Below are 72,089 nucleotides of genomic sequence, written 5' to 3' on the forward strand. Positions count from 1 at the left end.
CAAGTTCAACATCGAGACCTATCCAGAAAAGCAAAATTCTGGAGATTAAGGAAACCTGAAATAGAAGTTAGTGGAGAAACACAATATATGAGGCAACATCTGGAGACAGATTTTGAGTTAACAGATCTGGTCTGTGATGAATCTGTTCTGAAAAAGTCATATTGCAGATGCTGCTAGACAGGATAATTTTTATTCCAGCATTTCTTTTTTTACTTTTCACTGTCACAATTTGTCTGATCTGAATCAGAACAGTGAAGCTGCCATTTGAGTTGACCTTCAAGTATTTGTGAATGGTCATTAAAGGAGACATTGCAAAGTTTCTTTAATAAAGATCCCAAGTATCGATGGCATGTTACATTGAGATTAATTGCCATGAAAAGTTTGAACTCAGTGGCACTGATATCGCACGATCAGTCCTCTTATTGAAAACAATGTGGATCCTTAACTCAATGTCATACCATGCTCCTGATTTCGCTGGGGTTACACTCATCCAGCAAAGTCTTACCTTTCTGAGTCTTTGGGCTCAACTTTGAAAACATAAAATATCTCGATATGTTTAATAGGACACACTCAACCATGGGTTTTAGCAGGCACTCGCAAAGGCTGAGTTTATTTGTCATCACCAATAGCTCTGGAGAAAGTAACAGCGAGCTACCTTCCTGAAACACTTCCAATCCAAATGCTGCAGACGTGCACACAGAGCTGTTTGTTCGGGATTCCAGGATTTTTTTTTCAATACATTATAGTCAAGGAACAGCAATTTAGTGCCTATCCAGGATGACAAGTGACTTGAATGACTACTTTCAGAGACTGATTTCCCCATTGTCGAGTCGAGGACATTACCAGTGCAGGATTGTCTCCAATTTGCATTGATCACATTTTTGTTCAGGGTCCATAATGCCACAATGAGTGAAGTAACATGGGTGGCATGGCAAGTTACTCTGATCTCACTTCAAATGATGTTGGAACATGAGCTAAAACACTAAAGAGTGAAAGTGCAGAACACTGTGCTCATTGTTCTCACAATATTCCAAAGCTTTTTTTCGGTATGGACTTCCGATTCTGTCAGCAGGTGTTTGTCCTATTTGTGATGAGGCTAGTTGGTGTCTGGATTGCACTGCTTCGGAGGGTGGTTGAGGCAGGTAACATCCCAAACAATAAAAGCATTTGGATCATCACCTGGTCGTGTAGTCTCAATGGGCCTTTTCTCAATTGTATGGTTCTGTGTGGGAGCAGCCATGAAAGGTCTGATGTATTCTGAAGTACTGGCCAATGGTACTTGTTTGTCGGTTCCATCAAGTGTGCTCAGAATGTGTTTCAAAACAGCATCACTCAGACAGTATCAGCACTTACTCAGCCGAGGACAGCCCAGCTATCTCTGAAGACATACAGGATTTTTCAAATGGTCAGTGCAAGTTTATTCCAGCTGTTTATCGCCATTATTTTAACGAAACCAATAAAATGGATACAGCTTTCCCTTCATTAGAATAAAATATTTTATCTGTTATGGTGTCATTCCTCAAAAGAAGAATAGACTCCTTCTTCCCATGCACACACTTTGAGAATGTATTTGTTTTCCTGCCGGTTCTGGATCCCCACTTCCCTCCAGAGCTGTTTCCATGATCTGGTTCCATGTTCGTGCCACACGAATATGCATTTTCAAAGAGAATGTTTCTGTTCAAGCCAAGATTGTGAATGCTCACAAACTAACAGATCATATTCCTCAGCACCGCTTCACAGTCCTCAGTTCCTGCAGTAGTCTATGTCGTTATTCCAAAATATGTGGCACTATTCAGGTTTAGCTGATGAATGGCTTACAAGAACAGTTCTTCAGTGTTGCCGGGCAGGAATTATCTCCAACAGGAGGCAATCCAAAAGGCCCACCTTGATATTCAATGAGATAATCAACTTCCAGTGACAAATATCCTGTGTCTAACTATTCATCAGAAATTCACCAAATCATAGAGTCAGAAAGTTGTGAAGAATGGAAACAGAGGCTTCAGTTCACTTCATCCATACCAATTACATATACCTAATAAATCTTGTCCCATCTGCTAGCTTTTGACACATATCCTTCTAAACCTTTCCTAATCACATACCCATCTTTTCAAATGTTGTAATTGTACCAAACTCCATTACTTCTCCTTGCAGCTCATTCCACACACTCACCTCCCTCTCTGTGAAAAAGTTACCCCTGAGGTTCCTTCTAAATCTTTTCCAGCTCACCTTAAACTGGCACCCTCTAATTTTGGACTCCCTGACCCCGCTGAAAACACCTTGTCTAGATACCCTATCTATTCTCCTCCTGACTTTATAAATCTCAGTAAGGTCACCCCTCAGCCTCCGAATCTCCAGGCAAAAGCCTATTCAGTTTCTCCCTGCAGCTCAAACTTTCCAACCATGGCAACATTCTTATAAATCTTTTCTGAACCTTTTCAAGTTTCACAAAATCCTTCCGATAGCAGGGAGGCGAGAATTGTATGCAATATTCCAAAAGTGGCCTAACCAGTGTACAGCCGCAACAGGACCTCCCATCATCTACATGCAATGCACTGGCCAATAAAGGCAAGTTGTACCAAATGCAACAGGAGTAGATTCCCAACTTTAAGGGTATTTAAATGGTCACTGGATAAACATATGGATGATAATGGAATACTGTAGTTTAGATGGACTTCAGATTGTTTCACATTTCAGCACAACATCGAGAGCCGAAGGGCCTGTACTGCACTGTAATATCCCATGCTCTATGTTAAATGCTTTCTTTACTATTCTATCTATCTCTGAATCCACTTTCAAGGGACCAAGCGCCTGCACACCAGGACTCATTGCTCAGCAATACTCCCCAGGGCCTTACCATTTAGAGTACAAGTTCTGCCCTAATTTGATTTCAAAAATGCAACACCTCAGATTTATTCAAATTAAATCTACCTACCATTCCTTGGTCCATTGTCCCATCTGATCAAGATCCCATTGTACTCTGAAGTAACCTTTTTCAGTGTCCACTACATTTCCAATTTGGTGAACTTCTAGCTGGAAGTTTTCAAGGTCAATTAATGCCGGTCTAGCTACACTAGAATCCCAAATGAATTTTTAAAAAAGTCTGATTTTCCAGAAAAATTATTGATCTATAGAGCTAATTGCTGTCTTTGATGTCATGGGATATATTTGCAAAATGCAGTTCATGCATAATGTGAAAGAAAAAGACAAATCACAGCTCAGGTCACAGATCATTAAAGATAACGCAGCATTTTTTGAAGCAGCTGGAGGAGCACTCAAAATGCCATGCCTAGTGGGTGTCGACTTCAAGATAAGTGTGATTAATGTAGTTCTGTTTTTTTGATTGGAATAGACATGGTGAGCTGAAGGTTCTGTTTTTCTGCTGAATGGCTCTCTGACCTTAATTTTTGAAAACAGAAAAAGCAGTCTCACAATTTCCATAATATGTCAGCTTTTGTGCTCCTGAGATGCTGTTTGACCTGCTGTGTTCATCAAGCTTCACACTTTGTTATCTTGGATTCACCAGCATCTGCAGTTCCCATTATCTCTGATCACAATTTCCATGTAACATATGTTAGTGTCCCTGGGTTTCACCATCATATTCTGAATGGAAATTAGACAGAGGCAAGAAATGCAGGTCTTGCCAACAAAAGTCATCTCAACAGTACAAATAAAAGTAATCTGTACTATTAAAGACATATATTCAGCCCAATCTGTTTACTAAAGCAGTTTTATTGAGATTTTAGCTTTGTTCTATGTCTCTGATCTTTCTGAAAAACCATGAAGCTTTCCTGAGCATTTTCATAGTGTCGTTTAAAAATCGTATTTGGAAGTTGTACCCATCATTCTGAAAGGGAGAGCCTTCATGGCCATGTGAAAACTTGGATCAGGAGTAAGTGATTAGAAAAATCAAACCAAGTTCGCCATGTGGTGAGCTCTTGAATGATGTGGCCTCAAATAAACGTTCCTCTCCACCCCTGCTAAAATTGGTGTGTTATTCTTAGTCATGAATCTGTCTGCCACTCCCTGACGAATATTCAATAACTTATCTTCCATCTCTCTCTGGAAAGACTTCCATAAACACACAATCCTTTGAAAGGGTAAAATAAACAAGTCACCATTGTCTAACTGAGATATTGTCCAGTTTTACAGTCCATCCACTGGTGGTAATCTCGTGCACAAATGGAAATATTGTTTCAGCATTCAACTTGAAAAGACTGCTCGGAATATTTTGCGTTCAAAACAAGATCATGTGTCATTCGCCTAAAGTGCAATAAATCCAGGGCCAGTCTGGTCATGATTTCCTCTGAAGACAAATACTTCTCAAAAGAATCACTTCAGTCAATCATCTCTGGATGGCTTCTGATTTCATCGTGCCCACAGCCTAATGCAGTCTCACCATTACCCTGGAAAAGTGGCCAAAAACTGCTCTATTCGGCCTTGAGACTGCTCGACCATATCCTGCAGCAAACCAGGTACTACAGCCACGTTACCTTTCTTAGTACCTGCCTAAGGAACCAGATCATCCCCATTGGAATACAGTCCACATTCAAGCCTTCCCAATTTGTCCCCAGATGTGACAATGTCTACATCCAGAACATTAAGACACTTCAGAAGCATCTTTCCCTGCAACTCCTGAAACACACACTCGCAGCAATGCGACGGCAACTCCAGGCAATACAATCCAGCCTACCCAAGCTCAGACCCTCCCTCTCTCAGACCTCTACACCCCTCGCACTCACTCCAACCTCTTCCCTGCAGAACGTACAGCCCTCTGCTCCAATCCCAAACTCACCATAAAACCCATGGACAAGGGAGGCACAGTTGTAGTATGGCACACTGACCTCTACATCGCTGAGGTTACACGCCAACTCTCCAACACCACCTCCTACTGCCCCCTTAATCATGACCCCACGCCCGACCACCAAACCATCATCGACCAAACAACCCACAACCTCATCACCTCAGGTGACCTCCCACCCACAGCCTCCAACCTCATCATTCCCCAACCCTGCAACGGCTGTTTCTATCTCCTTCCCAAAATCCACAAACCTGCCTGCCCTGGTTGACCCATTATCTCTGCCTGCTCCTGCCCCACCGAACGGATCTCCACCTCATTGGAATTCATCTTTTCACATTTCGCCCAGGAACTCCCTACCTACGTCTGTGACACCACCCATGCTCTCCATCTCCTACAAAACTTACAATTTCCCAGTCCCCAACACCCTCATCTTTACCATGGACATCCAGTCCCTATGAACCCGCATTCCCAATACAGATGGCCTAAAGGTCATCCGCTTCTTCCTCTCCCACAGGCCCAACCAGTCCCCCTCCGCTGACACCCTCATCCGCCTTGCCGAACTCTTCCTCACCCTCAACAACTTCTCTTTCAACTCCTCCCACTACCTACAGACAAAAGGGGGTGGCCATGGGTACCTGCATGGACCCAAGCTGTGCCTCCCTCTTTGTAAGTTATGTGGAACAATCCCTCTTCCATACTTTCACAGGCCCTCAACTCCACCTCTTCCTCCATTACAGTGATGGCTACATCAAAGCCGCCTCATGCATCCACGAGGAGCTCAAACAGTTCATTCACTTCACTGACACCTTCCACCCCCCCCCCCCCCCCTTCAGTTCACCTGGACCATCTCTAACGCCTCTCCCTCCTTCCTGGACCTCTCTGTCTCCATCTCCGGCAACAACCTAGAAGCCAATATCCATTTTAAGCCCACTGACTCCCAAAACTACCTGGAATACACCTCCTCCCACCCACCTTCCTGCAAAAATGCCATCCCCTCTTCCCAATTGCACCAGATCTGCTCCCAGGATGAGGAATTCCACACCCTGTACATCTCAGATGTCCTCATTTTTCAAGGACTGCAACCTCCCCCCACTCAGCGGTCGAGAACTCCCTCGACCGTGTCTCCCACATTTTGCGCAACTCATCCCTCACACCCCGTCCCCACCCTTATCTGCCTTCCGGATGGACTACTCTCTCCATGACTCTCTGGTCTGCTCCACACTCTCCTCCAGCCTCACCACACCTGGCACTTTTCCCTGCAACCGCAGAAAGTGCTCCATCTTCCCCTACCCCTCCCCCCTCATCTCAATCCCAGGCTGCACATCTGCTAATACGGTATACTGCATCCGCTGTTCCCATTGTGGCTCTGCTGCATCGGAGAAACCAAGCGGAGGCTTGGGGACAACTCTGCACATCACCCATGCTCGGTTCACACTAAACAACTCCCCCTCCCATTCTGCAAATGACATGTCCATCCTGGGCATCCTGCAGCGCCACAACAATGCCACCTGAAGGTTACAGGAATAGCAACTCATATTCTGCTTGGGAACCCTGTAGCCCAATGTTATCAATGTGGATTTCACAAGCTTCAAAATCTCCCCTTCCGCCACTGCATCCCCAAACCAGCCCAGCTTGTCCCCGCCTCCCTAACCTGTTCTTCCACTCACCCATCCCCTCCTCCCACCTCAAGCCGCACCCCCATCTCATACCTACAAACCTCATCCCGACTCCTTGACCAGTCCGTCCTTCCCGACTGACCTACCCCCTACCTACCTCCCCACCTACACTCACCTTTACTGGCTCCATCCCCATCTCTTTGACCTGACTGCCTCCTCTCCACCTATCTTCTCCTACACAGCAGCAGCTACGCACTGATGATGTCTTCTCGACTGGAGACGAAACGTTTGCAATTCATTTGCCAAACTCAGCGAACAAACCAACAGCCAACTATCTTCTCCTCTCTCCATCTTCAGTCCGCCTCCCCCTCTCTCCCTATTTATTCCAGAACCCTCTCCCCATCCCCCTTTTCTGATGAAGGGTCTCGGCCCGAAACACCAGCTTCTGTGCCCCTGAGATGCTGCTTGGCCTGCTGTGTTCATCCAGCTTCACACTTTGTTATCTTGGATTCTCCAGCATCTGCAGTTCACATTATCGCTGATGCAGACAGTGACAGGCTGAAGCACCTTCCCCTGTGCTGGGACATTCTCTGAGTGTGCGGTTCTGTACCAATTGTTGCTGCAATCTCACTGACCCGCTGCTTGTCGTGGAGCTGGTTCATGAGCCTTGTTGGTGACGTCAGCTCTGCCCTACCTCATTCGATTGGTACATTTCCGATGATCTACATTCACTGCGAAGAGAGATTTATAGAAAAGGTGCTGAAAAAGTGTTGGTGTAAACTGACTGTTTGGCCTGGTCAGGAAGCCCAGGAGTTTGGGAACAGTAAAAACTGACAGCAGTGATTTACAAGTCTTTGCACACAGTCAGGCTGATGGAAAATATGGAAGGTAACTGGGACTTAAGGTAGTCCAGCACTATAATGGCATTGCTTCTTGGCCTACTTGGTTGACATCAGTGTGTAATACTTATTCTCGTCAGTTTTAATATCTGGTATGTCCTTTATTTAAAGGCCCTATGTTAAACTGATTGTTGGAGTAAGGAGTAGGATCTTGCTCCATTTGCTGTGTTTCCAGGACTGGTTATAGTCTCTTTGACCCAATTCTAAAAACAGTCTCATCAAAACTTGAGGAAGTGTCTAGGCATGAGATGTCAGCCTTCCTGCCGTGTTCATCCAGCTCTACACCTTGTTATCTCGAATTCTCCAGCATCTGCTCAACAGGCCCTTCAGCCCCACAAGTCCACACTAAACCTCAGAGCATCCTAGCCAGACCTACAACCCACCTAATCTACCCCTCCCTAAACATTACAGGCAATTTAACATGGCCAATCAGCTAACCTGCACCTCTTTGGATTGTGGCAGCACCCTGACGAAACCCACACAGACACAGGGAGAATGTGCAAACTCCACACAGGCAGTCTGCGAGAATCGAACACAGGTCCTGGCGTTGTGAGGCAGCAGTGCTAACCACTGAGCCACCATGCCGCCAAAGTGCTTTCTCTCAGTACTCTCACCCAACTTTCTCCAAATATGCTTGTTCCAAGGTAACTGTTAATCTGTCCATTTTTGCATGTTCAACACTTGCTCTGATGTTAGTGCCTCATCCCTGGTAATGCCACACCTTCCCACCAACACCATCCCCAAATATCCACACATGGCATCAGAAGTAAAAGCAAATCGCCTGCCAACACTACCTCATTACAAATAGCATTTCAGAAAAAAAAGATGAAGCTATCGAAATATTCACTAGTGTTGACTTTGATGATGACTTGGGATGTATTGAACTAGAGATTTTGGAAACACTGTGAGCTAGGAAAGGATATGGCATATACAACACACGTTTTTCATTTGAGTGCAGAGCAACTAATCAAACAAGTGTGCATGTGTCTGCTTTATTTTTCTCATGCCAAGGCCTGAGCGCTTAATCAGATTACCAATTCACTGATGTGGGATACAACTGTGAATGACAGTCAGTGGCACATTATTCCGAAAGCCAATTCTCACACTAGCCAGACCGAGATATATTTGCAAATCTCGCAAAATGAGCCAGAGTTAAATAAAAATGCTAAATCAAGATGCAGAATTGCCTGTCCACAAAGTACATTCTTGCTCTAAGAACTCTACAAGCTTTTCAGCACCTGACACGAGTTATGCTGCAATATCTCTGCCCTTCCCTGACATTTTTGCACTTTGATGTTTCAACTAGAACTTAATGTCTCACAGTGCTCCTGTCTTGCCTGGTGTTTATCACAGGCATAAGACAGGCAGCTTAGCATTGTTATCACCAGCAGTCAGTCAAGGGCTGGTCAGCAGCTGTGGCAACAAACATGTGTTTCGACCAAATGGGCACGTCTCAAATTCTCAGGGAAACTGTTCTCAGTCAGGGCAAGGGAGATAGTATTCAGTCAGGATATCCTGACACAGCATGGCCAAGGAATCATTCGATATCAGCCCAGGGACTTCGACACTGTCAGTCAGCCATTTGGGACAATCGGGATCTGGGAATCTGTATCACTACAGTACAGAGAGGTGGCCACACTCACCACGAGTTACATTCCCAAAATGCTCCAGTAGATTTGTTGAGCCTGAATTATGAGCATCAATCCAAGCTGATGCTGTCCATTCCTGCCACTAGGGGTCAGTTTGATGCAATTCTCAAAGGTGTTCAGGAGATTGGGAGGTTCAAGTCCATCGCTCCCTGAAATAGCAACACAAGTAGATAAGATGGTGAAGAATTTCACTTTCATGGTACACTGCATCAGGATCTGGTCAGCTTTGATATCTGGCTCATAAGTGAGATGAGGTTTTTTTTTCAAACATGTCAGAGCATGTATTGTTCCTATGAGAACAACTGTGGTTCCATTCATGCATTTTTTTTTATTTCAACCATGAAACGGCCACAACTTGATTAGAAGTGAAAATGACCAAACAGTTTGAACTGTCGGTTGCTAAATAAATTAAGACAGAGGTAAATGTATTTGCAGGAGTTTTTTTTTGTTAAAAAAAAAAATCATTCATGGAATCTTGATATCACTGGATAAGAATGGAAGTTTTCTTCCCTAAAAGGACAGGTGAACAGATGGGTTTTTCTAACTGACAATAGATTCACAGTCATCATTAGATTCTTAATTCCAGATTTTAAAAAAACTCAAATTCCACCATCTGGAATGGTGTGATTCAAATCTCGGTCACCAGACCGTATCTCAGTCTCTGTGTGAGATGTTAATGTGATGACATCCCATTGATTTATCTACTTCTATAAATTAAAGTCTCTGTATAGGAATCAAATGCAGATAAAAGACTTCAATTTACAGAAGTAAGCTCTTATCTACCTACACATAGGTATGCAGACACTACCCTGAAGCTTCCTGCCCAGCCAGGAATTCAGTGTAAAGCTTTTGTAATTCCTTTTCTTCTCACACATTGGTATGCAGACACTGTCTTAAGCTTCCTGACTGAATTAAAATTAGAATCAAACTGTTGTTTCAAATAGGGTTAGGTGGGGAAAATTTGTAAGGGTGTGAAACCTCTAAAGCATGTAACTTCTGTCGCTGGCAAAGGGGCCAGGGCACTGACTTTGTTCTAGCCAGACACACTAGCAACTTGAAATCACAATCTGTCCTGGACAACAACTCAAAAATCGCCTCCTGCCATTCGCAGCTACTTCACTCGCAATCGATATATAAGCTGGTCTTTTATGTTCTTGATGTAATAATTGCTTGGTATCCTATTTTTGTCTGTTGTAGTAATTGTTTTATGCATCATGCCATTATAAATTGTGAAATCATTTTAAGTATCATGTCTTTTGTCAAGTATAATAAGCGGGCACTGTCTGCTGCTCGGGGAGAATTCCTTGCGAGACTCTGCACTCTGTGCCGGGTTGAGTACAGTAATTCTCCACAGCTTGTACTTGCTTGGTAATAAAAGGATGTGTGTTTTTCTAAACAGGTCAGTGTCTTGTGATTGCAGCAAGTCCGGAGGGTCTCCGAAAACAAACTTGACATGTGGAGTAATGGACAGCAGACTAAATAGAAAATATACACTAGATATCACACAATGTCTTGGTTTTTGTCTTCATCACGAGATCCGTCACTGCTATGGACACCTGGTAAAGATCTGAAGAGACTGCATTCCCCATGGATAGGTCACCAGGTCTCATTGCATTTTTGCAATCGGCTATCAGGGATATAGAATATGACTCATCCCAATCTTTTGTTTGGATTTAAAAACAAAACTTTCCTTTGATTGTTTCCAATAAAGGAATATCTATTAGTAGTTGAAACATGTCTGTGGAGAGCAATAGAATCCATAATTGTAGAAGGTGTGCAAACATATTGCCCAGGCACAACAAATAAAGGGCCATTAAGATCAACATAGAATCCCTACACTGTGGAAGATGGCCATTCAGTCCATTACCAACCCTCCAAACAGCATCTCACCCAAGTCTCACACCCTACCCTGCATTTGGCACACAAGACACTATGGGCAATTTAGCATTGCAAATTCGGTAGAATGACACATTTTTGGACTGTGGGAAGAAACTAGAGCACCTGGAGGAAACCCACGCAGGGAGGGTCTGGGTAGGACACTCTTTGTAAGTTCAGTGTGAACTCAATGGGCTAAATGGTCTGCCTCCAGACTGGAGGGATCCTATGATCTCCAGAAGCAAGCCCAAAAAGCATGGTTTGGATATAGCTAACAGCAGAATCAAAAACCAACTTCACAGTTACTCAGAAATTTGCTGCTCGTTAACCAGTCCCGATGAACCAGGAAATCCCTTTTCACATACTGTGCAGGCAGCTAGTCTTTAGTCAGTGAGAATGTGTCAATGTGTCGTGATAACGTGACTATTTCCAAACTCTACCTGACAGATACACAACTGATATTAACATTTTATCCACAATACCTGTACCTTTAATTGAGCAGGGATCAGTAACATCAGTACAAACAGCCCAAAACCATGGTTCACTTGATAGTGAGAGTGACAGCAAAATAATTCAACTGTGCTTCTTTGTGAACTCACTGGTGTGTTAACAGTTTGGATAACTGAGTGAATGCTTTCCCCAATCAGAGCTCATGAATGGGTTCTCCCCAGTGTGAACCTGCTGGAACACAAGCAGGTAGGATGACCAAGTGAATGCTTTCTCACATTTAGAGCAGGTGAATGGTTTCTCCCCAGTGTGAACGCTCTGTAGGTGAGGTGAGCAAGTGAATCCCTTCCCACACTGGGAGCAGATGAATGGTCACTCCCCAGAGTGAAGTCGCTGGTGGATCAGCAGGCAATTCGAGTCAGCAAAGCCTTTCCCTCACGCAGAACAGGCCAACGGTCTCTCTCCAGTGTGAATTTGCTCGTGCATCAGCGGTTGAGATGTCTGAGTGAATGCTTTCCCACATTTCAAGCATGTAAATGGTTTCTCTACAGTGCGAACTCACTGGTGTTTAAGCAGGCTGGAGGACTGAGTGAATCCCATTCCACAATCAGAGCAGGTGAATGGTTTCTCTCCAGTGTGACTCTGGTGGTCAGTTTCTAGCTGGGATGGATTAAAAAATTCGTTCCTGCAATCTGCACATTTCCAGTCTCTCCCCAGTGTCACTGCGCTGGTGTTCGGACATTTCAGATGAATCTTCACAGACTCTTTACAGATCATGTGCATTTCTCCCCAGTGTGAATGCTGCTTTTTCCTCCAATGTTCAAAATCCTGAGGTAACTGGTTTGTGATAAACAAAGTGACTGTCAGAGCTGGATGTGGACCTGTTTGAATTCTCCAATTGCAGACTAAGCTTTCAAACAGAAAGCAAGTGCAGCGAGTGAGGAACCAGAAGAACAACCACAGATTGTGAAATCGAGAAATCCTCTGGACATTTATGGAGCGACACTTGGGAAATATGCTGGATCATCATTAGAACAAATTCAAATAAATATCCTCCAGGTAAGGGATCCAGTCAGTATTTGCACAAAACTGCTGAAAGAGAGGTGGGAGAGCCAGGGAGGAAGGGCAGGCATTGTAACTCAGTCTTTCAGAGGGATCAAAAGGTTAAGAACAGTGCAGAAGTAAAATTGTGGAAATCTGAAATGAAAACAAAAAAAATGCTTAGTCAGAGTTGTACAGCATAAACCAATCCCTTTCATCCCAGTTTTCCATGCTGACCATATGTCCCAAATTAATCTAATCCCATTTGCAAGCAATTGACCCATATTCCTCTAAACCCTTCCTATTGACATACCCATCCAGATGCCTTTTAAATGTCATAATTGTACCAGCTTCCACCAGTTCCTCTGGCAGGTCATTCGACACAGGCACCACCCACTTTCCCTTAAAAAAGTTTCCCTCTCAGCTTAAACCAATGTGTTTAGTTCTAGTCTCCCCTACCCCAGGTAAACAACCTTGGCTACTCACTCCATGCCCACCATAATTTTATTAACCTCTAAGGTAACCTCTCAGCCTTCAATGCTCCAGGGAAAATAGCCCCAGCATATTCGGCCTCTCCCTGCAGCTCAAAACTTCCAACATCCTTGTAAATCTTTCCTGCACCCTGCTAAGTTTAACAGCAACATTCCTATAGCAGGGAGACCAGACCTGAACACAGTATTCCAAATGCAGCATAATCAATGTCTTGTTCAGCCTATAACATGACCTCCCAACTCCGACACTCAATGCACTGACCAATAAATGCAAGCATAGCAAATATCATCTTCACTACCTTCTGTACCTGCAATCCCCCTTCAGGGAACTGTGCACCTGCACCTCAAGGAGTCGCTGTTGCGTAACAGTCCCCAGGGCCTCATCAATAAGTGTTTAAGCCCTGCCCTGATTTTCATTAGCATCATGCAAAAGCACTCATTTATCCAAACTAAACTCATTTCTGTCACTCCTGGGCCCTTCGACCCATCTGATTCAGATCCGATTGTCCTTGGAGATAACCTTCTTTGCTGTTTACTACACCAACAATTTGTGTCATCTGCACATTTACTAACCATTCCTCCAATATGCATGCCACATGATTTGTATCAATGTTAAAAAGCAGTGAAACCAGCACAGATCCTTGCAGCACACTGCTGTTAATAGTCCTCCAGACTGAAAAAAAATACAACACACCCACCACGATCCTGTTTCCTACCTTCAAGCCAATTTTGTTTCAAATAGCTCACTCTCCCTGGATTCCACTTGATCTCATCTTGCTAACCTGTCCGTCATGTGGAGTTTTGGTGAATGCCTTGCTGAAGCCCATATAGACAATGTCCACTGCTTTGTCTTCTTCAATATTCTTTGTCACTTCCTCAAAAAACTCAATCAAGTTAGTTACTCAAGATTTCCCACTCACAAAGCCACGTTGACTATCCATAATCAGTCTTTGCTTCTCTAAACACGTGCAAACCCTGTCCCTCAGAATCCCCTCCAGCAATTTACCCACCACTGACATCAGGCTCAATGGTCGATGGTCCTCTGGCTTTTCCTTAAAGAATGGCACCAGATTAGCCACCCCACCTTCTGACACTTCACCAGTGTCTCAGTGATGCAGATATCTCAGCAACGGGCCGAGCAATTAGATTAGATTAGATTCCCTACAGTGTGGAAACAGGCCCTTCGGCCCAAGAAGTCACACTGTCCCTTGAAGCATCCCACCCAGGCCCATCCACCTATAACCCACACACCCCTAAACACTACAGGCAATTTAGCATGACCAATCCACTTAACCTGCACATCTTTGGACTGTGGGAGGAAACCGGAGAAAACCCACGCAGACACGGGGAGAATGTGCAAACTCCACACAGACAGTCGCCCGAGGCTGGAATCAAACCCGGGTCTCTCTTCCCCAGCTTCTCACAGTTTGTGGGTAACACCTGATCAGGTGCCAGGGACCTATTCACCTTTATGCATTTTAAGACGTCCAGCACCTAGACCTCTGTAATATGGACACTTCTCACAACTCATTATTTATGTCTCCAAGTTCTCTAGCTTCCATATCCTTCTCTGCAGTAAATACTAATGTGAAATACTCATTCACTATCTCAGCCTGCAGTTCCACACATAGACAGCCTTGTTGATCTTTAAAAGGGCCCTGTTTTCTCCCTCGTTGTTTTTTTGTCCCAAATGAAGTGTCAGAATCTCTTGGGATTACCCTTGACCCTATTTGCCAAAGATAGCTTGTCTCCTTGTTGCCATCCTCATTTCCCTCGAGTATACTCCAACTGCCCTTATACTTCGAGGGATTGACCCAGTTCCTGCTGTCAATACCTGACATGCGCTGCCTTCTTTTTCTTGACCACAGCCTCAATTTCTTCAGTCGTCCAGTAGCCCCTACATTTACCAGCCTTGCCCTTCACATGAGCAGGAACATACTATCTCTGGACTCTCCCTATTTTATTTTTGAAGGCCTTCCACTTTCCAAGCATTCCCTTACCTGCATTTTACCTCTCCCGATCATTGTTTGGAAGTTCTTGCCCAATAATGTCAAAGTTGGCCTTACTCCAATTTAGAAATGTATATTAAATATACAACTTTTATATTTAAACTGATCCCATCTCTCTGCATCTGGCACATATTCCTCTAAACCTTTCTTATATGTCCTAATTCAAATGCCTTTTAAACAATGCGACTGTACCCACATCCACCACCTCCTCTGAAAGTTCGTTTCACACATGAACCACACTGTAAAAGAAAAATTGTCCCTCATGTCGTTTTTAAATGTCTTTCTCCTCTCACCTTACATGTCCCCTTGTCTTAATCACCCAACCTAGGGGAAAAAAAACCCTTAATATTCACATAATCTGTGCCCCTCATGTTTTTTATGAACATCTGTAAGGTCACCCTGTAACCTCCTATGCTCCAGTGAGAAAAGTTCAAGCTTTGGCAGTCTATTTTGATAATCGAGCCCTCCATTCCTGGCAACATCCCAGCAAGTCTTTTCTGACCTGTCTCCAGTTTAATAATAATCATGTCCTTCCTGTAACAGGGCAACCAGAACTGCACACAATACCTCAAATGAAGCCTCACCAATGTCCTGTACAACCTCAACATAACATCCCAACTCCTACACTCAAAGGTCTGAGCAATGAAGGAAAGTATGCATAACAATTTACTAACAACCCTGTTGGCCTGTCTCCATAAACTTCGAAGAATTATGCAGTGAATCTCAGCATTTCTCTGTTCCATAACACGACCCTGGGTGCAACCATCAATTGTGTAATTCCTACCTTTGTTCATTTTACCCAAATACAATATTTCACATTTATTCAAATTGAGCTTCATCTTGTACTCCAAAACCCATTGACCAAACTGATTAACATGTCACCATCATCTGAGATAACCTTCACTAACCACTATACCAACAATTCTAGTATCATCTGCAAACTTACTCATCTTATCCCTTAAATTCTCATCCAAATTGTTCGTGTAAATGAGAAACAAAAGTGGGCCCGTACCGATTGCTGTGGAACACGCTGTTCACACAACTCCACTCTGACAAATCCTCCAGCACCACGTTCTCTCCTATAACTAAACCAATTTTGTTTCCAATTAGCAAGCTCTTCCTGAATCACATGTGATCTAACTTTACTGGAATTCTCGAACCCTGTCAAAGGCTTCACTCTCATTCCAGAGGTGCTGCAAATCTGACCCAATTCTCCCCCCATTTGTCCATGGCCCTCTTGATCAAGCCTTGAAAAGTTAAATCCCAAATCTTTGGGAATAACTACTGAATCTGCATCCAGCTGCCACACAGAATGTTCCAGATTCTGGGAACTTGCTGAGTCAAGTAACCTTCAAGTTTTCACCCTGCATTATTTGCCAATTATCTGAATGTTGTATTCTGCAGTTACCAAACATTGTCACAATGTTAATAATTTTTCTCTCTCTGCAAACTAATATCCTGGAAACAAACCTAGTACTAAACTAAATCATTGCTAATCAGCCCCAAGGAGAATCATCCGAGCTTCTGTTAGCTCTCTCCAAACCAGAAACCCATCATAATTATAGATAACGAAGTGTGGAGCTGAATGAACACAGCATTTGCTGCTTGGCCTGTGTTCATTCAGCTCCACACTTTGTTATCTCGGATCCTCCATCATCTGCCGTTCCCATTATCACCCATCAGAATTGTAATTTACTTATGGGATGTGGTCTTTGCTGCCCAGACTAATATTGATTGTCCATTTTTATTTGATTTGGAGAAAGTGGTAGTGAACCATTTTCTCTCACTACTGCACTCCATGTGCTCTAAGTGCACCACTGTGCCGCTTATTTGATAATCCACCCTGGAGCCTCACCACACTCCCTATCGCAGGAATCATATCTCAATCCTCACTACCCTCCCTATCATGAGAATGACCCTTGAGCCTGCACTATTGCAGGCTCCACCCTCGAGCCTTACCACCTTTCCTGTCACTGGGATCTCTCTCCAGCCTCACAACCTGCCTATTGTTGGAATCCCCCTCTAGCCTCAGATCTCTCACGGTCTCTGTAGATTCCTCTAGTCTCTCAAACCTCCTTATCTCTAATCTCCTCCAGCCTCAACACCCTCCTATCTATGTAAATTCCTTCAGCCCGTATAAACTTCCTTCGCTCTGTAATTGCCTTTACCCTCAAAACCTCCTTTTGTTTGAGGTCTCCTCCAGCCTCTTAATCCTCACCATTTCTGTAACCTCCTCCAACCTCACTTTTCCCGACATTTGTAATCTTCTCCAGTCTCAGAACCCTTCCTGTCTCTAATATTTTCCAGCCTCACAAATCTCAATATGTCCCTTCCTCTAATACAGTCCTAATGATGGTGCCCCATTTTTATTCCTCCACTTGATGGCAGCACTTGCAATTTCCTGGGCTTCAAGCTCCAGAATTTCTTGGTAAACCGCTTCATCTCTATACCTCACTCGTCTCCCAAAAACATTAACCAATTAGGAGTCATCTATTCTAACATCTCCTTTCCTGAGAGGGAAAAAAAATATTGCTTGAACTATTGTTTGGCATCTTCTCTGTGAAGTGTCTCTGAAGTCGACAGTAGAGAAAAGGGCTCTGTGGCCCATCCAGCCTGTGCCAGTTAAAAACCACCACGTAACTATTCTAATCTAATTTTCCAGCACTTGGCCCATAGACTTGTCTGCATTGGCATCACAAGTGTGTATCTAAATATGCCTTAAACGCTATGAGGATCTCTGTGCCTACCACCCTCAGAGACAGTGAGGTTCAGTGCCATTGTCATAGCATGATGACATCACAGACAGGAGCAGAGACGAGCTGAGTCTGTGCAAACCAAAGATCCCCCACACACTGTGAAGGACGGGAGGGTCCCTGATAGGGGGCGGAGGAGATTTAACAGAATGGTTTGTAGGAAGAGGGTTTTTAGTTGCACGGTTAGGGCCTTTTTTTTTACATTATTCTTTCATGTGACTTGGGAGTTGCTGGTACATATTGAGAATATCCATCTATTATAGATGGACTCTGCTTCTCAACCTCTCCCCTCGCCTGGGGTGTGGTAATCTTCAGGTTAAACCAGCCCTATGGTCAGGTAGGACAATGGTGACTTTACCTTTGGCACAGTGATGCCACTTTCCTTCGGTGGTGGAGAGGGGAATGTTGAATGTGGTAGGTGGGACACCACTCTGACAGAGCGCTTCATCTGGAGGATGTTCACTTTTTCTAATAGTGTTGCGGTTGTACTCATGCAGGGAAGTGGAAAATGCTCCAACACAATCCAGACGAGTGCCTTACAGACAGCAAACAGTCATTGAGGAATCAGGTGTTTGGGGAAACTGAGATTGCTCTCCTTGTAACAAAGTATTTTGAGGGGACCGTTGATAGAGGTGTTTACAAAAGAAACACTTTAGCATGATAAAAGGTACACTCATGACTGATCATAAAAATATTACAGGACAGGTATTGAAAATTTTAGGGACGATCTATTGAGAGAATGGGGTGATTTAAGAGAAAAAAAATTAGACGGCAAATGAGAAATGAGCAGAAACACAATACTCACACACAATGCAAATATCCAGATGTTGATGAATTGAGTAATTCTGTCAGAGATTTATGTTACAATAATTGAGTTTCCCATCTGAAAGTCCACTTGTAATATCCTGTAACACAAATTCATAAAATCCATCACTGTCAGTCCGGGTAGAAATTCACAACATCCCCAGATCGTGGCCGAAGATAACTGTGCATTGTCCCTATTACACATTATCCCTTGTGGGGGTCAGTCATCGTTTCAGAGGGAAATCTATTTGGGTTTCTAGGAATTTCCACCTTGGTACTTCATGTCACTGACCAGAACTGCAGGTCTTTGACACATGGCAAAGAATGGCCAAGATTTAGTGACAGGAAAGAGAGAATAGAGATGGAGTGGGATTTTCCAATGACAGTGAAGTCAAGTATTGGTTTTAAACAGAATGGATGAGATGGACATAACCAGAAAAGAGGAGCAGACAGAACAAGGACAATATCTGAACTGGCATGGGGGAAGAGGCAAGGAGGAGGAGAAATAAGAGGCACTTAGAATGTTTGTGGTTTAGCAGGAATAGGGCAAAGGATTAAGACGCGCTCTGATAAGGCTTCACACAAGACTGGAGAAAGATGCAAGTTTGGGACTAAAACAAGGAGCAACGTGCAAGGCAATTTGGTTTGGTGGGCTCGTGGAAGAGAGGGAAGCAGCAGAGGCATCCGATTTGGATTGTCTCAATCTGAGTGACATGGAGTTTCTATGTGTCTCCCTCACTTGTTGTTGGAGGGGAGGATGGAGGAGACAGGATGATGGACAATGGTTTGCAAAAAAAAACAATGCCTGTGTTAGAGATATTCAAAACTGAATGAACAAACTTGATGAATTAACTTTTATCCAGAATACTAAAATGTACAACAGAAGTCTGGGTTTGAATCCTATCTCAGCAGATGGTGGAATTTGAATTCAATAAAAAAAACTGGAATTAAGAATCAACTGGTTGCCATGGAACCATTGCTAATGGCAGAAAAAGAAAAAGAAAACCTGACGTCCTTCAGGGAAAGAAATTTGCTAAACTCAGCAAGCCACTCAGTTACAAATCACTGCAAAGTCTCAACAAAGGAATGAAGCTGGGTGGACCACTTGGCATCTGCCAAGGCACGAGGAAAGACAACTGCAGAATCAGCCCTATCGACTCCACAAACTCCTCCTTACTAATATCGGGGGCGAGTGGCAAAATTTGGAGAGATGGCTCAAAGACTAGGCAAGGAACAGTGTCATATGCTTAGAATCTACCTTATAGACAAGTGACACACACCACCATCACTGTCCTTAGTGAAGGCCTGTCCCAGGAGCAGGACAGACATGGCAGCACAGTGCTATTCTGATCGCAGTAATTGACCTGGGAGTACGACATTGACTCTGACGCCTGGAAGACTCATGGCTCCTGCTGAATGCCATGGACCATCCTCCCTCAGTTGATAAACTGGCAACAGTATTATCGCCAGATTATGAATCCAGAGACCCAGACACCATTGCGGGGACCTGGGTTCGAATCCTGCCATGGCAAATGGTGGAATTTGAATTAAATAATGGTCTGGAATTAATAGTCGAACGATGACCACAAAACCATTGCTGATTATTTGGGTTCGCTTATGTGCTTTCGGGAAGGAAATCTGCCATCCTTACCTGATCTGCATGACAGGTAACTGCAAACCCACAGCAATGTGGTTGACTCTTAACTGCCTTAAGGGAAATTCGGGATGGGCAATATATGCTGGTCAGCCAGCGACTTCCACATCCCAAGAGAGAATTTTAATAAAAAACTCCATGTTGAACAGCAATTGGTGTAAGCACAGAGTGCAAATGGCAATAAGTGTACTCAATGCCCACCATCAGGAGTAGTTCACAGCAGGATTACCAATCAGGCTGGTCGGGTCCTAAAGGGAAAAAAAAACACTACTTGGCTGGGACTGAAGCAGGTGCTGCCACAACCAACAGAAGGGAAAAATATAGCAGATCTCACTGTCACGAATTTCCCAGCTGCAGATGCATCTGTCCGTGACAGGATTGATAACAGCGACAACCGCACAGTCCTGTGGAGACAAAGAATCATCTTAAACTTGACAATACCCTCCACTGTGTTGAGTGGCACTAACATCGGCTAAATGGGGCAGACTTGGAACAGATATAGGAACTCAAAACCAAACATCTATGAAGCTTTGTGGGGCATCAACAGCAGCAGAACTTTCCAGCACAATCTGTAACCTCAGGGGCCAGCATATTTCGCACTCAACCATTACCATTGATCCAGGGGAACCACACTGATTGAACGGATAGTATAGGAGGGCATGCCAAGAGCAGCATCAGGCATACCTAAAAATAAGGTGCCAACCTGGTTAAACTTCCCAACAGGACTATCTGCATGCCAAATAGCATAAGCAGCAAGAGTGAGAGCTGAGCCATCCCATAGCCAGTAGATCAGATCTAAGCTCTGTAGTTCTGCCACACCCAGTCGCGAATGGTGATGGGCAATTAAACTGGAGGAAGCATGCCAAAAAAATCCCCATCCTTCCTGACAGAGGAGCCCAACCTATCCATGCACAAGACAAGACTGCTGCATTTGCAGGAATATTCAGCTAGAAGTGCCAATTGGATGATAAATCTCAGCCTTCTCCAGAGGTCCCCAAGATCACAGATGTGAGTTTTCATCCAATTTGATTCATTTCAAATGATATAAATAAACGGAGGAATAGTGCAGCAAAGATTATGGGCCCTGGCAACAGTACCGATGACTTGTGCTGTACAGCTTGCTACCTGCCAAGCCAAACTGTTTCAGTCCTGCTACAGCACTGGCATCTACTGACAATTTGGAAAACTGCCCAGGTCTATTCAGCACAAAAATACAGAGCAAATCCAACCCGACCAATTTTGCCTCAAGCAATCTACTCTCTATCATCGGAGAAGTGATAGAAGGTGTTGACAACAGCGGTATTAAGCAGCACTTACTCAGCAGTAACCTGCTCAGTGACAGCCAGTTTGGGTCACGCCAGGCACTCAGTTCCTGATCTTATTACAGACTTCATCCACAAATTCACAAACAGCTGAATTCCTGAAGTGAGGTGAAGGCAACAGCAGAGCCCTGCACAAAAACCATTTCGTTCCACTTCAGTGACAATGACACCTTAGTTTCAGCTCATCTGCTGAACCTCTCATCTATTTCTGCGTTACCTCCAGACTTACCTATGCAAACTCACTCCCAGTTGACCTCCTGCATTCAACACCCCTGAAATCTCAAGAATACCTAAAATTCTGCTGCACACATGTTCACTTGTACCAAGACCTGTTCACCATCACTGCTGTGCTCCCTGACCCACAAAGGCTCCTATTTATAAGCAACAATTTAAAATTCTCACCCGTGATTTAATTCCTGGCTGTGATTATCCCTGTCTTCCTGCACCACACAACCTTCGAGACTCTGTTGGAGTCTGAAAGTAAATGAATTGTCAATGTGTTTAATCATTGCTTCACTACTGGAGGCTGTTTCTACAGTTTCCAGGCAACTTGGTCTGGAATTCCTATGATAAACCACTCAGGTTTGTTCTCCTTCTTTAAGATAATCATGAAAACCTGTGAATTTGGTAATGTTTCTGGTCACCTAACCGAATAGGCCTTACACCAAAAGTTTCTTGATAATATTTTTGTGAAATTATAAACAAGATAAAAATACATATAGTTTGTTGATTTGGACATACTGAAGAGCTGATGGTGTATCGCCAGATGAATGATCTGTAACTTCTCAAATGACCACAATTGTGGGAGCACCTTCATCATACGAACTGCAGCAGCACAGGAAAGTTAAACATGACCTTCTCCACAGGTAACAGGGCTTTGGCAACGATCGCTGGTATCTGTGGAAGGAGAAACAGAGTAAATGTTGCGGAAGTGCAAAAATGAACGACAGAATTAAAAAGCTGTAGAATTTGGTGGTCTGAAATGGAAGAAAAATGCACTCTCTTTCTGGGAAAATATTGCGTGACTTTGAAAGATGCCATTCAAAAATTAATCTGGTAAGAGAGCAGCACACAGTTAGGGGGTGGACAGCAGTGGAATATTCAGTTACAATAGGTATAAGAAAATAACAATAAAATACGAAACAGATCAAATATATCCATCATTAGAGACTGAAGAGATTAGACACCGACAAAGATGTGACCAGGAAGCACAGAACTAAGTTAGCAGTGCGAGCTGCTATGATCCCACACTCTGGGAAAGAAATCCAGAAGAAACAATCATTTCTCTTGGTTTGAATTTGCTCTGCGTAATTTCATTTCATTTCATTTCTGAAGGGTCCAGACTTAAAACTCAGGCAGTGCCGATACAGTCATCCATGAACTGGAGGAAGAGGTGGGATTCGGGGCTAGAGTAGGTATGGAAGAGAAATTGTTCCACATAACCGACAGAGGCAGGCATAGCTTGGGCCCATGCAGGTACTCATGGCCACTCCCTTTGTCTGTAGGAGTTGGGAGGAGTTGAAAGAGAAGTTGATGAGGGTGAGGACGAGTTCAGTTAGTCACACAAGGGGGTCAGTGGAGGGGAACCGGTCAGACCTGCAGGACAAGAAAAAGCATCGGGCTTTTAGGCCGTGTGCATGGGGAATGCAGGTGCTAATGTGGTATACTGCCTCTGTTGTACCTGTTGTGGCCTCCTCTACATCAGCGAAACCAAGCGGAGGCTTGGGGACTGCTTTGCAGAATATCTACACTCAGTTTGCAATAAACAACTGCACCTTGCAGTACCATTCCACCGGCAACGTGTCCATCATGGGCCTCCTACAACACAATAACGATGCCACGCAACGGTTGCAGGATCAGCAACTCATATTCTGCTTTGGAACCTGGCGGCCCAATGCTATCAATGTGGATTTCACAAGCTTCAAAACCTCCCCTGGCCCAAGCGCAGTCCAACACCAGCCCAGCTCATTCCCCACCTCACCAACCCGTTCTTCCTCTCACCTATCCCCTCCTCTCATATCAAGCCACACCCCCATTTCCAACCTGCTAACCTCATCCCACTCCCTTGACTTGTTCAGCCTCCCTTGACTGACCTATCCGCTCCCTGCCTACACTCACCTTTACCTGCTCCATCCCCACCTCTTTAACTTGTCTGTCTCCTCTCCACCTGCTTCCCCGTCTCTCCCTATTTATTTCAGTATCCCCTTCCCCGCCCCCATTTCTGAAGGGTGTGGGCCCGAAAACGCCAGCTTTCCTGCTCCTCTGATGCTGCCTGTCCTGCTGTGTTCCTCCAGCCCCACACCTTGTTTTGTCACTTTCAGCCAGAGAGAAATGCGCATGCGCCCAACTTCACCTCCGCCCTCAAAGTTTCAACGCTGCCGCGCATGCGCCCCACGGATCATTGCCCCCAATAAAGATGGTGGCGGTCACACGGGCCTATCACTATCTGAGGCGTTGATTTATTTTCTGCAAATGTGAGCCTGGGAGTTTCAAATGTGGGTTTTCCGACGTGCACTCCCAAGCCCATAAGAATATCACGTCCCTCCCGCTTTCTGCTGTTTTGCCTTCTTCACCGGGTCCTGCTCTTACCTCAATTGCACAAACCTTAGTCTCAGCGAAGGGGCCAGTCACAAAATGTCAGCTTTCCTGCTCCTCTGATACTTCTTGGCCTGTTATATTCACCCAGCTCTACATCTCAGTATCTCGGAGTCTCCGGCATCTGCAGTTCCTACTTTTCTCAGCGAACCTGCACTGCTCTTGTGGATGATCACGTGGTTTGTACTGATCCAGCCCCCTCTTCATTCCGATTGGTTAGAAGGGCAGAGACGTCCGCCCGATCATGCACGCCAACCCTGTATTTCTATTGGTCCCACCCTAACATCAATCAACCAGACGCCATTGTGACCTGGAGCATGCGCAGTGCTTTCTGTTGTCATTGATAAATGAGCCTGAGAACTGGATGATAAAGATTGTTACATTAGCGATCCTGGGGCTTTAATAAGTCGCACTGAGGAAGGGGCACTGCACCCGAAACGTTAACTCTGTCTTTTTACCTTCACAGATGCTGCCAGACCTGCTGAGCTTTTCCAGCAACTTTGTTTTTGTTCCTGATTTACAACATCCCAGTTCCTTTTTTTTAATAAGTCGCGAGTGAAAAGGCTTCCTGCAGCTCAAAGCTAAAGATAGCTCTTGATACCGCTCTGGCAGCGAATAGGGAAATGGCGGTGAAATAAGGATAATAAATACAGGTATAACAGTCCTCAGGTAAGATGTAAAGAGAATAATTATGAATATGAAGAACATCACGTGGTGAAGTGAGGTGAGTGTTGTTCATATGAACTGTGATTGGGCAGAAAGGGAGGTTAATCAAAAAAGAACAAGCATAAAAGAGATTCTCAAGAAAGGTCTGTGCAATAGAAAGCAACGAGAATCAGAAGGTAAAAGCCCAAGACAGAAGGAAACAGTTTGAAGACCAAGGCTGCAAAAACTTCAATAAGTTGTTTCACTGCTAGTTATTGACACTAGCAGTATAACCCACATTCAACTGGAAATAGCTGTCTGAGTTGTCACTATAGTTTACTTCATAACAGATAAACTTCTCCACACTTCGTCTCAATAAGGCTGACAGTTGGTTCATAAATCAGTCCTTCTGCCAAGTCCATTCCTGTTTGAAAAGGGGTGTAGATCACATTTAAATCGACAATGCTAAATGTCAGTCCAGGCTGGCAGCCAAACTCCACTCCCTCACCACTGACTCCATCCCTGCCCCTGGTAACTGGCTGGTAACACACTGCTCACAGTCATGGTGCAATATTTCACCCCAAGATGAGCTTCCAACCACATTTCTCACCCCCACGCCCATTACCACAAAGACCACGTATAATTTCAACCTCAACAGCATCTCAGTTCATCTGTTGCTGAAACTCTCATGCATTCCTTTGTTACCTCTCGACTTAACTCCCCAAACACACTCCCGGCCGCCTTCTTAATTCTACTTCTTTGAAATCTTGAGATGATCCAAAAATCTGCTGCCCATGTGTTTACTCCCACCCATTTCAACACCTTCAAGTTTTGCCATCCTGTGTTCATTAACATACACATTTGCTGGGTGGCAAAGCACCAAGGTATTGAAATTCATATCCTTATTTTGAAATTTTGTCATCAAACCTCCTTCTTTTGATAGTGCCTCCAGCTGCAAAACCCTCTGAGATATATCTGAAGAAGGGTCACTGGACACAAAACAATAATGCTGCTCTCTCTCCACAGGCACTGCCAGATAAGCTGAGTTTTTCATGAATTTCTGTTTGTGTTACTACTTTCGAGCATCTACTGTTCTTTTGATTTTTCCGTCAAGATATTTGTTCTCCCTGACTTCCAACCTCCTGTGGATTTCTGGCTTTAACTTTCCCACCTTTTTCATGGCCTCAGTTTCCAAGGCCATAAACTCTTGAATTTACTCCCTAAACATCCCTGGTTTTCAAAGTCCCTTTGTTTGTTCAGGATATTCCTTGAAACCTACTTCATTGGCCAGTTTTGGGTCACTTGTCCTAATAAGTGCCTGGTATCAAATATTGTTTTGTGACAACCTTGTGTAATATGTCAGATCATTGGATTGAATCCAAAATGTGAAAACATTTAAATTTTTCTTTTGGAAAACATCACTAATCCTTCACGATCATTTGGTAACTCCTTACCTAATATTGTTGCAAGTGCGACTTCATTACATGGACTGCAATCGTCGAGAAAGGTCAAACATCAAATTCTCCAGAGGTAACTGAGGATTGGCAATAGTTACTGATACCTGTGGAGAGTGATCCAAAGTTCATGTATCAGGAAATGTTGAATGAATGACATGGTGCAGAACTTGTTGGTTAATATAAGCTCAGAACAGAAAAGAAAAGGACTGCATTAAGAATAATTCCTGACTACAAAACATACTGTGGGAAGACAAAGCTTCTGAAACCATAGGGTTCAATGAAAGAAATTTGGTGGAAAGCTCATCTGGACGTAATCTGATAGAGTAACAGAAGCATTAAACAGACAGGTACTCACACATTATTAGAGACAGAGGTAAGGCAGAAGTGAAACAGAGCAATATACTGAAATGGATTTAGATCCATACTAAAGGAGACACACCAGCCCTAAAGCTACAGAACATCTCACAGGTAACAGACACAGCACTAAAACTCAACATTGTTGACGAATGGTCAAATATACTCCACCACGTCACTGTTGACAAATTGAGATTCTCCTGTTGCACCTGCAGCTGGAAAGATATCAGAAATACTGGAGTTAGAGAAAATTCTGTCAGCTGAGGAAATCCCTAAGGAACAGGTGGTCTCACTGTGCTACTGTTGCTGCAGTAGGATCCTCAGAGGAGATAGATTCATTCTTAAACCAGAAAGTTTCAGGACTGAGGGAGTTGTGAAGCGATGAACCACCTGGAGTTGGAGGGAGATTTTATGAATGCATCTAGCTCCTCTGAGGATCCTCCCCTCCTTCACAATGTATGACAATGTCTGTTCTGAGTATACCTGGTCATCCTCGGCCAGGAGGAGGGACGTCGTGAATTCCTGAAATAAAAGAGAGGTGTTGGAGCACCCCATAAGCCTGGCAACGTCTAGGGAGAGAGAAATAGTGCTAATGTTTAGAACCAGTTATTATACTTTTATCTCTGCAGTGATAGTGATTGATTTTTGAAGCTTCTTTCACTGAGGCTCATTTGAGGACCTACATATAAAATATTAAATCAAACAAAAGGAATAATTTGTGTGTCTGATTTCCAACCGAGACTGACACTGTCCTTACTAAACTTCTTTTACAGAATATATTAAAACAAATCACAGACAGGAAACTTTAAACAATCATCAAATCAAAATTTGGCATGATCAATCGATTAATCAGAAACTGGACATATTGGCCTTTTGAGTGTAAGTATTCGGGTCCCTGTCATTACCATTCACTGCAGGTAATTTTACCGTTATAACCTTCATGTTGATCTAAATCTGACATTTGTATCCTATGATCCATTTCTTTTCAGTTAATGTGAACCCCTTGTTTTGTCTACGTTGCCTCAACCAACAGTAAACATTATAGTTCCGTCAAATCTCCCTTCAGCTTCAGTTAATCCCTGACATCATAAGCCTTTCCATTTTTAACCTTCCTGGCAAAGGAACAGGTCTGCTCCCTCTCAGCGACCCTAGGTCCTTCCCAATGTGTGGGTGATCTCTGGTTTGCACAAACCCAGATGCCCTGTATTCCCATGTGTGATGTCATCATGCAGCAACAGTAGCACAGTGACATCGCCTGTTCCTTAGGTATTCCCTCAACTGAGAGATTTTTCTCTAACTCCAGTATTTCTGATATCTTTCCAGCTGCAGGTGGAACAGGAGAATCTCAAATTGTCAACAGTGACGTGGCAGAGTATTTTTGACCATTCATCAACAAGATCTTGGACAAAATCGATAAGGAAGATCTGACGAAGAAGCTATGTGAAAGGGCTTCTATAGCCTGGCTGCAGTAATTGTTTGTAGATAGTTTGACTGAGTGGTCAAAGTCACTGCATTTAATCTCTAGTCTCTATCGAGTCATGGGTATGAATCTTACCGGTAACCAAAATCATGAGGGATCTACCTCAGGCAGTCACATCGAAGGAGCTGGGCAACTTCAAGTTTGCAATGTTTACATTTCTTCTGGGTAACTGTGGCTGCTTGGGCCTCTGATACTCTCGGTGCTGCAAGTGGGAAAATGGGCAACAGCCTCCAAAAACAACAAGAGCTCTGGCTTCACAACGGCCCTTCAGAACTCCGCTAACACCCTGCTTTAGCGGATTTTGCATAGCTTGTTGATGCCAGTTTTTATGGCTCAACCGGTCAGCATTAGGTGGTAAACTGAAAAGTCGGGTGTTTGAGACCATCCGGGCACACAACTTTAGTTATTTTGGATCAAGCAATTTGAGTGACCACCGACCTGCACTTAACCCATGAAAAAGCTACAACAAGATTGGATTCAAAACACATCCATCAATGATTCTCTCTTCCCCAGCTCCACACAGAGTGAGACTGGGGCAAACAGAGGGTTTGACTTCGCTCTCCAATCCCCATTGCCAGATTTTATGGGCAGAGAGATCAAAAGATCGTACAAATGGTTTGAGTGCAGTCTCCTATAAACAATCTCTGCAGGTGATCTAAAGTGTTAAACGGTGTGAGTAAAGTGTCAACAGCTGAATAACAGGTGAAGGGATGACCTGTGATCTGATTAAATGAGGCAGAGAGATAATTACAAAAACAAACTAAAAATAAGGTTGTGCTTGGCACAAACCAATTTCTGATGAAGGGTCTAGGCCCAAAACATCAGCTTTCCTGCTCCTAAGATGCTGCTTGGCCTGCTGTGTTCATCCAGCTCCACACCTTGTTATGGCTGGAATTATGTGATAGGTATAAGAATCACTTGCTGATAGTCTAACCAAAGTAATAAATAATCCAAAATTGTACTAACTAATCAAGAGAGAGATGTCATAACAATTTATCAAGGTGATGGTGTTGAAATAGGACAATAAGAAAGCTTTTATAGATGCAGAACAGTACAGGGGGATCACATGTAGACATGAACTTAAGATCATGATTGAGGCTGTCTTCATGGGCATGGAATTTGGCTATCAGTTTCTGCTCGGTGATTCTGCTTTGTCGTGTATCTCAAAGGTCACGTTGCATGTTTTCCCGAAGATTGGAAGCTTAATGTACTTTACTGCTGAAGTGTTCCCCAACTGGGAGGGAACATTCTTGTCTGGCAATTGTTGCACAGAGTCCATTCATCCGTTGTCATAGCGTCTGCATGTTCTCACTAATATACCATGCCTGGGGCATTCTTACCTGCACTGTGTGAGGTCGATAATGTTGGCCCAGTCACATAAGTACCTCCCTTTATGTGGTGGGTGGTGGCTGCATGTGTGATGCTAGTATCCATGTCAATGATCTGACATCTTTCAGAGGTGCCAGTGGCAGGGTTGTGTGGTGTTGTGGTCGACGTTGTCCTGAAGGTTGAGTAGCTGGCTGCGAACGACAGCCTGATTAAGGTTTGGAGGTTGTTTAACCAGAGAAGTGAAGGTGTATGGATGATCTTGGTGAGATGCTGGTCATCATCATTGACATGTTGAAGGCTGTGGAGAACATGGTGCAATGTCTCCGCTCTGGGGAATTCTTTATGATGAAGGGCGCTCTCTAGGTTGCATCCTGTGTCTGTCTTTTGAGGAGGCCATTGTGGGTTTTTGCTGTGGCACGTCGGAACTGATGAGCCTCTGTCCAAAAATAAGTCTCTGTCAGTGATCAAAAAGTGTTAGATGGTGTGAGTAAAATGTTAACAGCTGAATAGCAAGGGGAGGGATGACCTATGATCCAAGTAGAGGAGGAAGAGAGATAATTACAAGAAAATTTAAAAAAGACGGTGCTGGAGAGAAACAAAATGACTTTGTTTTTCCTGCAGAACATTAAAACCAATTTTGAGCACTTATTCCAGGATTTTAAATGAATATTTCAAAGCTATTGCCCTCATCTTTGAGCAGCCCACATGACTGCAAATTACACTGTCAGACGCTGGATAAATCTGGGAAATTGCTTCAATAAACCCATTCATTTCTGTTACAGATCGTAAGGAATTCTCATTCGGCTGAAGAGACACGATCAACACTTTGTTTGTTCTGTGTGCAGGGTCTCAGCGAAGATCTGAAGAGACTTTATACAACTGTTTAAGAAACTGTCGCCAATTTTACTTCTTACATCAGCTAGTGCATCGAAGGCCTGCAAAGCTGGCAACTGATCGAATTGCGGGGAGCTGGTTACATTGAAAATACATTTAAACTCTCTCCCAAATGAGAAAGGCCTCAAATATTTATCACAGTTTCAAGCAAACTACAAAACACATATAGAATCGTGAATTGAATTATTGATAATGTATAATCCATGTGTTAGGATTACAGAACGAAAGAACACTGCTGATGGTTCAAATCTGAAAGACTAAAAGTGAATGTGAGAGACACCCAGCAGGACAGAATCTAATCTATCAGCAGGGAATCTCTCCACCCCCAGAGACTGAGGTTAGATTCTTTCGAGCAGCATAGACTGAGGAAGGGTCACCAGACCCAAAAGGTGAACACTTTTTTTCTTCACAGATGCTGCCAGACCTGCTGAGCTTTTCTAGCAACTTCTGTTTTTGTTATACACTGAGAGATGGGGGAGAGGGGAGGGTGGCGAGGACGTGAGTGTGATGTGTACATTTATGAGGGAAACAGACAGAGTAAACAAGATGAATCTTTGTGCTTGGTGGTGGAATGAGTATCGGGGAGGGGGGGGGCAAAGGACAGACACATTAGATGAGATGTTAGGATTTTTTTCACTCAGATGGTGGGAATCTGAAACTCACAGCCTGGAAATGTGGGAGAGGTGAAAACCATCATCACATGGCACTGGTCTTTAGCTGTAAAAAATAAGCGCTGAAAGAACTGTGGATGTTGTATATCAGAAACAAAACAGATATTGTTGACAAAGTTCATAATAATAAAGTGTGAAGCTGGATGAACAGAGCAGGCCAAGCAGCATCTCAGGAGCACAAAAGCTGACGTTTCAGGCCTAGACCCTTCATCAGAGAGTGGAATGGGCTGAGGGTTCCGGAATAAACAGGGAGAGAGGGGGAGGCAGACCGAAGATGGAGAGAAAAGAAGATATGTGGAGAGGAGGGTATAGCTGGGGAGGTCAGGAGGGGATAGGTCAGTCCAGGGAAGACGGACAGATCAAGGAGGTGGGATGAGGTTAGTCGGTCGGAGGTGGAGGTGCGGCTTGGGGTCGGAGGAAGGGATGGGTGAGAGGAAGAACAGGTTAGGGAGGCAGAGACAGGCTGGGCTGGTTTTGGGATGCCGTGGGGGGAGGGGATGAGCTGAGCTGGTTGTGTGATGCAGTGGGGGGAGGGGACGAACTGGGCTGGTTTTGGGATGCGGTGGGGGAAGGGGAGATTTTGAAGCTGGTGAAGTCCACATTGATACCATTGGGCTGCAGGGTTCGCAAGCGGAATAGGAGTTGCTGTTCCTGCAACCTTCGGGTGGCATCATTGTGGCAGTGCAGGAGGCCCATGATGGACATGTCATCTAAAGAATGGGAGGGGCAGTTGAAATGGTTCGCGACTGGGAGGTGCAGTTGTTTATTGCGAACTGAGCGGAGGTGTTCTGCAAAGCGCTCCTCAAGCCTCCGCTTGGTTTCCCCAATGTAGAGGAGGCCACACCGGGTACAATGGATACAGTATATCACATTGGCAGATGTGCAGGTGAACCTCTGCTTAATATGGAAAGTCATCTTGAGGCCTGGGATAGGGGTGAGGGAGGAGGTGTGGGGGCAAGTGTAGCACTTCCTGCGGTTGCAGGGGAAGGTGCCGGGTGTGGTGGGATTGGAGGGCAGTGTGGAGCGAACAAGGGAGTCACGGAGAGAGTGGTTTCTCCGGAAAGCAGACAAGGGTGGGGACGGAAAAATGCCTTGGGTGGTGGCGTCAGATTGTAGATGGTGGAAGTGTCGGAGGATGATGCGTTGTATCTGGAGGATGGTGGGGTGATGTGTGAGAAGGAGGGGGATCGTCTTTGGGCGGTTTTGGCGGGGGCGGGGTGTGACGGATGTGTTGCGGGAAACGCGGGAGAAGCGGTCAAGGGCGTTCTTGACCACTTTGGGGGGAAAGTTGCAGTCCTTGAAGAACTTGGACATCTGGGATGTGCGGGAGTGGAATGCCTCATCCTGGGAGCAGATGCAGCGGAGGCGGAGGAATTGGGAATAGGGGATGGAATTTTTGCAGGAAGGTGGGTGGGAGGAGGTGTATTCGAGGTAGCTGTGGGAGTTGGTGGGCTTGAAATGGACATCAGTTACAAGGTGGTTGCCTGAGATGGATGCTGAGAGGTCCAGGAAGGTGAGGGATGTTTTGGAGATGGCCCAGGTGAACAGGAGGTTGGGGCGGAAGGTGTTAGTGAAGTGGATGAACTGTTCGAGCATCTCTGGGGAGCAAGAGGTGGCGCTGATACAGTCATCAATGTAACGGAGGAAGAGGTGGGGTTTGGGGCCGGTATAGGTGTGGAAGAGGGACTGTTCCACGGAACCTACAAAGAGGCAGGCATAGCTGGGGCCCATGCGGGTGCCCATGGCCACCCACGTTGTCTGGAGGATGTGGGAGGAATCAAAAGAGAAGTTGTTGAGGGTGAGGACGAGTTCGGCTAGGCGGACGATGGTGTCGGTGGAGGGGGACTGGTCGGGCCTGCGGGACTGGAAGAAGCGGAGGGCCATGAGGCCATCTGCATGTGGAATACAGGTGTATAGGGACTGGACGTCCATAGTGAAAATGAAGTGTTGGGGGCCAGGGAATTGGAAGTTCTGGAGGAGGTGGAGGGCGTGGGTGGTGTCACGAACGGAGATGGGGAGTTCCTGGACCAAAGGGGAGAAAATGGAGTCCGGATAGGTGGAGATGAGTTCGGTTGGGCAGGAACAGGCTGAGACAATGGGTCGACCAGGGCAGGCAGGTTTGTGGATTTTGGGAAGGAGATAGAAACGGGCCTTCCAAAAATCCACACCCCAACCCCGCACTGGCCCGTTTCTATCTCCTTCTCAAAATCCACAAACCTGCCTGCCCTGGTCGCCCCATTGTCTCAGCCTGTTCCTGCCCCACCAAACTCATCTCCACCTATCTGGACTCCATTTTCTCCCCTTTGGTCTAGGAACTCCCCACCTACGTCCGTGACACCACCCACGCCCTCCAACTCCTCCAGACCTTCCGATTCCCTGGCCCCCAACACCTCATTTTCACAATGGACATCCAGTCCCTATACACCTGAATTCCACATGCAGATGGCCTCAAGGCCCTCCGCTTCTTCCTGTCCCGGAGGCCCGACCTGTCCCCCTCCACCGACACCCTCATCCACCCAGCCGAACTCGTCCTCACCCTCAACAACTTCTCTTCTGATTCCTCCCACTTCCTACAGACAAAGGGGATGGCCATGGGCACCCGAATGGGCCCCAGCTATGCCTGCCTCTTTGTAGGTTACGTGGAACAGTCCCTCTTCCGCACCTACACAGGCCCCAAACCCCACCTCTTCCTCCGGTACATTGATGACTGTATTGGTGCCGCCTCTTGCTCCCCAGAGGAGCTTGAACAGTTCATCCACTTCACCAACACCTTCCGCCCCAACCTCCAGTTCACCTGGGCCATCTCCAGCACATCCCTCACCTTCCTGGATCTCTCAGTCTCCATCTCAGGCAACCAGCTTGTAACTGATGTCCATTTCAAGCCCACCGACTCCCATGGCTACCTGGAATACACCTCCTCCCACCCACCTCCCTGCAAAAATTCCATGCCCTATTCCCAATTCCTCCGCCTCCGGTGCATCTGCTCCCAGAATGAGGCATTCCACTCCCGAACACACCAGATATCCAAGTTCTTCAAGGACCGCAACTTTACCGCACAGTGGTCGAGAACGCCCTTGACCGCTTCTCCCGCATTTCCCGCAACACATCCCTCACACCCCGCACCCGCCACAACCACCCAAAGAGGATCCTCCTTGTTCTCACACACCACCCCACCAACCTCCGGATACAACGCATCATCCTCCGACACTTCCGCCATCTACAATCCGGCCCCACCACTCAAGACATTTTTCCATCCCCAACCTTGTCTGCTTTCCGGAGAGACCACTCTCTCCGTGACTCCCTTGTTCGCTCCACACTGTCCTCCAACCCCACCACACCCAGCACCTTCCCCTGCAACTGCAGGAAATGCTACACTTGCCCCCACACCTCCTCCCTCACCCCTATCCCTGGCCCCAAGATGACTTTCAATATTCAGCAGAGGTTCACCTGCACATCTGCCAATGTGGTATACTGTATCCATTGTACCCGGTGTGGCCTCCTCTACATTGGGGAAACCAAGCGGAGGCTTGAGGACCGCTTTGCAGAACACCTCCGCTCTGTTCGTAGTAAACAACTGCACCTCCCAATCGCGAACAATTTCTACTGCCCCTCCCATTCTTTAGATGACATCTCCATCATGGGCCTCCTGCAGTGCCACTATGATGCCACCCGAAGGATGCAGGAACAGCAACTCATATTCCGCTTGCGAACCCTGCAGCCCAATGGTATCAATGTGGACTTCACCAGATTCAAAATCTCCCCTTCCCCCACCGAATCCCAAAACCAGCCCAGTTCGTCCCCTCCCCCCACTGCATCACACAACCAGCCCCGCCTTTCTCTGCCTCCCTAACCTGTTCTTCCTCTCACCCATCCCTTCCTCCCACCTCAAGCCGCACCTCCATTTCCTACCTACTAACCTCATCCCACCTCCTTGTCCTCTCCATCTTCTCTGGACTGACCTCACCCCTCCCTACCTCCCCACCTATACTCTCCTCTCCAGCTATCTTCTTTTCTCTCCATCTTCGGTCCGCCTCCCCCTCTCTCCCTGTTTATTCCACACCCTCACCCCAACCCCTCTCTGATGAAGGGTCCAGGCTCGAAACGTCAGCTTTTGTGCTTCTAAGAAGCTGCTTGGCCTGCTGTGTTCATCCAGCTTCACACTTTATTATCTTGGATTCTCCAGCATCTGCAGTTCCCATTATCTCTGATACAATTGTTGACAAAGTTCTGCAGGTCTGGCAGTATCTGTGAACAGAAATCAGAGTTAACATTTTGTGTCAAGTTTCCCTTCCTTAGATCTATTCTCTCCGCAGATGGTGCCAGCCATACAGAGTTTTTTCAGCAATTTCTGTTGAATTGTGATGACATTTCGGACACATCTTTGGGAAAAGTGCTGGAAATGACACTTGAATAGTTATTTGACCAGCAATAATTCGATGGTCCAAAGGGCCTTTTTCTCTGCTGTGGACTCCGAAACTGGGAGATTGGTTCAGATCAGTGAGCAAGGGCACGGAAAGGGGGAGGGGGACGGGGAACAGAGGGAATGAGCGGGTGAAGGCTGGAAGAATTTCGCCGACAAAAGCTTTCAAGCGAAGGGGAGTGGTGATGGAGAAGGAGAGACAAAAGAAGTGTCTGATATAACAAGGTGTGGAGTTGGGTAAACACAGCAGGCCGGGCGGCATTGGAGTATCAGGAAACTTGACGTTTCAGGTCTGGGCCCTTCTTCAGAAATGGGGAGGGTGAGAGGTCTCTGAAATAAATGGGTGGACAGTGATAGCAGGTAGATAGTGGAGTGGATAGGGTGGGAAAGAAGATGGACAGGTCAATGAGGCGGGTATGAAGTTTGAAGAGGTGAGTGTTGGAAGGGAGTGGGGATGTGGGTTGTTCAGTGAGGGGGGAGAGGTGAATATGTTGGAGAGAAGATGGGCAAGTCAAGGAGCAGGGATGAGCGGGCGCTGATCTTGGGATGAGGTCAGGGTTGGGGAGATTTTGAAGCTTGTGAAGTCCACATTAATACCACAGGGCTGCAGGGTTCCCAGGCCGAATATGAGGTCCTGTTCCTCCAACCTTCGGGTGGCATCGTTTTGACACTGGAGGAGGCCCGGGATGGTCATGTCATCAAGGCAGCAGGAGGGGGAGTTGAAGTGGTTTACGACTGGGAGTTGTTGTTTGTCACAAGCTGAGTGTAGGTGCTCTCTGTGATCTCTGAGCCTGCGTTTGGTCTCCCTGATGTAGAGGAAGCCACATTGGGGACAGTGGGTGCAAAAGACCTCATCAGCAGATGTACAGGTGAACATCTGTTTAGTGTGGAAGGTTTTCTTGGGGCCTGGGATGGAAGTGAGGAGGGAGGTGTAGGGGCAGGTGTAGCACTTCCTGCGGTTGCAGGGAAAGGTGCCAGGGCTGGTGGGGATCGTGGGAAGTGTGGAGTGGAAGAGGGAGCCATGGAGAGCGCGGTCCCTCCAGAAAGCAGATCAGGGTGGGAAGGGAAAAATGTCTTTGGTGGTGGGGTCAGCTTGCGGGTAGTGAAAGTGGTGGAGAATGATCTGTTGGATCCGGAGATTGATGGGGTGATACGTGAGGACAAGGGGGATTCTCTATTTGTTTTTATTGTGGGGAGGGAGTGTAAGGGCTGAGGTGTGGGAAACGCAAGAGATGGGGTCAAGGGGATTTTCAACCACTGTTGCGGGGGGGTTGTGTGTGTGTGTGTGTGTGTGGCCATTGCCGTCCTTGAAAAACAAGGACACTTCAGATGTCCGGGAGTAGAACACCTCATTTTGGGAGCAGATAGGTCTAGGAAGGACAGACAGGTATCAGAAATGGCCCAGGTGAACGTCAGGTTGGGGTGGAAGGTGTTGGTAAGGTAGATGAAATGTTCAAGCTCCTCGTTGGAGAATGGAGCAGCATTGATACAGTCATTGATGTAACAGAGGAAGAGATAGGGGGATAGGGCCAGTGTAGCTGTGGGATAGGGACTGTTCCACTTTTCCCACAAAGAGGCAGGTACAGCATGTGCCACTGTGGCCACCCCTTTCATCTGTAGGAAGTGAGAGGAGTTGAAGGAGAAGTTGTTCAGATGAAGAACGAGTTCAGTTTGGTGGATATTGGTGAAGGGGGACTGGTCTGGCTTGTGGGACCGGAAGAAGCAGAGGGCTTTTTTTAGGAGAATGCAAGTATACAGGTATTGGACATTCATGATGAAGATGAGGTGTTGACGGCCAAGGATTCGAATGTTTTGGAGGAGGTGGAGGGATTGGATGGTGTCCCGGATGTAGGTGGGGAGCACCGGGACCAGGGGGGAGGAAAGAGAGTCGAGATAAGTGGGGATACATTCGGTGGGGCAGGAGCAGGGATCATGGGTCGACCAGGGCAGTCGGGTTTATGGATTTTGGAAAGGGGATAGAAGCGGGCGGTGTGGGGTTGAGCAGCGATGAGGAAGGAGGCTGCTGGTGATGAGGTTATGGGTGTTCTGGGAGATGCTGTTTTGGTGGTCGTCGGTGGGGTTATGATCATGGGGACAGTAGGAGGAGGTGTCAAAAGCTGACACATGGCTGATATATAAGTTATCCATGTAGGAGAAAAATACGTAGAATACTTGCACACACAGCAACAAATGTCCCCGAGAATATCAGAGTCAATGTGTGAGCCTCTTCAAGAAGGGCGAGGTGCCTGACTGTCTGCCACTGAGAAAGGGCGCGGGAGTGTCTACAAGTCAGGTCGCAAGGATTAGTGTCATGTAAGCTGGTTGTCTTTCAGGGTTTGCATCACTCAGGCGGGGGTACAATTCCCAGTCAGGAAATGATGATTTATATCTCTTCCTGTTAACTGTAGGAATGAAGTAAATTCCTGGTTATGCACAGAACACGCACTCTGAATCTACCAGAATCAGTCCAATGAGAACTTGCCTTCACATTGAAGGATAATGGCAGCAGTTTGATGGGAATTTGACCACAACAAACTCCCCTCCAATTTTCTCACCATTCTGAGTTTGAACTATGCCGCTGTTCCATCAGCGTCGTTGCTTCTAAATCCTGGAACTCCCTTCCTAATAACATCAAAGCTGTACCTACGTGCCAAGGAGTTTGAGTGTTCAATAAAGTAACTCATCACCTCCATCTGTGGGGGAATTAGGGATGGGCAATAAATCCAATCCCATTGAATGAAGTCCTATCCCAGGCTTCCGGGTTCAAGTTGCAGCTTCTAACTGAGCACCTACAAACGGTCAGGAACATGTTCAGAAGCAAAGTGTGGGAGTGAAGCAAAAGTGAAAAGCAACAATGGCTGTGACGGAGGCAGGGGCATGAGGCAGGAAATGAGTGTGGAACTGTTGGTGCAAGGATCAATGTTGGCTCCAATGGTCCAGGCTTTACATTTGCTCAGGAACCAAAATGAACCTGTTCGTCTTGTTAGGTTCCCTCAGTGTGTGTTAACGTTGTTCATGGGCCCCAGGAGGATGAGCCCATGCTCCTTATCCAGTTAGCTGAAACTGGTGAAATTTGTCAGTTTTAAACCAAAGGGTCCAGGCCCAAAACGTCAGCTTTTGTGCTCCTGAGATGCTCTTTGGCCTGCTGTGTTCATCCAGCTCCACACTTTGTTATCTCGGATTCTCCAGCATCTGCAGTTCCCATTAACTCAGGAGAAAATTATCTCTTTCCATGTATTTTCACAGGAGTGGTGTTAGATCAAAATTCTCACTGAGTAACACTGATACAGGAAAGTTCCCCAAGTTACTGTGATTGCGTGGTTACGGAAATGGCCCTACGGGTGGGTAAAAAATCAGTGTGTAGTAAACAGGCGATCTTGAGTTAAAATCCCAGCGGTGCCTGAGCTTTACATTGAAGATTCCTTGTTTCAACTTCTCTGAAATGCCATATTGTTGATCTGAACAGCAAAGTTACTTGCCCCCCTTTATTCATTCACAGACTGAGGGTGCGACTGGCTCGGCCAACATCTATTGCCCGTTGCTAATTACCCACCATGTTTGCTGTGGGCCTGGAGTCAGACGTAGGCGCGATCAGGTAAGGATCAAAGATGCCTGAACGACATGAAGGAACAACATGGGTTTTGGTCCCCTGATGATGGATTTATGGCCATCATTGCATTCTAAATTACAGATATTTATTGAATTGAAATCCCATGATCTTCTGGGGGTGATATTTGAACATTGGTCTCCAGAATGTTACCTTGCTTTCTAAATAAACAGACCAGCAACAATACCACTCGACCATTACTTGTCCTGTCGGTGCAGAGAACTGAGCATGGTTCCTATGTTTGAATGCAGACAGTTATCATTTGGTGCTGGCACTCCTGTCGCCTATTTTCTCCCTATCAGGGAATGGTTTCCTGCTGACAATTAATTCATCCTGATGTTTGGTAGGAATAACAAGGTGAGACAGAATAAACTGCAGCCTTACTGCGGAATATTGTGATAATGAGGCAGACACCAGGAACTGATCACCCTCATTCTCTGCGGTCACCATTCATTCATTTTACACCAACAGTAAAAACATCACAGTCATCATATAACTGTGGCATTTTGTTTCTTTTCTGGTGGATTAGGAATTCTATTTAGAAGGCTAAACACTCATCATCTTTTGAGGAAATAAATGTCTCCTTGGCTCAGTCCTTAGTAACAGAAACACTATTTGGAGAATGTGAGCCCAGTTCCAGGCTTTACAATCGGGGTGGGAAAGCCTCCCAGCAGCTCCAGTCTCAAACACTGTCCAGTCATCAGACTTTTCAAAGGGCAGCAACGGGAAATGAGGGATATCGATAGAGAATCCCTACAGTGTAGAAACAGGCTCTTTGGCCCAACAAGTCCACACTGAACCTCAAAGCATCCCACCTCCCCATAACCCACCTAATCTACACCTTCCTAAACACTCTGGGCAATTTAGCACGGCCAATCCACCTACCCTGCACATCTGTGACTGGGAGGAAACCCATGCAGACACGGGGAGATGACACAAATTCCACACAGACAGTCGCCCAAGGCTGGAATTGAACCCTGGTCCGTGGTTCTGTGCGGTAGTAGTACTCACCACTGTGCCACTGTGCTGCCCCCAATATGGATAATTAGCAGCAGTGTCAAATGGAGAAATGGTCCTTTTCGTGTCTACCTCAATATGCAACTCTATTTGCCTCTGGGTATTCACCTCCATCCAAGGTAGGGACACTATCACTGCCTGAGTGGCCCAAGTGACTGAGAGGGAGGGGAAGATCAAACGGGCACTGCCCTCCCCAGCACTGTTTGCAGGCAAAAAAAAATGGTTTAATGAGAGAGACAATGGGAACTGCAGATGCTGGAGAATCCAAGATCATAAAGTGTGGAGCTGGATGAACACAGCAGGCCAAGCAGCATCTCAGGAGCACAAAAGCTGACGTTTCGGGCCTAGACCCTTCATCAGAAGGGTCTTGGCTCGAAGTTTCACTTCACGCTCAAGGTACGGATTGAGAAGCGAGGGGTTTGCAGATGGCTGGGTGAAAAGACACCAGGATTGCATCTTCCTGTCTCCCAGATACAGATTCGGGGAACATGCACAGTGCCACAACTGATCAGAGAGGGCTACACCACTGAAAAAGACCCTTCGACCCATCGGGTCTGACCGGTTGAACTCGAGACCTTGACTGTTCTTGGAACAAAACCAAAATTGCTGGAAAAGTTCAGTAGGTCTGGCAGGATTTGTGAAGAAAAATCAGGGTTAACACAGTGGGTCGGGGGACCCTTTCTCAGAACTGACTGTTCTAGTCTTATTTCCAGGCACATGGCTCGCAACCTCACCATAGTTAGCCCTGCAAGTGAATATCTTAAAGCTCTTTAACTTTTATGAAGGTTTGTGCTTGTGCTGCAATGACAGGCAGTGAGTTGCCTTCTCCCACCTTTGGCAGTCTGATTGAAAAGCCTTGTTCCTTGTCTCAAGCAAACTGAAGGAAGTTAACAGCCCTTGCATTCAATACCAGACTTCTCCCATAGTCAGCAGGATCAGAAGCAACATAGGGATGCCCCACTAGACATTGGCCCACGACCTTAACCAATCAGCCATGACTGCTAGGAGAGATATGATGCCGTTTATCTTTTCAGGTCACTTTCCATGGCCAGTTGAGCTGTGGCAGAATGAATTATTGCTGGGTTTGTTTGAATCCAATCACTTCGCAGATTTTTAAAGTGTTATACTTGGTATATGGTGATTCTGGTTGTTTCATCCCAATAGATAAAATAAACTTTCATTCGCAAGCAAAATATCAATTGCAGGAAAAAGGCTCAGCAGATCTGGGAGCATCTGTGGGCAGATAATTTGAGTCAATGTTTTAGAGCTTCTTCAGAACTCTGTTTTCTCCTTTCTGTGGTGCAGTTTCTGCTTTTGTTTCAGATTCCAAGCATTCCCAGCTCTTTATGGCAGCGAGAAAAGCAACAGTGAAATACCTTTGAAGTCACTCACCAGACAAGATTTCCATTTGGGCAACATTTTCCTGACTACCTTAAGACCCGTAACTGTACAGTCTAAAGGGAACTGGTAGAGTGAGAATACCACTTGTTCCTTCCTCGGTGGCCTCAAACCGACAGCTTCACATTTCACAGTTGAAAGTGACAGCCAGTTGATTAGATTAGATTCCCGACAGTGTGGAAACAGGCCCTTGGGCCCAACAAGTCCACACTGCCCCTTGAAGCATACCAACCAGACCCATCCCCCTGTAACCCACACACCCATGAACACTATGGGCAATTTAACATGGCCAATCCGCCCAGCCTGCACATCTTTGGAGTGTGGGATGAAACTAGAATGGCTGGAGGAAACCCACACAGACAGTCGTCAGAGGCTGGAATCGAACCTGGTTCCCTGGTGCAGTGAGGCTGCAGTGCTAACCACTGAGCCACCGTGCCGGATGGCAGCACAGAAAATTGCGAGCTCTTAAAGCAGGTTTGGAGTGAATTCAAACTCCCAACTGCCCTCAGTTGGAATGATAATTGTCTGTATCAGCTGTACTTTTCCAAAACTGAAGGCATTTCATGAAAAACAGCAGTTATGCAGAATAAACAGACGGAACACTGCAGAAACTCAACATGCCTAGCTGTACTGGTTGGAAGTGAAACAGAGCTGACGCTTTCGGGAAAACGGGATTCTTGTTCAGAACATGTCTTTCCTGAATGGCAACACGTTGCCTGACCCGAGAAAATGTGAGCTTGTTGTGAGAGGAACGTAGTTGGCAGGATTTGAACCTGCGCGGGGATACCCCAATGGATTTCTAATCCATCGCCTTAACCACTCGGCCACAACTACAGGCCACTGACTGACTTTTAGTATTTCTTTTGACATGTATCTAACAGGAAAGGCAAGGATTCAATTCGTGATGTCTGTGCCACGACCCTAATATTTACTGTCACCCTGTACTTGATCAGAACAGAGTCGGCTGTTGTGGGATTGAATTGAACTAAACACGTTGATGAACGATAGAGTGGATGGAAAGGATCCATTTCCATGAGCGGAGAGATTAATTATCAGGGCAATGGATCGAGGAAGAATTATGTCCTTGCATTTTAATCGCGCCTTTCACCACCACCCAAATCACAGCCAATGAAGTACATTTGGAACAGGATCATCTTTGGCAAATCTAACGTGCAAATCAGGGCAGTTGGTTTAATGAGAGGTCTAAAAACAAAATGCTGGCACTGGAGACACCGGTGAGTTCACACAGAACTTTGGAGGCTGGTCATGCTCGGATTTATACCTGGGTGTGTTATCTCAGGGAAATGAGTTGCCCATATATGCAATATATGCAAATCTCTGGCTTCTATTTTACAGCAAATTCTGTATCCAGACAGCCAAATTTCCATGAATCCCATGTCTCCTAACTTTCTAAATGAGCCTACCTTGGGGAACCTAATCAAATGCTTATCTAAAATCCATATGCACCACATCCATTGCTCGAACTTCATCAATGTCAGTTGCCACCTCCTCAAAGAATTCAGTAAGGCTTGTGAGGCATGCCCTGCCCCTCACAAACCTACACCAACTATTTCTAATCAAATTGTGCTTGTCCAAATAATCATAACTACTTTCTCTCAGAATCCTCTCCAATAACTAGCCCACCACAGAATGACTGACTGTTCAGCAATTCCCAGCAGCAACCTTGTGCATATCCCATCTGGCCCGGGGGCTTATCTATCCTCATGTTTTTCAAAATTTGTAGCACATCCACCTTCCTAACATCAACCTGCTCGAGCATATCTGCCTTTTTCATGCTATCCTCACAATCGTTAAGGTCCCACTCACTGGTGAATACTGAAGCAAATTATTTATTAAGGCCTCCCCTACCTTATCTGACTCTGCGCACAAGTTTCTTCCACTATCCCTGATATGTACTGCCATTATTCTGACCATCCTCTTGTCCCTCACGTAAATATACAATGCCTTGGGATTTTCCTAAATCCTACCTGCCATAGCCCACTTCTTGCTCTCCTAAATCCATTCTTCAGTTCCTTCCTGGCTATGTTGTCGTCCTCCCGAGCTCTGTCTGACCCTTGTTTCCTTAACCTTAAGTAAGCTTCCTTCATCCTCTTGACTAGATGTTCCACGTGTCTCGTCATCCAAGGTTCCTGCTTCAAAGATCAGAAATGGGAAATGGGGAATGCGGACAATGGATTGTCAGAGAATGTGAAAAGAGGGTGAGGTGGATACACAGAGTCAGAAAGACACAAATAGAGACACATATTGTGACAGACACAGAAACGAACAATTCTCCATTCAACATGGCCGCTAACTGACAAAAGGAAAAGAAAAAGGCAACCATCTAAACAGACCCTTTCAGCACCTCATGGTAACTGAAGCAGCATTACAGCTGATAACGTCCCTTTAAAGTTGTAAAGTTAGCATGAGTAAGCAAGTGAGAGAGCGATTTTGATAAATACATTGATTCAACAGATAAAGTGACAAATTTCTCCCAACAATATAATACAGAAATGCAATATTAAACTAGTAGGGGTGAACAGTCAGTGGGTCTGAAACAACAGCTCTGTTTCTCTCCACAGATGCTGCCAGGCCTGCTGAGTTTCTCTACCAATTTGGGTTTTGTGTCGTTCCAGGCACCCACCACCCTCCGTGTAAAGAACTTTCCACACATATCTCCCTTAAACTTTCCTCCTCTCACTTTGAACTCATGACCCCTAGTAATTGAGTCCCCCACTCTGGGAAAAAGCTTTTTGCTACCCACCCTGTCGATACTCCTCATGTTTTTGTAGACCTCAATCGGGTCCCCCGTCAATCTCTGTCTTTCTAATGAAAATAACCCTAATCTACTCAACCTCTCTTCATAGCTAGCACCCTCCATACCAGGCAACATCCTGGTGAACCTCCTCTGCACCCTCTCCAAAACATCCACATCCTTTTGGTAATGCGGCGACCAGAACTGCACACAGTACTCCAAATGTGGCTGAACCAAAGTCCTATACAACTGCAACATGACCTGCCAACTCTTGTACTCAATATCCCGCCCAATGAAGGAAAGCATGCCATATGCCTTTTTGACCACCGTATTGACCTGTGTTGTCACCTTCAGGGAACAATGGACCTAAACACCCAGATCTCTCTGTTCGTCAATTTTCCCTCGGACTTTTCCATTTACTGTATCGTTCGCCCTTGAATTTGATCTTCCAAAATGCATCACCTCGCATTTGCCCGGATTGAACTCCATCTGCCATATATCTGCCCAACTCTCCAGTCTATCTATATTATGCAGTCATCTCTGACAGTCCCCTTCACTCTCAGCTACTCAACCAATCTTAGTGTCATCAGCAAACATGCTGATCAGACCACCTACACCTTCCTCCAAATCATTTACATATATCACAAACAACAGTAGTCCCAGCACAGATCCCTGTGGAACACCACTGGTCACAGGTCTCCAATTTGAGAAACTCGCTTCCACTACAACTCTCTGTCTCCTGTTGCCTAGTCAGTTTTTTATCCATCTAGCTAGCACACCCTGGACCCCATGTGACTTCACGTTCTCCATCAGCCTGCCACGGGGAACCTTTACAAACTTCTTACTGAAGTCCATGTAGATGACTTCTACAGCCTTTCCCTCATCAATCAACTTTGTCACGTCCTCAAATAATTCTATTCAGCTGGTAAGACATGACCTTCCCTGCATAAAACCATGTTGCCTATCACTGATATGCCCATTTTCTTCCAAATGGGAATAGATCCTATCCCTCAGTATCTTGTCCAGTAGCTTCCCTACCACTGACGTCAGGCTCACCAGTCTATAATTACCTGGATTATCCTTGCTGCCCTTCTTAAACAAGGGGACAACATCAGCAAGTCTCCAGTCCTCCAGGACCTCACCCGTGCCTAAGGACGCTGCAAAGATATCTGTTAAGGCCCTGGCTGTGCCCTCTCTTGCTTCCCTCAGTAACCTGGAATAGATCCCATCTGGACCTGGGGACTTCCTGCTTTCCACCACAATTTCTCTGCCAAAATCCCTAACATAGGGAAAACTCTAAACACTTACGTGTTGCATCTCTTTGTGCTTCTGTCCCTGTCTCACCTCCGGCTCCCATCTCATGAGCTGCTTGGTATGAACGTAGGCACATTATGAAGTCAATCTTTACCTGGAAGGTAAGGCAAGGGATTGTAAGATGGGGCAATGAGAAGCAAGAGTTTGTGCATGGCTGGGTAAAGAAGTACCAGTGTCTTATTTTCCTGGTTCTCCCAGATACAGATTCCAGGAATATGCACAGTGCATAATGGATAATTTGCCTGACAGGCAGAACTGTATTTTGCAAACTCTGTCCCGTCGCTTCACAAACTGAGATCTCCAGCACTGAAGAAAACCCCTTCAGGTCTGCAGCAACTTAACTCAAGACACTGTGTAACTTAGTCTGATTTCTAGCACTTCACTCACTGCGTCAAGTGTACGTCTGAACATGTCTGAACTCCAATCTTGTTCTACTCCGACAGGCAGTGAGTTGCATATTTTCATTGTTGGTGAAATGCTTCTCCTCCACCCTTCCTGTGATTCCTGTTGCAAACAAGGAGGCGGGAAGAAAACTCCTTTCCAATTTCCCTCAGCACTCAACCACAGTTGGCAGGATTTGAAACTGCCCAGGGACACCCCAATGGGCTTCAAACTCCATCTCCTTAGCTACTCGATGATGACTGCAGCAACACACTACCTACTCACCTTTCCAGGTCTCTCTCCCTGTGTGGCTGAGGAAGTGTGATTCATTACTTTTTTTAAAATCCAATCACATCACAGATTTCGAAAGGGTTATATTCAGTACATGGTGGGTCTAGTAGTTTCATCCTAATGGTGGAATATACATTCATTCAAAAATAAAGACATAAATTGCTAGATAAAGCTCAGCAGATCTGGAAGCATCTGTGTACAGAAAATCAGGGTTAACATTTTCAAAGATAATGAGAACTGCAGATGCTGGAGAATCCAAGATAACAAAGTGTGCAGCTGGATGAACACAGCAGGCCAAGCAGCATCTCAGGAGCACAACAGCTGATGTTTCGGGCCGAGAGCCTTGATCAGAGAGGAATGATGAAGGGTCTAGGCTTGAAACGTCAGCTTTGGTGCTCCTGAGATGCTCTTTGGCCTGCTGTGTTCATCCAGCTGCACACGTTGACATTTTCAAACCTTGTTTTATCTCACAGGTACTGCCGAGCCTGTTGATTTTCTCCAGCAGTTTCTGTTTTTGTTTCAGATTCCCAATATCGATTGCTCTTTACATTAGACATTTTTAAAAAAATCGAACCGCCTTTGTGGTTACTCATTGGTTGAGATTTCCATTTGGGGAACATTTTCCTGACTGCATTAAAAACTGGAACTGTGGAGCAAAGAGAACTGGTAGAGCGCAAAAATAAATCACTCCTTCCTGGGTGGCCGCAAAACACCAAATTTCAGCTTAACAGCCAAAAGCTCTGACCAATGGCGCCACAGAGACTGGTGAGCCATTTCCTGCATAAAGCCTTAAAGCAGACTCTTAGTGAATTCAACCTTTAAACCACTTTTCTTAGAATGACAATTTTCCTCAATCAGTTTTATTTTACCAAAATAAAGCCTTTGGCATTCATTGTGGAGACAAGGCAACAGTCTGATCCCACCCTCTGCAGACACATTTATGTCACTGGGAACCCTCTCTCCTACTAATGGGGCTGTCTGCCTTCAAGACTTTCAGTGTCTTGCCTGTTCCCGAGTTTTCTCATTGCCCCGGAGCCAAGATGAGTTTTAAATTCCTGATGTGCAGGAACGAGAATCCTTTCAATGTCCCAGATCAGATCATGTCCGGACAACATCAGAGTCAATGTATTGGCCTCTTAAAGAAGGGTTAGGTGACATGACTGCTTGATGTCACTTGGAAAGTTCACCCTTCTATAATCAAAATGATGCCAGAGAACGGCGACTGTGTGCCCGTTTCACTGTGCCCAACTATTCCAATACTTAGTCCATGTAACAATAAAATCTATATCTAAATCTAAATTTATTCTCCTGTGATTCCACTGCCCAGAGAGTTTCAAAAGATTCACAAAGTTGGGGGCAAGCTTTTCCATTTTGCTTGCTTAACATTTTCCAAAATGCCAACTGACAATATTTTCCCAAAATTTCTTCACAATCCTCCACCTCGCACCACATGCATGGATGAGAAATCCTGTTTTGTGGACTGAATCCCACGGCCAGGAATGTTCTCTTTGGAGCAAAGATGGTTAACCAAGGATTTCCTGGGGCTGTGTTTAATGACAGGGGAGGGAGTGGAGGGATGGATGGGTGGGTAGTTGGAGAAATTGTTGCCATTGCCTGGTGTCAGTTACCAAAGTGTTAGGTTCAACGATATTTATTGAAAAACAGAATTTGTTTAGATTAAATATAGAGAATGCTGCAGAAATTCAACAAGTCCAGCAGTATCTATGGAAAGAGAAACAGAGCTAAGAGTTAGAGCATGGTAAAATTCTCGTTCAGATCTCATGTTTCCTGAATGTCAACCAATGGGCAGACCTGAGAAAATGTGATTTTGAGGTAGTGGCATTTGAGCGAGAACTCATTGAGCATGAATTTCTTTAGAATAAGCAAGTTGAAGCAACATCGCTGGCAGGACTCAAACCTGTGGAGGGAAACCCCAATGGATTTTTAATTCATCGCCTTAACCACTCGACCACAACAATAGGTGCTGACCTGGTGTTTAATATTTTTTCATGAAAAGGTTTCAACAGGAAAGGCGATTATTCAGCTGTCCTGTCTGCCCCACAACCTGATGTTTCCTGTTACCTGATAATTGATCAGAAAGGAGGAAGTTGTTGGGAGATTAAATTGAAATACATACATTGATGAAAAATAGAGTGGATGGGAGGGATCCATTTCCATAAGTGGAGAGATTTCCATTAAAGACTAGGCCCGAATCCACACTGCACATTGGCTTATCAGTTACTGGTCTCTCCCCTCCTCCTGGCTGCTCCTTCTGGTCCCAGGAAATACGTTGTAAAGTACAGGCCCGAATCTGCATGGAGCTTCATTTATAGACTTACTGAATCCTGTGTCCTACCCCACCTCCCAGCTGCTGCTCCAAGAAAGTGGCTTGTAAACACTTGGCCTGATTCCGCACAGCACAATGTTGACTGGATCACCAGCTGCTGTGTGCCTCCCTGGCCACTGCTCCAGGCTAAGTGCTCCAAGATGCTTGATTTACAGGCTTACCATTTTTTTGTGTCCCTCCCCGCCATCCAGCCACTACTCCAAGCTAAATGCCCTGTAAAGGCTAGGCCTGAATCAGCATGCATTAGATTTACCAGCCTCTGGATACTGTGGCCCACCTCACTTGCTGGCCACCTCTCCAAAAACGTAGCCTGTAGGACTAGGCCCAAATCTGCACAACACTAGATTTATAGGCTGACTGGGTGATGGTGTTCCTCTACGCCTCCTGGTTGCTGGAGCTGCTTCAAGGAAATTCCTGGTAAAGACTAAGCCCAAATCTGCACAGTGTTAGTTTTACTGGCTACTGGTTACTGTGTCTCTCCCTGCCTCCCAGCCACTGCTCCAAGAATATACCCTGTATAGTACAGGCCTGACTGGGCATGAAGCCAGATTTACAGGCTTACCAATTACTGTGTCCCACCCCACCTCCCCGCTGCTGCTGTGTTTCAGGGAAGTGCCCAGTAAAGACTAGGCCTGAATCTCCATGGCACTAGATTTACAGGTTTACCGGTTACAGTGTATTTCCCACTTACCCGCCTCTGCTCCAAGACAGTGCCCTGTAAAGACTCGGCCTGTCGGTAGACCAAGTGCCCGGGAGAGACTAGGTGCTAGATTTACATGGTGACTGGGTTACTGTGTCGCTGCCCACCTTGCGGCAGCTGCTGCTGCTTCATGGAAATGCCCAGTAAAGATAAGGCCCAAATCTGCATGATGCCAGGGTTATTGGCTTGCTGGTTACTGTGTCCCTCCTGCTCACCGACCACTGCTGCAAGAGTGTGTTCTGTCAAGATTTGGCCTGAATCTGCATGACATAACATTCATAGGCTCACTGGTAACTGAGCCCCACTTCCTGGCTGCTGCTCCAAACTAAATCCAGGCCCAAATCTGCACGGAGTTAGATTTACAGCTTTGCTAATTACTGTGTCCCACCCTGCCTTCCTGAGGCTGCTGCTGCATCAAGGAAGTGCCTGGTAAAGGCTAGGCCTGAAATTGCACGGTGCTATATTTACCAGCGAGGCTTCCCGATTACAGTTTCCATTCCGCTTACCAGCCACTGCTCCAAGAAAGCGTTTGGTAAAAATTAGGCCTGAATCCACAAGTGGTAGATTGAAGCCTTACAGGTTGCCATGTCCCACTCTGTCTCCCAGCCCTCTCTCTAAGAAAGCATCCTGTAAAGTCTAGGCCCAATTTGCACGACACTGGTTTCATAGGCTGACTGGATTATCGTGTCTCTCCCGCCTTCCGGGTGCTGCAGCTACTTCAAACAAATGCCTGGGAAAGACTGGGTCCAATCCGCACAGAGCTAGATTTACAAGCTTACTCGTTACTATGTCCATCCCTGCCTCACAGCCGAGTTTCCAAGAATGTGCCTTGTAAAGAATGGGCCTGAACCTGCACGGAGCTATATTTATAGGAGCCTCGGCTACAATGTTCCTCCCTGCCTCTAAGCTGCTGCTGCAGGCTAAGTGCCCTGTAAAGACTAGGCCTGAATACACATGGTATTGCATTCATAGGCTCATTGGTAACTGTCCCTGCTTACTTGCAGCTGCGCCAAGCTGAGTGCATTGTAAAGAGTACGCCCAGTTCCACACAGCACCAGATTAATAGTCTCACTGATTACTGTGTCCATCTGTGCCTCGCAGCTGCTACTATAGGAAAATGCCGTGCAAAGTTCAGGCCTGAATCTGCACGGAGCTGAATTCATCAGCTTACAGATTATCGGTCCTGCCCTGCCTCCTGGCTGTTGCTACTACATCAATGAAATGTCTTGTAAACACGAGGCTTGAATCTGCGTGGCACTAGATTTATAGGTTTACTGGTTAATCTGTCCCTCCCTGACTCCTGCGAAAGGTACAACTCAGTGTTCAATACCTCAGAATCAAATTGATGACAAGTACAGACGTGATGGGCTGAAGGGCCTCTCTCAGTGTTGTAAAACTCAAGAACTGACTCTATCTGTCCTTCACTGTCTCCATTTATCTCTCATATATATATATATATAAAATATATATATAAAATTCGCTAATAAACAGTCATAATAGTTATTCCAATGACTGTCAACACACAGTGAAAAAATCTGTCTGCGCACCAACAGATGGAAGATTCTGTTTTCCTTAATACAAGCGAAGTGATTCCCTCTTCACTACATTATATACCATCATCACTCCTTGCCTACTCAGTTAACCTGCCCATATCTGTTTGCAACCTGTTTGTATCCTCTCAGTTTCCTTCCCACATAACCATATATTTTAGCTCAATCTGGATTAATGGTTTGAATTTTCTGAGGATGTGAGCAGGTGCAGGTGTATACCGGCAGTCTGGAGAAATAAACAAACACGTGAAAGCTAACAGATGCGGAGTTAGAGTTCCTCAAAATAATCCACACCAAACACAGGCTTCCAGGACTGGTACAGCATAGGGTTTGATGCCACCGAATCAAAATATCACTGGCTGTACATTATAAACGGGTGCTAAGCTTTTCAGTAAATTTCACCACACATTTCCTTTTTTTGAGAGTTTCTGTTCTGCTCTGATTCACTATTAGACTCCTGTTCTTAACATTCACAGGAACAGTTACCTGAATCCCACATGCCATGCCCTGCTCCCAAACACAACACCTGATTGGAATATGAGATAGCAAGAACTTCAGATGCTGGAATCAGAGATAATAAAGTGTGGATCTGGAGGAACTCAGCAGGTCAGGCAGCATTAGAGGAACAGAAAAGCTGATGTTTTGGGTCGGGGCCCTTCTTCAGAAATGAGGAGGAGGATGGGAGCTCAGAAATAAATAGAGATTTTAGGGTTGGTTGGAGGGTGATAGATGAGTGCAGGTAGGCAATGGTAGGGATTGGTCAGTGAGGTGGGAGAAGTGGATAGTTGGTAGAGAAGATGGGCAGATTTGTGCATCAAGAAGGCAGGGATGAGAGGAAGGGTTGATCTTGGGATGAGGCTGATATTTGTGTGGAGGGAAATATACCACTGGCATTACGCCTCACCTCTTCTTCCATTACATTGATGACTGTATTGGTGCTGCCTCGTGTTCCCACGAGAAGTTGCCTTTCACCCCAACTTTAAATTCACCTGGGCCATCTCAGATACCTCTCTCTCCTCCCTCAACTTCTCTATTTCCATCTCTGATGACCTCCTTTAACCGACACCTATTTCATGCACACTAACTCCCACAGCTACCTAGACTATACATCCTCTCACTCACCTTCCTGCAAGAATGTAACCACCTACTCCCAATTCTTCTGCCGCCACAACATCCGCTCCCAAGATAGGGTGTTCCACTCCTGCACATCCCAGATATCCACATATTAAAAGGATCATAATATCCCCCCTCCAGCAATTGAAAAAGCCCTCAAACACATCTTTTGCATTTTCATTACCTTTGCCCTCACAACGTCTCCACCCAACAAAAACAAAAAAAGGCAGAACCCCCCTTTTCCTCACATATCACCCCACCAACCTTCACATCCAAAGTATCATTCTCCACCACATCTGCCACCTACTGTCTGAGCTCTCAACCAAAGATATATTTCCTGCCACAACCTTATCTACCTTTTGAAGGCTCACTCTGTCTGCAGCTGCCTCATCAGCTTCACATTCCCCACTGCCCACTAACCCCACCATCCTCGGCACCTTTCCCGGCAACTGCAGGGGGTGCTACATGTGCCCCTACACCTTCCTCCTCACCTCAATTCAAGGCAAAAATCAAACCTTCGACATCAGACACAGGGGTTCACCTTCACATCCATCTGCATCATCTGCTGTTCCCAATTTAGCCTCCTCCACATCGGTGAGACTAAAAGGAGACTTGGATACCATTTTGCACAGCATCTGCACCCTGTACACAACAAACAACAACTTCCAGTCGCGAAACATTTTAACTTACCCTCTCACTCTCGAGGTGACATGTCCGTCCCAGGCCCCCTCCAGTGTCACAATGACGCCACCATCAAACTAGAGGAGCAGCACCTCGTGTTCCACCTTGGGAGTCTGTAGTCTGATATCCTAAATGTGGATTTTACTAATTTCAAAATCTCCCCAGCCCCAGCCTCATCCCATGACCAGCACTCCCTCTCACCCCCAACTCCTTGCCCTGACACAACGTGTCTATCTTCTCTCCCAACTATCTACTCCTCACACCTCAATGACCAATCCCCATTACTTCCCACCTGCACTCACCTATCACCATCCCATCTACCTTCTCCAGCCCCTTCTTTATTTATTTCAGCTCCCTTTCCCCTCCCCCATTTCTGAAGTAGGTGCCCAGCCCGTAACGTCAGCTTTCCTGTTCCTCTGCCTGTCCTGCTGTGTTCCTCCAGCTTCACACTGCTATGTCTGATTGGATTGTGGAGTGTTTTTATTTCAATTGTCCTTTGTGGGCTGTGGGCGCCACTGGCTGGGCCAGCATTTCTCGCTCATCACTAGTTGCGCTTGAGAAGATAGTGGTGAGCTGCCTTCTTGAACTGTTGCAGCCCTCCTGCTGCGAGTTGACCAACAATGCCAATAGGGAGGGAATTCCAGGATTTTGACCCAGCGACAGTGAAAGCAGGGCGATAAATCTCCAGCATCTGCAGTTCCCATTATCTCCGATATATTTCCAAGTTAGGTTGGTGACTGACTTGGGAGGGAACTTGGAAATGGTAGTGTACCCATATATCTACTGCCCTTATTGTTCTCGCTGGAAGTGGTCATGGGTTTGGGAGATGCTGTCTGAGGATCTTCCATGATTTTCTGCAGTGAATCTTGTAGATCGTACACAATCCTGCTGCTGAGAGACATGAAATTTTCAGTGTTGGGGGCACGTCTGTCTTGAGCATAAACCAGTTGTGTGCTTGTCTTAGATTAATTATATTTATGCGTAATTGAGCTTTACTGTTGGGAAAACCCAATTTTTTTTGTCATTCAGTGAGTGTGCGTGCGTGTGTGCATGCCCTATAACAATGGGAGGCAAATGCTCCTTTACGCTCATACTTATGATGAACCATTCCGTCTGGGTCCTTGTACATAAATCACAGAAAGCACATGTGGTGCCACCAAATTTGGAAGGGTATCTGATGGTTTGCCAGTTATTACCAGCTGATGGCACTAAGAATGTGAGGATGTCTTGCTGTGATCGTACATGGATTTAGGGTAGAAAATGGACACAATGAAATCAACTCAAAACAAGGAGCAGATGTATGTCACAATTTATAGATATTCCAGGAGAGACAGACAGAGAGCAGAAGGTAGGCACACATATATACGCTGACTAAGGGACATGGAGCCACAGAAGGTTATTTGGCATCTAATCCAGTCAATCTGTGATTAAAAAAAAAAAATTCACTGGTAAAGACTTGTGACAAAACACATTGCAAAGTGGACAGAGGAATCTGCAAATTATACGCTAAATAGTCACAACATAGCATGAATTTGTGAGGGTAGATCATGCCTGAAAAACCTTATAGCATTCTGTGAAGAGGTGACAGAACACCTGGATGAATGTAGAGCAGTGGATGTGGAATTCGCGGATTTAACTAAGGCGTTTGCTAAGGTTCCAATGATAGGCTTATGCAGAAAGTTAGGAGGCATGGGATGAGGAAAATGTGGCAGATTGGATTCAGAATTGGCTGACCATTAGAAGACAAAGGGTAGTAGTGGATGGAAAATATTCAACATGGTGCTCAGTTATGTGTGGTGTACCACAAGGATCTGGCCTGGGTCCACTTCTATTTGTGATTGTTGTAAATGATTTGGATGTAGGAGTAGAAAGGTGTGTTAGTAAGTTCACAGACAATATGAGGGTAGATTAAGTTGTGGCCAGTGCGGAGGGCTGTCCTAGGTTAAAAAGGGACATTGATATGATGCAGAGCTGGGCTGAGATGGAGTTTAACCCTGAAAAGTGTGAGGTGAATAATTTTGGAAGGACAAACTTAAAAGCAGAATTTGGGTTTATGGAAAGATTCTTGGCAGTGTCGAGGAGCAGAGGGATCTTGGGGTTCATGTCCACGTTCCCTGAAAGCTGTCCCCACGTGGATAGAGTTGTTAAGGAGGCACATGGTGTGTTTGCTTTCATTAACAGAGAAATTGAGTTCGAGAGCCATGAAGTTATGCCCCAGCTATGCAAAACCCTGGTTCGACCTCACCTGGAGTATTATGTCTGGCTCTGGGTGCCTCATTGCAGGAAAGATGTGGAAGCATTGGAAAAGGTGCAGAGGAGATTTACCAGGATGTTGCCTCGAATGGAGGGAAGGTCTTATGAGGAAAGGTCGAGAGAACTAGAGCTTTTCTCTTTAGAACGACGAAGGATGAGGGGTGACTTGATAGAGGTGTACAAAATTATCAGAGTTACAGATAGAGAGGACATCCAGAGACTTTTTCCCTTGGGTGGAGGTAGCTATAATGAGGGGGCATAATTTTAAAGCGAGTTGAGATAGCTATCGGGGAGATATCAGAGATAGTTTCTTTACCTGGAGAGTGTTCGTGATGTGGAAGGCATTGCCAGAGAGGGTAGTAGAGTCAGCCTCGTTCGGGGCATTTAAGCAGCTATTAGATAGGCATAAGAATGATAGCATAAGGTAGGGGTGGAGGTTAGATAGACCTTAAGTTTAGGGTAAAAGTTCAACACAACATCGGGGTGAAGGGCCTGTACTGTGCTGTACTGTTCCATGTTCTATGTTCCAACATATTCTGGTTTGGGTCTGGAAGCTGTTCCCAATCTCTTCACCAACAACTCCTTATTACCCCATTCCCATTGTGTTCCCATTACAACAGTGCCTGTCCATTTCTCATACTGTTCCCCTAGCAACAGTTTCCAAGACTGCTCACATTGGATTTATCTGAAAACTGACTTTTGCTCTCTACTTCCTCTATTCCTCAAGAAACAATCTCCTGTTTCACTCCCATGCTGTATGCAAACAAACGTCTCACTTTCCATACCCATTCTGTTCTTGGAGAAAGTGCCTCTGGCCACAATACCATCATACCCCATTACCCTACAACGGTCCATTGTTCTGCTCATGCTCTCTGCTCCTGGCAACGTCCTCTTGTTATCCGTCACTGTTGTGCAAATAATGGCCAGTGGACTAACACACGCTCTTCCAGTAGTAATGGCCAAGGAACTTACCCCACTCCATTTGATAGGAATGGGGTTTGCAGCCCTACTAGTATACTTGTCCTTTATCAATGGTCTCAGGCCTCACCCCACACTGTCACCCTCGCAATAACCTGTAATCGCACTCTGACTGTTTCCGTAATACTGACATTCAACCACACTTAACAATGGGCACGAGACCAACCCACACTCTGATCCTCCAGTAATGATTAACTGTTATACCTCCAGCCTACTTACTTAACAACAGGCTGTGTCCCAGTCGCCACTTTGCTCCCTAACAATTACTGCATCTTCAACCCCAGCCTGCCTTCCCAACGCAGCCACAGCATGTGGACCCAAGCTCAATATGTTTCTCAAGCCCTCAATCCCACACTTTTCCCGTAATGAGTGCCTGTGGTCACACCTTCACTCTGTTCCCAGAGCAATGTCCTGTTGTTCCACTCACACTCTGTTTCCTTAGTAGTGGGCAGTGGTCCCATACCCAGTCTGCTCCCCAGCAACAGCCTGCAGCACCACTCCAAAATCTGTTCCCTGAGCAAAACAGCATGCTGTTGCAATCCCTACTTTTCCCCTGGAAACGTCCTGTGGTCCAACTCTGACTCTGTTACCCTAGCAAACGTATGTGGCCTCACCCCCATGCTTTTCCCCTGCCAATGGTCTGCAGCATCACACCTCAGTATGTTACCCTAGCAATGGCCAGTTGTACCACCTCCACACTGTTCCATGGCAATACCCTATGGAGCCTTGGCAGCTGTGTTCTCCAAATAGGGTTATCTGGCCCAACTTCCACACTTGTTTCCCAGCAACAGCCTGTGATCCCACTCTCTCACTGATCACCTAGCAATGGCCTACGGACTTACCCCACGTCTGTTCGACTCGCAAAGGCCTTGTATCCCATAACCATGCTGTTCCCCTAGGATCGGCCTATATATACAGAGACCCACTCTGCTCCCGAACAAAGACTCCAACATTGTTTCCACGGCAATGGTCTGTGGTCCATCCCCATTCTGTAGCCTCAGTAATGGTCATTTATCATTCCCTCCACTGTTCACCGAGCAATGGCCAGAGATTGTACCCCACTCAATTTGCTATCAATGAGCATCCTGGCCCCCAGTCCAAGCAATTGCCAGTGGCCCCACATTCACGATATTTCCCAGGAAAAGGCCTGTTGACCCACAATCAATCTTTTCCCTAGCTATGCCCTGCATCCTGATTCACACTCTTTTCACCCAACAACAGCTTGTGGCTCCAGGGCTACTCTCTTTCCATAGCAACGGCCATGGGCGCAACCCCACTCAGTGGCCCTAGAAGTGGTCTGTTTATGACTCCTCTGATCCCTTGGCAACAGCTTATGATCCCACTCCGACACAGCTCTCCTAGCAATGGCCAGTGGTTGTACATTCAATCTGTTTCATAGCAAAATCCCATGGACACACACTCACTCTTTTCCCCAAGCAACACACTCTGGGCGCCCCCCCCCCCCCCAGCAATGATACCGTGGCAACAACCTACAAAAACACACCCATCTGTTTCCTCACAGCACACTGGTCCGACTCCCTCTCTGTTCCCCTCATTCTGGGAGGTGCTTCCACCACCACTCTGTCGTCCAGTTATCATCCCCCATTTTGTTACCTAGCAATGTCCCATGGACAGACCACCACTCTGTACAACTAGCAAGGGCCGGTGGTCCCCACAACCACATTGGTCTCTGAGCAATGCCCTGTTGTCTTACTCTTGCACTGTGCCCCTGGTAATGGCCTGTGATCACATACCCACTCTGTTCCGTAGCGATGCACTGTGCTCCCAGCACCACTTGGTACCTCAAGCACCAGTCAGTGGTCCCACTCCCACACTTCCCTCCAGCAATAGCCAGTGCCCGAAATACACACTTTTGCCCAGAAACAGCCCGTGGACATCTTCCACACTGTTCCTGATCAACGGCCTGCTGCAACAGCTCCACTCTGTTTCTGAGCCAATGGCCTGCTGCCCAATCCCAAATCTCTTTCTTTAGCAATGCCCAGTGGCTTACCATCTACACTTTTCAACAAGGAACAGCCTGTCGACCTAATGGCAGAGTATTCCTTGAGCAATGGCTAATTAGCGTCTGCATTGTCTTGAGTGGTTCAAGTAAACCTCTCAACACCTCCTTCTCAAAAGATCCTCAAGATGGGCAATGAAACTGGCTCACATTGCATCTCTATAGGCCTCTTTTCAGCTGTCTGAGGTCACTCCCTGATCCATCAAAGCATCCTATTTAGCCCACAAAGTTTACCTTCTCTGTCACTAAATGGACCTCTCCACGTCACTACATCCAGCTGGCCAGTGTCTCCTATCTGCACAGACAAAGGTTCCTCTCATGTCTGCCTAAGTGCAACACCATTCTGGCTGGGCTGGGAAATGGGACACCCCATTGCCCATGATGTCTAAACAGGCTCTGATTTACCAGAGATTGTGGAGTACAAGGCTCAGAGCCAGTGAGTAAGTCTTGTGGGATGCAAGACTCTGTCCTTTCCACAAAGAGACCTGCTCCCTGACGAAACCCCACCACAGGACTGTGAGGAGTGTGTCAGTGTGACTGAAGGGCAGAGAGGGAGAGGGAGGGAGAGGAAAATGAAATCGAGAGGAAGTGAGAGTAGATCAAGTGAAGTAGGAGGAACGAGAGATGCAAAAAGCCAAAAAGAGGGAAGGAGGAAGAGGGATGGAGAGAGATCGAGGCATGGAGAATGACAGAAAAGTAATGGAGAGGAAGGATATTCAGGAATTTCAGTGGAAGAGAGGTTTAGAGAGAGTGAGGAATTTCTAAGAAAGGGAGGCTGCAAGGTAAAGAGAGATCGCGGGATGGAGGCAGTCTGAATGAGAATGAGAATGAAAAGCTCACTGAAAGAGAGTGAGAAAATCAGAGGGAGATTGCTGGAGGAGAGAGAGGGAAAGAGGTAAGTTTGAGTGTGAGGGGAGAACGGGTGGGAGGCAGGTATGAAGTGAGAGATTCATCAGAAGTGAAAACAAGGATAGAGTGACTAAAATTCAACACCTGAGCTCAGTGCCGGTCTCCTTCACATCCCTGATGAACCAAAGTTAGGGCAAAGACTATCTCTCTCCAGATTAGCTTCTTCAACAAATTAACAAACAAAATACAGTTAGCTCAGTGACTTGACATTTCTTTTTCAATTGATCATTTTATTCTTTACTAATTATAGGTTTTAAGTCCAGTGAGTGGAATGGTGCCTTTTTTTCACATTCACCTGAATTGGGAGAAACTTTGAAATGTGTCCCGAAATGTGTCCCCGTAACTCTCTGTGGGATAAGCTTGGGCAAACCAGGATGACCCTCAGTCTGTTACAATATCGAAAGGCTGCTTTATTGCTAAACATTGAACTGAAATGAGAAAATCCTGGATGGATTTATTAATGAGTGAATTTGATTGCTTGATGAATTTGGGTAAAGGGATATTTCAGCACATTCTAGAGCTGCTGCCTGAACTTAGACTGGGTCACGGCATAAATCGCGGTGTTTGTGCAGCAACTGAGGAGCTGCAGCATGAAGCCTGATTCCAGCACGGAGTAATCTAGGTACACAGAAATATAACCAATATTATTCATCCGGTGCGATATAGAAAACAGCATTAACATTGACCATAACAGGATGAAATTGGCTGAGATCACAAACAGTAAAATGATGGATTTTTTTCGATTTCTCATTTCTGTGTCACACTGACCATCCCGATTGGTGTGAGCCCGGAGTCTCCTGCGGGCTCTGCTGGTCACTAAAATGTGTCTGACGGTGAAAACATTGAACAGCAGAATCAGGAGAAATGGGAGAGTCGGGGTTAGAATGTGGTGGAGGAACTCGATTGTGACCCAGGCACGAGATGATTGAACATCGTCTGTTACATCACAAAACCAGGGGGCGTTCACCAGCCAATAGCGAGCTGTGAGCATAAAATACCAGAAAATGTTCTTTAAACAGCTCAGCACAGTCACTGTTCCCAGAACCACAGCCGCCGTTTTCTCACTGCAATATTTACTTTTCAGCTTCTGGCAACAAATGGCCACAAATCGATCAAAGGTGAAAGTGACGGTGAACCAGACAGAACAGTCAGTGGCTGCATAAAGCAGGACGGCGTGGATATTACACACGGGGATGTACCGCAGGAAATAAAACTGCTCCAGATAAACAATGGGAATGTGCCTCAGTATCAGGTCGAGGATAATGACCAGTAGATCCGCCACTGCCATGGCCCCCAGTAACGTCTGACACATGGGGACAATCCACAATCTTTATAAAGCAGGACGTAGATCGTCACTACGTTAACTGTGAGGAAGGAAAACAAATAAATTACACATCAGCCTGGAGGTCAAGTTGCCTGTTTGTTTGAGAACCTAATGAGATGTTCAAATGAGTCACTGTGTTTAGAAATTTGTTCATGTAATTAGAGCAGAATTACATGTAAAATGTGATGGAAAGCAACAACAATCATTCACTCTCCGCACACTCAGGCACACATACACGAGAAGAGATGGTTTCTAGAACGTTTCCACACACTCAATCATTCAAAAGCAGATACAGGTCACTTCTTCACAGTTCTTTACAGGTGGTCAGTTATATCACATTCTCAATCTACCTCACGGAGCCAGCCAGACACATTGATCCAGATGACATATCTGTTCCCCATGGGTTACTTTGCAGATCAGGCTTGTGTGTTGCTCAACACAACCAGACAAACTGTCCAGAGTGAACATTGAGCAGACTACTCAGGCACATTGATCGGTAAATCCAGATGAGATATATGTCCAGCATGGAGCGCTGTGCAGACCAGTTCAGTGCATTGATCTATAAATCTGAACAAGATATCTGTCCAGCATGGGAAGTTGTGTCATAAACTGCAGTGAATTGATCTGTATACCTGGAGCGTAAACCTGCTAGTACGCAGAGCTGTGCAGATCAAACCAGTGCATTGGTCTGTAACAGATCACTGCCCAGCATGTGGAAACTTGCAGCTCATCATGTAAGTGACAGGATGTGCAGCTCCCGTCCATTTACAGCTCCATGTCTCCATTGTGCCATGGCAAGGGGTGCTGTGGATGTGAAAATCACTTCCAGAGAGAGAAGTCACAGGGATGTGCGGATCAAGGGAGAAAGTAGTTTGCAGGCATTCCTGTCCATCAATCGCAGAAGGTAAACATGGAGGTGCAGCAAGCGGTAAAGAAAACAAATGGTATGTTGGTCTTCATTGCGAGGGGTTTCAAGTAAAGGATCAGGAATGTGTTATTGCAGTTAAAAAGATCTTCGTGAGGCTACACCTCAAATGCTGTGTGCAGTTTTTCTCTCCTTTTCTGAGGATGGATACTCTGGCTTTTGAGGGAGTACAGTTTACCAGGCTGACTCCAGGGGTGGTAGGACTGATGCATGAGGAGAGATTGACGAAGTTAAGATAGTTTTTGCTTGAGTTCAGACGAATGAGGGGGGAGTTCTTCGAATTTTTTTAAAAATTCTAACAGGATAGACAGGGTCGACGCAGGGAAGATGTTTCAGATGATAGATGTGTCCAGAACCAAGGGTCACAGTCTGCGGATTTTGTTCGGATATTTAGGACAGAAATGAGGAGACATTTCACCAAAGAGTGGTGAGCTTGTGGAATTCATTACCACAGGGAGTAAGTGATGGCAAAACATTGATTACATTCAAGAGGTGGCTAGATATAACACATGTAGTTAATGGGATCAAAGGATATGGGGAGAAAACGGAATTAGGATAATGATTTTGAACGATCAGCCATGATTGTGAAGAATGGTGGAGCATGCTCGAAGGGCTGAAGGTCCTCCTCCTGCTTCTGTCTTCAATGTTTCTATGATCAGTTTAAATACTAACAAATAGCAGAAGGTTGGGAAATAGAGAGGGGGGGAGATTGAGAGAGTGTGATATGGAAAAATGTGTTTACAAGTTTAACAATGACAAAATTAAAACAGTTTGATAGCATCCAGCACCAAGGGCCACAGTTTTCAGGAATGGTAGATAATGGGTTGTTGGTAGGAGTTCTGATGTTGGAGAGCTTTGGATGAACATTCTTTCTGTCGCCTTTTAACAGAGATTGGGATCAGCAGAGTCTTCGAATCATTGGGCTGAAGTAACAATAATTTGTCGAAGTGTCTTTTGCATTGAGTTTGACATAGGGATAGTCTGCATGAGTTTGAGCTTGTTTTCTGGTGCTATAGTGTCAAACTCACCTTATTAACTAACTATCTCACCCCATGGTGACCCTGTCATTCAGTGGCAGTCTGATTCTCCCATTCCTCACGGCTGGATGTACCCGCCAGTGACTGAATGGCCCGGAAAATTCCATGATCCTTTGTGCTGATGCAATCTTTAAAAAGCACGTTTGAGCTTTCTCAGTTTGGACTTGCCCGACACGGTTTATCCCAAGCCAGGCAGATAACGGGCAATTACACCCGAATTTATTGACAGGAGCCTGGCGGTCCGAGTGGATAGGCTCGTAAGGAGGAGGACCATTTTTTTTTCCAAGAGGAGGGCACTTCGCCAGATCCATTGAGCATGCTCTGAGCTCACCATCCAGCTCAATGCAGTATCTGTAGTCTGAAGAATTGTCCAGAAATACAGTGCAAGCTTCGATAACCTTCCCCACTGTGCTAGGATAAGTGCTACCATATTCTTTCTGCTCCCTCACATTCACTCTGTATGTGTTATAGCACCTATTACTGAACAAGGCTCATTCTCCACCACTCATACTCCTGTATACAGCATCTCCCCTCTCACATTTGCAATACCCCACATGGTTATGCAATGCTCTGGCGAATGCCACCTCTAGAATTTTCTGGATTATGTTGTTTGTAGTCCAGATAATGTTCAAACAATCCCAAGATCAGGAAAATGCCAGTCCCACAATATGTAACATACAAGGGAAGGAGCAAAGCTGTAATTTTTCCAAATGACTTATAATTAACGTCTATTATCTGGCCATTTAGTCCTTCAAATCTGCTCCACCTTTCAATAATATCAGCGTCTATCTAATTGTGTCCTGATCTCTATGTTGTAGAAACCTTCAGTCATTCAGTCCTTTCAGCTCCTGTCACTGACCAAATGACACTTGGATTTAACGTACATCAGTTTTCTTGAAGCATGTGATCAGTAGGCAGCTCTCATGAGGACAGACTCTCCAAATCATGTATAACATTAGCTTTATACTTTTATGCATTTGTAAGCTCATTTCACACAAACCAATCAAAAATATACACGTATTTTATGGTCAAAAATATCCATTCACAGTTAGTAATTGTGATTATCTTGTTTGCCTCAACTTATTGTTCAGTCAATGACAGCATTTAAACACTTCTCTCACTTTAACATTGACTGCTAGCAGAGGATCTGTTTTATTTTGTCTTCAGCTGTCGTCTTGAACATTACCTGACTGATAGTTTCTTCATTGTTATCAAAGTTTCTAAAATCCTTTGTTTTTGTCTACTTCTTTCTGCATCAGCTTCTTGGCTTCCCACTCAATTGGCTGGCAGGTAGTTTGTGATGCAGAGGGAGGCCAGCAGCGCAAGTTCAAATTCCACACTGACACAGGTTACAATGAATAGGAATAAAAATGCACAGCCCACTTTCTCAACCTTGGTCCTTGCCTGAGGTGTGATGATCCTCAGGTTAAAACACCAAGAGTCGTCTCTCTCCCTCATGAGATAATACTCCCATGGTCCTCTGGGACTATTGCAACTTTATTCTATCACTGCTTTCATTTAAAAATTTTCTCCATATTATCACTTCATTTTCCATTGTATTTCTTGGGAGTCTGGTCATATTGTATCACTGTCAGCATTTCTATCCGAAAGTACACATTCCTTTCCACTTCCAGATAATCCTTGGTTCCTTTGTTATTCATGTATCTGTCTGTCGGTGCCTGAGAATATTCATTATCTGTACCTCCAATGCTGTCTGGGGAAGAGAGTTCAAAAGACTCTCAACACTCTGAGAAAAGAAAAATAAATCTCATCTTGGTAATAAATTGAAGATGATTTTTAAAAAAAAAAGACACAAAATGTATCGTCTCGCTGCATTTTCAATCAACTTTGGAAGAAGGACGTGACACAGTCAGAGCTTGTGATGGTTTTGTTTATCTCCTGACCTGAGAAAGGATAAAGTGACATTCGAAGCAGTTCACAGGCGTTTCACTTCATTATTCCTTGATTGAAGTTCTCACATTATGAAGGTTTAGTATGTTACCCACTCAATGAAAGGTGATCTTATTGAGGAGAGTGGATCGCCGTTTGCTGTCTGCATAGTCCAAATGTATTGTCATTAGGCTTTGTGCGTTTGCTGAGGGCGCTTGATTCGGTTATAAACCGGTTATTTATGGCTGACAAAAGAAATCTGTCTGACTTGTTCCAATCACTGAGCCTGGCCCAGTCTGAGGCCTATGTCATTGGCCATATCACCAGCCTGGTTGCACTTAAAATTTGTTGTGACCAATGAAGGAGTGGGATTGGAAAAGGAAACAATGACACCTCAAACCTCAGTCAGAATAGGGATTGGGGAGAAATATACAAAGTGGGAATCTGTTGAGGTGGAAAATCTCTTTCCCAGTAGTTTGTGGTGGTTGAATCTCAACATTATTTCGTGGCTGACTTTGTTTGATTTTCGATGGACGGGTGAATTATGGAAAATATAGTATTGACAGGAAAGTGCAGCTGAGACCACAATGGGATGAGCTACGATCTTATTTATTGGTGCAGGAGTGTAAAAGAGTTGATTGGATCACGCATGCTCCTCCATCTTATGTTCTGATGATCGATTCAGCCCCTCAGATCATTGAGGAATAGGTTGGAAAATATTCTTGGAAAATCCAACCTAGGTCAGGAAGAACACAACCACACCCACCCCAATCCCTCTTTACAGGCATTCCCTCCCTGCAATGTCTGCTTCGGATGTGGATCATGCTGCAAAGCCAGATTCACTGTAAACACAGTCCCCATACCTCACCCAGGCTCACTGACCCAGGATTGGCTCTGGTCTCTGTGAATGCAAAATTGCACAACATGACTTCTAAAAAAAAACAGCTACTTTCTAATAACAGAACATCAGAAATAGGATCAGGAGTGGGCTACTCGGCCCCTTCAGCGTGACCCGTTAATCAATATGAACATGATTGTTCTGATCCAGTGTTCCCCTCCACTTTAATGTCAACTGCTTGTATTCCTCAACTTGCTGATATATCAAAATTCAACCACCTCATCTGTAAATACATTCAGTTATCTAGCCTTCAAGACTGTCTGGGTTAGCAAATTCCAAATATTCACTACCTTCTGAAAGGAAACAAAAATCCTTTGCATCTTCTTTGTTCTGTATCTATGTCCTCGAATGAAAATGACTTCTCAATACCTACATTGTCAAGCCCCTCTGCATTTTTTTCAATAATATCACTCCTCATTCACTTCAACGACAATGAATAATCACCTAACCATTTTAGACCTTCTTGATTCGTCAACAGTTTAACCCCAAGAATCAACCTAGTTAGGAGCTGCACTAAAATGCTAATTTTGTGTTTTTATACATTTTTTTTGGCGTACTCCCCATTAAATAACAGCGTAGCTTTTGCCTCTCAGTGCCAAAGTACAGGACTTCATACTTTTTGTTAAAATAATTTCCACTTGTCAAATATTTGTCAAGTCACTGCCCTAATCTATGTCTCCTTTCATATTCCTTACATGCTCACTGCGATTTTCCCTCCTATGTATGTTTGCATCATCTGCACTTTTGGATATATAATGCACTCAAGCCTCGCCTTCAAGCCATCAGTATAAATTGTAAATAACTGATGTCATAGGACTGATTTTGTGGTACTCCGGTAGGTATATCTTTTTAAACTGATAAAGACATATTAATCCCCACTCTCAGTCTTCTATGTGTTTAACAATCCTCATTCCACACGTATCTATTAACCATCACACTGTGAGCTCCTGTCTTGTACAAGAATCTTTATTTTGTTTTATTAAGAACCATATAGAAAACCAAGCAGTGTACACAAGTCCCCCTTTATCAATCTGCTTGTTATGTTCTCAAGGAACTCCAGGAAAAATTTACATGATTTTACAAGGCAAAACATAATTTTCCTTTCACAAAACAATGTTGAACCTAATTGCATTAAGCTTTTCTAAATGTCCTTCAATTCCTTCTTGAATAAGGGACTGAATGGCCAATAGGTTCCTATTTTCTGTCTCAGTACCTTCTTGAAGACAGTTGCTACAATGGAAGTTCTCCAATCTTGCTGAAACATTTCTACAATCCAGAGAGTTATGGAATATTTCAAACTCTGCTGCCAGCCACTCTGCTGCCACTTCTTTTAGAACTGTGTAACAGTTATTGTTGACTTGTCTACCTTTATGCCTGTATTTTTATCAAAAAAGTATTCTTTTGGTTTGAGACTATTTAGGTTTTCTCCTAGTAACATCTTACATATATCAATGAAACACTTACAATGTCTTTATTTGTGAGGAACGATGTAAAACACTGGTGTAAATTACTTGCTTGTCCCCTGTATTCCCCAGGTCATACCCTGCAAATGTACCACACGTACTGCCATGACCTTCTTTCTTCAAAGGGTGACATACTCACCTTGAACGGTTTCTTATGTATGCATTGAAAATCTCTTGCTACTTGTTATATTTTAATCTTTCTTTCCAATGTACTTTCATAACATGTTTTCTTTCTTTTTGCTTCACATCATTTGCTTCTGGCTCCGAGAATAAGCATCTCATTTTTGGCCTACACTAGCTCTCAACAATTTGAATACTTTAGTTTGTGATGAATGGTATCCTTGACAGCCTATGTGCACTATGGGCAGATATTCTTCTTATCGAGTCCATCCTTTTGAAAAGAAACAATCAATGCTGAGCATCATGGATTGTCTACTTAAACTTCTGTCGCTGTACATCCTCTGACTTTTCTGTGGTTCGATTTTCACATCCTGCTTTAGAGCAGTTAAAGGACAAAAACCTGCAATTTAAATGTCTGGTTCTTTTGAATCATTCAGGGGAAACTTCCACATGTGGCTGAGCACATGATCAGCTCAGAGTGACTCCATTTTCCCAGTTTCTCCGTTTCTGTCATTTCTGTTCAATGATGCCATATTCCAGCGGGAAGCCTTGGGCATGTCCTCCTTTTCCCTCCAAGAGAAATTTCCCCCATTTCAGAGCCTTCAGCTGGGGCTGACCCATCTCCTGTGTTTCTGTTCTCACCCACTCCTCTTCTCTCCAGCAGAATGATACCCTTGTCCTCACTTTCCACTGCACTAGAATCCACATTCAAATAATCATCTTCTGTCACTTCCACCACTTCCAGCAGGACAATACTGACACACAGCAGTTTAATGTTTCTCGGCTTAGCCCTGCCAGCATTCTATACACTAGGCAGCCAAGAATCAAAGCCAAGGGAGGGTACAGAGGAACAGAAAGATTCCAATTCAAGAAAGAAACAGACAGTTAATTAAATGAGAACATGTTGTGGAAATATGGGGGAAAAAGGGATGGAAGTGGGACTAACCGAATGGGTGAGACCTTAGAGCGTCCCAATCATAATAATGACAGCAATAAATAAAAGCAATGCCAAATCAACTGAAATGACACGTTACATCACATTCTGACTCTGCCTCACAGATCCGGCCCAAATTCCATAAATGGGGCAAGATGTGAACTGAACATGGAGCTTACGTTAGTGTATTGTTCAGTAAACTGGGCTATCTGCCCAGCATAGACAGCATTGCAAACCTTTGCCAGTATGTTGCTACCATACTAGCACTAGACAACTACTGAGTTTAGGGAACATTGTAGCTCATGCTATAAGTGACAGTAAATGGGCATCCCACAAAGTTATATGTGTACTTATGTAAATGTATATATTTATATCTGTGTCTATAGCTCCATTGCACAAGGGCAAAACAAGAGGGGGTGTGTGTGTGTGCGTGTGTGTGTGTGTGTGTGTGTGTGTGTGTGTGTGTGTGTGTGTGTGTGTAGGGGGAATAGGGCGGTTGTACATGTACAAATTTGAGCCAGAACACGCATGGAAGTAATCAGTTCATGCATGAAAATCTGACAGTGTTTTGGGAATCAGTTTAGACAGACTGAGAGATATTTCATGGATAGATGTGATTTTGTACTTGAGAATATTAAAATTAAATCACTACCAGATCAAAGATTGATATTGTTCAGTGCGCACAGGAATTACACATGGATGGTATTTTTGTGAGTCCAGATACAAGCTGTACAGGATTGACCAAGGCCTACTTAGGCAGGTTTGAATCTGGGAGCGTCAGCAGCAGATTATTCTCATCATATCATAGAATTCCCTACAGTGTGGAAACTGGGTATCTAGATCAAAAAGTCCACACCACCCCTCCAAAGAGGATCCCACCCTGACACATTCCCTTAATCCTGCATTTCCCCATTTCTAACCCACCCATCTGAAACATCCCCAAACATATCTGGCAACAAAGCATGGCCAATCCACCTACCTGCGCACCTTTGAACTGTGGGATGAAACCGGAGCACCCAGAAGAACCTCATGCAGACACAAGGAGAATGTGCAAACTCCACACAGGTGGAATTGAACCCAGGTCCCGCGTGCTATGAGGTAGTAGAGCTAACCACTGAGCCATCGTATCATGAACAGTCTCTGGCATGTTATAACACCAATTAAAAGGGATTCCGGTTCAGATCTCTGAATCCGGAGATGTGGAGACAGGCACCTCAGTGTGTCCAGTGCGATACCGCAAACAATCCGGAAGAAACTGGCGAGACCCCCAGGGGTAGTTCTCTTTTCTTTGTAAAGGGCAGGGCACCCTGGACTGGGTTGACACTGAAAGAGGGGCTCATGCCTTGGAAAGCTTTGTGTTCCCGATGGCACCTGGTGAGCTCTCGCTGGCCCTTGAAAATCTGGGAGAGATGGTGTAAATCTCGCGCCGGGCTGTACCCATATGCGCAGCAGGTCTCCAAAATTATTGGCACCATAAAGACTGAATTTCATAGCTCAAGTTTCAAATAGCAGATCTGACGAGTAAGTAAAGTAAATTTTGAGACTGTCAGTAGTTAAAATTAGGAATGATCAGGGACCAGCTCATGGCCAAAATAATCACTGCCATTGTAATTCAACTGTTTCAACCTGAGATATTGGATCACGATGGAATGGAGTCAATGGAATTTGTAATGAGAACAGAAGACAGTAACCTTCATACTCACGATATTTAAATAACAATTGTACGAATGCAACGAATCACAGCAGAAATGGTATGGCTCAGTATAGAGACCCACGAGGACACTGCCAGTAGCAAAAGGGAGAGAGTTCATGAACAAGTTCACTATTGCAGTTAATACTGTTTTGAAGCGGAATATCTGGACTCAGAGGCTTAGCAGGAATAACAGCTAAGAGTGTAGAGTAAATTAAAAGAACAGCATTACAGTTGAACACGGCATATAGAAATAAAAATCGAACAGTGCGTCTTACCAGGAACACCAATGACAGCAAGGATAGGATAATAAAAGCATTGAATAATGTAAAGCGTGCATTGTATCCGCCCTGGTAATGACATCCCATCATAATACGTAGAAAGAAGCCAAACATATGTAGATAAACTCCTTTCCATTGTTGCAGCATTCCAGTCTATTGTTCTCAGATTCTGATCCATTGCTGGAGTATTTGAGTCTAATTTTCTCAGACTCTGACCTCTGCTCCCCTTCTCTCTGGAGCTGCTGATTCCTGTTAGTGTTGTAGGTTATGCTCCAGCTCATACTATGGGATAACACATCGAATGGAGTCCATTTATCATTAAAAGATGGAACCATCCACTTGGATAATTAGAATCCATGGAGACTGAAATTAATCACAGTCACCGAACAAACAGATTCAGTTAACACCCTCTTTACACGGTTTTTCATATCACAATAAAAGGGAATATTTATGCAGTCTGGATGATAGGAATGAAATTGCTGAGGAATGGACCATAAATCTTCCCATCTTTTTAAACTTTCTTGCTTGCATATGATAGTAGTACACTGCACTGCATGCCTCACTCTGTTTATAAATGGAGATAGGGATAAAATAACAGACAATGCATAAAATGACTAGTGGGGACATTTCTAGAAGTCATAAAGCAGGATAATAACAGTTATTGCTCATTGACTTTGCATGATGCTTCTCCTATTGGTGAGCACGCTGTTATCAAATCCGTTCATGGCCTTAAGAAAGTCTATTAAGCCTGCTGCTCAGGAACAGTGGGAAGCAATTCCACCCCATGTGCCTTTTACAGAGGGATAGGAAGAGATCATTCAGTCCACACCCGCCAATTACCACTTGAAGAAGTATAAAGCTGCAATGTTGGCACATTTTGCAGCGGATATCATTCAAAACATAGGGAAGTGTTACTGCAGTTTTATGAGGTCTTACTGAGAGGATACCTGGAGTACATTGTGTTGTTTGTTTTTCTGTTAGTCAGGCAGGAGGAACCTCCGTCAGATCCAGTTTCATGGCTGTTAATAACCCAGCCATTCATTCTCTCAAGTATGTTACACAGGAACAGGAGGAATACATTCAGCTGCTCAAATCTACTGCAAAGGAAGAAGAAGAGGCCATTCAGCTTCTCAAATCTGTCAAATCAGTCAGTTTACTTGCTCAACTACAGAGAGAAAAAAAAAACTTCATTCATATTTTGAAGATGTTTTACAGAAGCAGGAGAAAGGATTTCAGAGATAGAAGCTGTAAGTAACGTGAATAGGCCATTCAGTCCCTCAATTCCAATCAACAAGAGCAGCAGGAGACCACACAGTTGTTCGAAACTGTTACTCAGATTAGGAGGAGGGCATCTATTTCCACAAACTTTGTGTACGGGAATAGGAGGCAGTCAATCAACTGCTTGAGACCAATACATAGGAAATGTCAGAGGCCAGTGAGCCCCCAGCATTCTGTTTCCCAGGAAAAGGAGGAGTCAACTCACTCCGTACCAGAATGATGCAATAGGAGAGAAGGAGACTTGGCTTGTTATAAACAGAAATATATCAATACGTTGCAGGAGTAAACCATTAAATCCAGGTCCACTATTCAATAAGGCCATGGTTGATCTGATTGTGACTCCTCGTTCTATTTTGCAGAGACTCCCCTCTCTGCAGTGTCTCCTCCATTTGTTGGCCATGTCTCAGGGAACAATCTTCCAAAGAGCTGCCTGTCTCTTCAGCATGAAGAAAGTGACCTTTCAATCCTGACTTTTAAACTGATCTGTATATTGTCCCTTACTACAGACCTGTGGAAAAAATGTATAGTTCTATAAGAAATCTACACTCTTTTTCCTTCAGCATCCCCGCATGCTTCTGGCCCATGGGAATAACAGTATTACAATAGCTGCATAGCTGCACACACGTCCCTGTGGTGAGATTGTTGCAAGCTCCTGTCTCTAAACTGGTTGCCAAACCTACAGTATGTTTCAGCTCGTCTCTACTGGCAGTTTTCGTAAGCAGCTTCTTAAGCAGGCAAGTATACATGCCTAGTATAAGCCACCAGAGTCAAGCTTTCTTTTTCTTAGGATGGAAGGGTCAGTTACCAGGGGTGAGAGATTTAGAGTGCAAAGGGCCTGTTCCTGTGCTGTAATGTTCTTTTTTCATTGTATTTTGTTCTTTATTCTAAGCAAGATAACTAGCTAAATAATAATGAGACAATGCAGATCCAAGGATGGACCTTCACATTTAACCGCCCGTTCCACAGTCTTATCCACTATGGCTGAACATTCAGTATTTAAGCTACATCACCTTTCTCCTTTGAAATGATCACCATCAGTTTAGGCTACTTATGCATCAATTTGATGCATATCCTCGCGAGTTCTTGCCATGGTATTTGAACATGTCTCAGTCGGGGCGGGCGTTGCTTGTAGGGCCTGCAACAACTGAGCCCAGTTCCAAATAGCTGCCGGAGATGTTTTAATAGAAGTGTTGATAGTAACGACCTGGGCTGTCAGAGCTTCTGTAGTTGTTGCAAACTTGATTGTAGCTGCATCAGTTAAAGACTGGCCCTGGAAGTCGTTGCTGGGTAAAGGACACTTTTTGCAATTTTGGGTGTAGAATCAGATTGACATGGAAATGTGAGTTAACCCATAACTGGAAACAAAACCAGTACCATGTCCATATGCCCACTGGATATTGCAATCAGAGTAATTGTGTAGCCTACACACAGGCTGCAGGACTGAATTCCCCTCACATAAGCACACCCACTGATGGGCATGAGGGAATTTGGTAATGTCGAGCCCCACTGCACTAATGTCCTTCCAATGGACTGTGCATTGAAGGGCATGCTGCAAGGTGGCCTGGAGAGAACTGTTTCCTCTGCCCATGTTATACAGCCTTAGCAGAGATAGGTATGCTGGGGTTGTGTGATACTCGGAGGAGGATTGGTGATAGTCATTTGCTCTTGAAAAAGTGGTCGTCATGCCAGACAGCGTACGACAAATTCTGTAGATTCAGGGAATATTCTTAGT

General features: G+C 45.1%; 2 long non-coding RNA genes, 1 other non-coding gene and 1 pseudogene across 3 annotated transcripts; 2 read left to right on the forward strand and 2 right to left on the reverse strand.

The window, feature by feature from the left end:
- The first annotated feature begins 7,339 nt into the window (after positions 1 to 7,339).
- On the forward strand, positions 7,340 to 7,542 carry LOC132207855 (U2 spliceosomal RNA; annotated as a pseudogene).
- A 2,740-nt stretch (positions 7,543 to 10,282) lies between these two features.
- On the reverse strand, positions 10,283 to 24,146 carry LOC132207849 (uncharacterized). The gene is made up of 4 exons (XR_009443909.1): positions 23,948 to 24,146; positions 22,100 to 22,255; positions 18,384 to 18,483; positions 10,283 to 12,481 (listed from the first exon to the last, which is right to left on the reverse strand). It is a non-coding gene; the product is annotated as an uncharacterized LOC132207849 (long non-coding RNA).
- Positions 24,147 to 24,268: 122 nt separating this feature from the next.
- Positions 24,269 to 30,574, forward strand: LOC132207846 (uncharacterized). Its single transcript, XR_009443907.1, has 3 exons — positions 24,269 to 24,622; positions 27,183 to 27,288; positions 27,733 to 30,574. It is a non-coding gene; the product is annotated as an uncharacterized LOC132207846 (long non-coding RNA).
- Positions 30,575 to 41,977: 11,403 nt separating this feature from the next.
- Positions 41,978 to 42,059, reverse strand: trnas-aga (transfer RNA serine (anticodon AGA)). The gene has a single exon. It is a non-coding gene; the product is annotated as a tRNA-Ser (tRNA).
- Between the last annotated feature and the right edge of the window lie 30,030 nt (positions 42,060 to 72,089).

This window comes from Stegostoma tigrinum, unplaced genomic scaffold (assembly GCF_030684315.1).
Source record: "Stegostoma tigrinum isolate sSteTig4 unplaced genomic scaffold, sSteTig4.hap1 scaffold_179, whole genome shotgun sequence".
Classification (NCBI taxonomy): Eukaryota; Metazoa; Chordata; class Chondrichthyes; order Orectolobiformes; family Stegostomatidae; genus Stegostoma; species Stegostoma tigrinum.